The sequence below is a fragment of the Ischnura elegans genome, chromosome 13, assembly GCF_921293095.1.
Source record: "Ischnura elegans chromosome 13, ioIscEleg1.1, whole genome shotgun sequence".
NCBI lineage: Eukaryota > Metazoa > Arthropoda > Insecta > Odonata > Coenagrionidae > Ischnura > Ischnura elegans.
In genome coordinates this window covers 15,867,988-15,940,076 of record NC_060258.1, presented here as the reverse complement: position 1 = coordinate 15,940,076, position 72,089 = coordinate 15,867,988, and the positions used below count along the sequence as shown (strand labels likewise).

The 72,089-nt window shown below is 38.9% G+C and overlaps 1 protein-coding gene across 2 annotated transcripts; it reads left to right on the top strand.

Annotated features, from left to right (window-relative positions):
* The first annotated feature begins 13,959 nt into the window (after positions 1 to 13,959).
* LOC124170449 (oocyte zinc finger protein XlCOF6-like) lies at positions 13,960 to 59,490 on the top strand. 2 transcript variants are annotated; one of them, XM_046549177.1, is made up of 10 exons: positions 13,960 to 14,224; positions 14,479 to 14,656; positions 31,454 to 31,591; positions 36,580 to 36,666; positions 38,427 to 38,570; positions 43,562 to 43,658; positions 45,227 to 45,448; positions 49,102 to 49,414; positions 53,481 to 53,817; positions 58,727 to 59,490. In XM_046549177.1, the coding sequence occupies exons 2-10, from the start codon at positions 14,522 to 14,524 to the stop codon at positions 59,438 to 59,440; spliced, it is 2,187 nt and encodes a 728-aa protein (XP_046405133.1). In that variant the 5' UTR covers positions 13,960 to 14,224; positions 14,479 to 14,521; the 3' UTR covers positions 59,441 to 59,490. The 2 variants fall into 2 exon arrangements, with proteins under 2 accessions (XP_046405133.1, XP_046405134.1); XM_046549178.1 differs by lacking the exon at positions 36,580 to 36,666.
* Positions 59,491 to 72,089: the final 12,599 nt, after the last annotated feature.

The window sequence follows — 72,089 nt, the reverse complement described above, 5'->3', positions numbered from 1 at the left end:
ATATACTCGGGTACTTTCGATGAAACTTCCTGAGTCATTGCAGTTTTGGCATAGTACCTCCAGACGATCCCATGCACCCCCTCACACCATCACGTGAACAACCCCATGTTTCACTGTTGCTTTCAAGGTCTTGGGGGTCGAGCTCAGTATTGTTCGGACGCCACACCATTTGATGACCATCGGATCGGAATATGTTGTACTTGCTCTCGTCAGTGAAAATCTCGCTATCCCACTACTCTAAAGGCTCAGAATGATGTTCCCAAGCGGAATCTGCCTGCTCAGGGGCGGTCTGGCTGGTCGGCGATCGCCCCGAGCTCAGGGGGCCCCCAAGAGTCCTCTGGAATTGTCGATAATAATTCACTACATAGTGCATAATCCTCACAACGCTATGAGGGAGTTGTGTAGAGAACTGTCATCCAGAGGACTGAGGGGGCGCCGAGCTTCTGGGGCCCCCACAGCGCTCGCGTATATCATGAAGCAGCCGGCATGCGCTGGAGCGCTGATCGCGACACTTGTCTTTTTCCTGTCCCACGCATACGACGACGAGTTCTTGTGAATCTCCCTCGTGAGATGAGATCACGGTGGCAACCGCAAGTGCGATCGTGCATATATGTATCAGTATATTTTGGTGACTACTGCGGACCACGTGACACTCCATTATTTCCCCTCGACCGCTCTTCCTTAAGTCTCCAGTTCCGCAGCGAAAACCGATTTCCCCGCAGGTGTTTCTGGGTTGTCGATACCCCAATTAATTCATCAAGAAAAAAATATCAGATTCGATGTCTGAGTATACTTACAATCTCATGTGTCTGATTTTCCAATTAAGCGTTGACATAAGTGCCAAAGTAGTTCTCCCAGGACTGGAAGTAGGGAAGGAAGCGTTATTGGAGGGGAAAGTTGCGCGCGCACAGCACAAATATTCTTTCTTTTTTCCTCGCAAAGATCGCGAAATCCAAAGTAGTTCACATTGGATGTTGGTTGGATAAATGAGAGGATTTTATGCTCTTTGAAGTGTTAATATGAAACGCGTTAACGAAAGCGGTGCGCAGAAAAGAAACGAGAAGAAGAAAAAACTCTTTTATGTTAAAACTTTGCGTGCCATGGACGTAATATTACGTCTTTCCATTTCATTGACTTTGTATGCGTGAAGCCGTAATATTTCGCCCGTGGTACTTTTCCAGTGTACTGCTTAGGGGTTCAGTTTTTCCAAACATCAACTGCTCGATGGAAATAGAGTCCTTTTAATGTCTCGAGGATGGAAAGTTCTCTGTAGCTACCGGCATCCTCATCTTAGGCCACTTAGTGTGAAAATTCTTTGGGCCGTTTGTTGAGGGTGCATTGACCCTTTTTGTCATCCAAGATTTATAATGCTTTGCTTGGAACAATGCTTTTTTATGATTTCCATGCGTTAAATAGTTCAAATTGAGCGTATTAAAAAAATTATTATGCATGTTATGGCGGTACATCGTATGTTGCAACTTTTTCAATTTTAAAAAACTATGGGTTTACATTGTTAAATTTGTATTTAAAAATTAGCAATAAAGGTTATTCAACTCATTCATAAAGAAGAGCAAAGTCCATTTTTAGTGAAATGCACATCGATGTAAATATATTTTTGATGTTAATGTTTTTGAAAAATGCACGAATACAGTCCAAATGGCTGGATTTTTCAGTAGGGCTTTAAATTTAGCAGCCGGCACTCAAAGTGTTAATATTACATCTAAAAAATTTAGTGCTTGGCTGAACAAGAAGCAGTGGCGGATACATATGGGGGTGCGTGCGCCCCTCCTCGCGGGGCCACCTGCATTGCCTAACATTGCTCAACCACAATTGTTACTTCTTTAGATCATAAGATAGCATTATCTTGTATACGCGTAAAATAAGCTTAAATGAAACTTTCTCAAACTTTGCTTGCCACTTATTTTTCATTCCGATAAAAGTAAAGGTAGCTCAAGAAATATTTTACGCCCCCCCCCCCCCCCCCCCCCCGCCTTGAGTTATTTTTTGTGCCCGCTTACTGACAAGAAGTGGTTCCTGTATCGATTTACTACAGAACGAGAGTTAGATACGGATTAAGGTACGTTGGAATATTAGTATTTTCATTTTAATAGTTTAAACAATACCGTCTTGTGACGCGCTTCGAGCCAACTTTCTGTGCGGTTCTTTCTTCTCTCCATAATTTCGTTTATTATTTAGTTAGTTCTGTACATATATTTTAATTTTTTGTGCGTTTAGTTTTTTTTCAATATATTCCGCCACGCAAGGGCGTACCCAGGATCGAAACTAGAACGGGGGTAAGCCACGGTCGTTCAAGTTGTTACAGAGAAATACTTAGGGAACCAAAATTTAAAGAATATTATAAAAGCGCCTTATTAGTTTATAAAAAAATTATTTGCTCGAAAATAAAATATTTTAATTTCAATTACATGTTTTACACTAAAATCACTATTCTTTTATTTAAAGAAAATTTGTTCAAAACTTTCGTTTTGTACTGAATTTAATTCTGTACCCTTCTGCCCCCCGCTGAGCACGCCCGTGCCGCCAAACTCAAACAAAGAAAAGAAACGTTTTTCTATTGCAAAACCTGCCGTGATACGCCTGAGGTGGATCTAAGTTTGGACCAAACGGGGTAACCGGGGGTCTGGAGATTTCCCCCTGCCGAAGGGAGATTCGGCGATAAAAGATATTTGTGATTTTCAAGACTCAAAAACGGCGGTTTTTGCTCATTCTTTGACAAAGAAATACACTACTGTGCACAATGCACATGTAGTAGGCCGTTTAGTTGGTAAAAATTTTACGGAGGTCACCTACATCTACATACTAACCCGAAAACTGCCTCAATAGGCGCGTGGCGGGGGATGTCAGGACACCCGCCGTATTCATATATAAAGGAAATGTTGTAACGAAATTACGTCTCGCATTTATTAAAGTCCTTTGTCGTGCGGGGGAGATAACGAATTCCTGCGCCTATCCGTTCGCCTAAATATCTCTCCTATTTTATCGTTTTTGTCGTACCTGGAAATTTATTGGGTTTCTAGTATGATCTATCTCCGTGCCGTAATGCCCACTCGTAATGCGCAATGGCTATGAAGAAGTGCTGTTAATGAGAAGGGCTGTTCAATCGTCATTCTCATGCTCAATTTGATTGTATTGGCATTGCGTTGCAAATGCCTAGTACGTCTTCCTTTATTAAGAATAAGGTTTTAAGATTTTTCAATTATGGCACATATGATATCGATATCCTAGACCTAAGTTTATTAATTGGTGTGAGAAAGGTGTCAATGAGCTAAAGTTACCATTTAGATGTAAACATTGCCTTTTCACTTCATATATGCCTTTTAGTTATGCTAGTTGTTTTTATTAAAGGCTATTACATTTTTATTACGCATTAATTTCTTTACTCGATTGCTTCCAGTAGATAGGGAAAATTACTTAACAACTTTTTTAAAAGGACTCGTGACTAACAATTTTGCTAATCTCGTTCGAATTTTTCGGGAACACGAAGAGGTCCGTAATGAAATTCTTAAGTGTAATGACCAAAGGCAATTTTGGTCTTTTGGAAGGCATTGTCCGAATATTTATGTGTCTGGCATTTCCTTCGTACCTACACTGCCCATAAGTATGAATGAAAGGATATTTGTGGCTACCTCATTCCATTCAAATTGGTCCAAGTGGTTCGTTGGTTCAATGGCCTAGCAGGGTCGTATATAATATAAGTATTACCTCTGTATTCCCAAGATCGTTGAGGAACTCTTTGCCCCTATCTAGAATCTGAAACAGTATTTTTATCGTTGTAAACGACCCTCTATTTCATAGAAATCATGGTGAAAAATAATGAAAAACTCGTTCAATACTGCGGAAAGATTAATTAACATTCATGAATCGAACTAACGGAATATCAGTGCATTTCATTGAGGAGGTTGGTGGTGTGAAAGACGTCATATTATTCGAAGTCATAATTCTAAGTGTCAGTTGTGGCAAAAAAAAAACATTTTTATGAATCACAATATCACCTACCATAACGACAATTACCACTCCATCCTCATCGAAGAGTAATTCATTGTGCTTGTCGACATTGGCATAGCTGTCATTTTAACAACACTACATGGATCCACTCACGATACTGTTTCATTCACGAGAAAAGAATATATACCTACGGTACGATTTTAAAAATTGCTATTGGATTGGCATCAGTCCTCCGTGGGAGTTATAGTAAATGTATAGTCGACGACGCGAACAAATCGTTTTAGAAAATTGTTTATTGATAGGTTACTATGCTAAAACTAAGGTATTTTTCACTTGAATAAGCACTTTTGCTACGTTTAACGAGAAACTTCCATTTCATTTGACCATATATTATAAGTTCGCTTTTGTTTACTATTTAAACACTTGAAAAAAATTATTATTAGTAATATTTCACCCAGTAAGATGTATTTCAAACATCAGATGTTTTATTTCCGAAGAAGTAACGTCAAAATGAAATACCTTCCAATTTTCTATCATGGCCATTTGTTTTCCGCCGGTTTTCGTCTGCTATTACCCATGATTCCTGAAGTTGCACCTTTTCCTCCACCTCCGAAGCTGGTGCAGATAAAAGTTGCACCTTTTGAACCTGCAACCGTTACGCGAACAGCGTTCGTCACTTGCAACTTCCGCGACGCGAACGCAAAAGTGGCAGATAGGCGCAGGAAAGTGCGGAAGTGGCAGCGACGCGAACAGAGCTATAATTTTTTGTGGGTTTAAAGAAAATTTGTTGAATAATTTCGTTTGAATGAAATACTGATTTGGCTTAGAGACTTTTGCGATTTTTGCCTCCCCCCTGCCCCTCGCTGGGTACGCCCATGACATGTATATTATCTCACCATAACGAAAAGAACTTTCCCTTTCGTGACTCCTCAACTCATAACTCTCATGACAAGATGCTGGGAGAAGCAAAGAACAACTATCTGAGACTTCCCCTCTAGTTGAACACGTCATGGTCTATAGCATTTCGCTAGAGCAACTAGAGGAAGTCGGACGCTGTTGAGTCTCAGTATTCGCCTCTCCTCTTTGATCGTCTGTTCCCGGGTCCCATTAGACTCTGATGTCTGAGAGTAACTTCCAAGGTTAGCTCCCCCTTCCGCTGTTGCACGCAGGTTGGGGACTGGAGGTGAGGTCGAAGGGGATGGAGATAAGATAAGTTGCCTCGTCTTGCCAGAGTGCGACGGAGGGTGCCTTCACAGCTATGCGTTGCGTCGACGCCAAGAGACCTCCCGCCCCACCATCAAATTTTGCCCTTCACAGCTCTCTGTGTTGCGAAGACAAATGAAAGGCAAAAAGCGTCGGATGCTAAAGATCGGCCTGGAAGCATACAATCTTATGATCTCGAGTCAAACGCACAATAAATATGTTGTTTTGTGCACTTTTACGCAATTTAAAATCTTAAAATATTCTTGTTAACTAAAAATAGCATTCGAAGTTAATGTGGCGACCATAAAGTTGATGACCACGTACGTAGCGATGGCCCTTGCCAATGCATTATGACCTTTAAATTGTGTTTCCTTACTCGGAATATACGAAAAATAACAAATGACATTCACAGGCAGTAGCGGATGCAGAAAACACTCGAGGAGGGCGCGCAAAAGAAACATTAATTACCTTTACTTTTATCCTGATAAAAAATAGTACCCATCTAATACTAGTAAAAATAGTAATAAAAGTCACACGCAGAGTTTAAGAAATTTTTAATTAAATTTATTACACGCACATGCAAGACAATGCCATCTTATGATATAAAAAAGTTATAATTGTGGTTCTTCTATGTTTATTAGCAATTAGAAATTTGCGGAATTTCAGGATAATTGGTTCCAAAATGGTGATTTTTACGGCTTTCTGAGGGATATTTTTTTTATTAATCCAAACACTATTTTATTGGTAATATCAATCCAATTGAATAAAATGGATTCAACTTAATAATTTCTCTGAGGTCTGTGGGGGGGGAGGGTTTAATCCCCCAAACCTCCCCCCCCCCCCACCACTTGCTGCGCTACTGAATTGCAGAGTCATAGAGGGGTTAGGGAGGCAGCAGGAGAGAGAGAGAGAAGAGATAACGGTAATGCGAACTATGCCGATGTTTTCCGAACACCTCCGATCGTCACCTCGGCAGTGCTCTTGCAAGACGAGGCAATTCGTATCCTTCCCCACCTCCCCCAACGAAGCCCATCCCATAGACCGCCCTTCGAGACGACCCCAACCAGCGTGCAAGTACAATTATTGATACAAGTGATAGAAGTCCTAAATATGTACCCATAATTTTTAAATTTACAATTAGAAATACCTCCGACGTCTTTTAAACTTTCCCTAATTAAAGAAAATTCACATAAATGTAATAATTAGAAATTAATTCAATTACAAAACACTGAATGGTGCACATCAGACGAAAATGCAAAAGGTAAACATATGACTTACAGCTTTGCGGCCAATTTATAAATTAAGGCCCATTCTGACAGTCTATATATTATGGGAAATCCTAACATAGTTCATAACATTAACTGTGCCAAACGCACAATTCCAAGTTAGCCTGCTAAGTCAACCCTAAAAGATTTACACATACTGTAGTTGGTCACTTTGCTATGAATAGATTTAATTTGATGAGCACAATACACATTGTCGAATTTTATGAGGGTTGTTATTGCTATCGAAATGACAGAGAGGAAGTGAATTTCACCTACGTATAATTTATTTTGCTAGATTATGAGCCGCCTTACGATGAGAATAAGGTAAGGTTAAGGTAGACCGCCCTTCGAGACGACCCCAACCAGCGTGCGTCTGTGGAAGTAGGGAGGTGCTCTCACAAGTACCAGAGTCGAATGTATCCAGGCATGGACGCTCGAAAGAGCGAAGCGAATACTTCGACTCAACTGCGTCCGACTTCCTTAACACTTTGCGTGCCATGGACGTAATATTACATCCTGCTAATCCTTCTGAGGATTGCCATGGACGTAATATTACGTCTTTCCATTTAATTGGCTTTGTATGCGTGAAGCCGTAATATTTCGCCCGTGATACTTTTCCAGTTTACTGCTTAGGGGTTCTGTTTTTTTTCAAAAATGAACTGCTCGATGGAAAAAGAGTTAACTTTATGTATTGAGGACGAAAAGTCCTCTGCAGCTACCGGCATTCTCATCTTGGGCCACTTTGTGTGAAAATTCTTTGGGCCGTTCGTTGAGGGTGCATTGACCCTTTTTGTCATCCAGGATTTATAATGCTTTGCTTGGAACAATGCTTTTTTATTTTTTCCATGCTTTAAATAGTTCAAATTGAGCGTATTAAAAAATTGTTATGCATGATATGGCGGTACATCATATGTTGCAATTTTTTTTATTTTTCAAAAACAGTATGTTTTCATTGTTGAATTACGTATTTAAAAATTAGCAATAAAGGTTATTCAACTCATTCATAAAGAAGAGCAAAGTTCATTTTTATTGAAATGCACATCGATATACATATATTTTTGATGCTAATGTTTTAAAAAAATGTACGAATTTTGCAAAAAAAGCTGGATTTGTCAGTAGGACTTTAAAATTAGCAGCCGGAACTCGAAGTGTTAGGCTGCTCTGAATGAATACATGGATGATCATGTCGTATTACACATCTACATCTACATAATACCCTGCGAGCCACCTCTAGGGTGTTTGGCAGGGGGTGACCAATCACCAACATGCAGCATGCAAGGGGACCGCCACATGCACACCACACGGTCATAGAAATATTACTCACACTAGAAAAATATACATGCTTATCCACACAAAAATTGCTAATGGTTAGTAATTCTTAGATCAAATACATGCAAGGTTAGAACTACGAAAAAACATGCGATGAGTGATCCTGGCGAGCGTTGCCATTAATCCTTTCAATTGAGACAACCTTGCTATCCTTAATAGTACGAGGGAAGAATGACATTTTAAATCTCTCTGTTTTGCAGTCTATTTATTTTATTTCCTTCTCATGATCGCGTCTACTATAGTACGATGGTAAACGAAGGATATGATTCACGTCGTCTGAGAAAATATCTTCTTCGAATTTCCTAAGTAAGTTAAGCCTATACTTCGATCTACGCTCCTGTAAAGATTCCCATCCTAACTCGTGTAACATACTTGAAACGCTGCACTTTTTGTCGTAACAACTCATCACAAATCTGGCCGCCCTGCGCTGTACCACGACCACCGAGAGACCGGAGGTGTCTCTCGGTGGTCGTGGCTGTACTCGATTGATTTCACCTGTTAGTCCTTCCTCGTAAGGGTCCCACACGCTAGCAGCATATTCCAAGTGAGGCCTCACCAGAGTCAGGTAGCTTATTTCTTTCACCTTTTTTGGGAATTTACCGAGAATTCTTTTTACAAATCCAAGTTTATGGTTAGCTTTCCCGCATACTTCACGTATGTGCTTACCCCACGAAAGATCCCGGGTAATGGTGAGCCCCAAGTATTTAACGAATTCGGTATTTGGTAGTGGAATCCCGTTAGCGGTGTAGCTCCTTCTTGAAGATATATCCTTTTCCCAAAAATTCATCACCATACTCTTTTCAAGATTTAATTCTAACTCCCAAGTACTGCACCAGTCATTTACGGCAACGAGGTCCTTTTGTAATGCTAATCTACATCTACATAATACCCTGCGAGCCACCTCTAGGGTGTTTGGCAGGATGATCAATCACCAGCATGCATTTGGACTCCCACATGCACACCACACCGTCCAAAAAACGTCCCGTATAATAACAAACTATACTACTATATGCTGTTAGAAATAATAATTGAATTAAGAAACATGCATTAAGTTTTACATAGGTTAGTAGGCTACACTACAAGTCATGCAATCTATTTACGAGTTCTATTGCTGCCGTTATAATCTCTTATTGATCGTGGAAAAAATGACATTACTATCTAATCATTCTACCAATTTATCATTTCATCATATTTACCATTTCTATCTAATCTGAGGCTAATCTATCGCTAAGGTCGTAAACTTCAATGTATACAACTACAACATCTTTTACACTAGACGGAAACTCCCAGACACTAGTTCTTTGCTTCTCCCAAGTTCGTGTCACGAGAGGTATGTGTGAGAGGGCTCAAGTAAATGCGAAAGGTAAGGTTATTTTCGGCGCGCTGAGCTCGGGTACTTGTGCATGCAGCTTGATTAGGGTCTCTCGCTCGGACCCGTGTTAGTAATCATAAGCAAAGAGATTGGAAAGATGATATCGGGAAAGATATGTGAAGGCGAAGGAAGACCTCTCTTCATTCAGACATTCAGTGTCGTAGCCAGGAATTTCGTTCACGGGTGGGGGGGAGGGCGTCCAAAACCAAATTTCTTATACTTTTCCGAGGGAGGACCCCCGAATCAGTAGCTTAGCCAACGGGGGGGGGTTCAGGGTTACAACCCCCCCCCCCCCAGAACCGCTAAAAGAGGCGCCAAAAACGAGTAAGATGGCCTTAATTAATAAAAAAAATACTTTATTTTAACAAATACTCGTGAAAAATTACTGTTTTTGAGACCTAAAAATCACGTTGTCAGCATCAAAAATCCCCGGACCCCTCCATTGTCATGGGGTGTTTTCCACACACCCCGGAAAGGCCCCGTAATCTTCCAGAAACCCCCCCACCCCCCTCCAAGGCCGGATCCAGAAACTCTCTGGGGGGGACAAGGACCTGGCAGGCAAAGGGTATTCTTATACTTGAGATTAAAAACAGCATACGACAATTACTTTACGAGATATTCTTTCTATCAATATGGACGTTGTTAACGTGAAATTGAATGATTAAGGCTCCGTAATGTGCATGACAAAACGAATGCCATGACAACCGTATTAAAAATCTTGACCATTTTTAAGCGTCTGGGGGGGGGGGGGGGGGTTGTGCCGCCGTGCCGCCGGACGCCCCCTAAATCCGCCTCTGCCCCCTCCCCCTTCCATTTCAAAATTCCGTCTTCGCTTTAGACCATTTAAGTAAGTAGACCTGCCGTTCGGGCAGAACGCTGTGGCCAACATCGTACGGCGGGGAAGTGAGTGGGATGAGGGATCGTGACGTCACGGTAGGGACAGCAGACGATATTCCTTATGCGCGCTTGAGATATTTTAACGCTCATCCGCTGCAAAGTCGCTGAAAAGTGACGATATTGGGCACGCAAAATGATGATACACTTAATAAATATATTTTTACGATGAACTAAGGCATTTTATAGCCTTGACTGTGCGCAAAAAGCTAAATAAATCAAGATAAAGCGAGAAGCGATCGTATTAAATAAATTGATTAAGAATGTCATATGTAAACATGGGCGTACCCAGCGAAGGGCAGGAGGAGCAGTTGTCCCCCTAGAAGCAAAAATCGCAAAAGTCTTTAAGCAAAATCAGTACTGAATTGAAACGAAAGTATTCAACAAATTTTCTTCAAACCAACGAAAAATGATATGTATTAGTCTTAGTTTAGTAACTGAAATAAAACTATTTTTTCAATGAAATAATCTCATAAACTAATAAAGCGCTGGTATAATGTTCTTATAATGTTGGTTTCATTCATCTTTTCCATGCTAAAATGTCACAACTTGGCTTGCCCCCCCCCTCCTAGATCATGGCTTCCCCCCCTAGACCATGGCTTTCCTCCCCCTAGACCATGGCTTCACCCCCTCTTGGTAAAAAGAAGGGGTTCTGGCAAGTATCACGTATTTTTTTCCGCAAAAACCAGTATATTGCGATCTCGGTAATCTTCAATAAAAATAATTAAACAAATCGTTTTATTTATAAACCCAACACAATGAAGTCTAGATTAACGTATTTACACTGAAAATACGCATTTTTTAAAATCCTATGTGAGATTAGAAAGAAGGCGTGGAGCAAAATCCCACGATATGTCACAAAGGATGAAGGGAGGGGTCCATAAAAAGGCAAAATTATTTTAGAAATGTTACTTATTATTAGTAGATTAACCTAACCGTGACATTCCTAGAAAATGAATATTAAGACTGTCCCAGTGGTCGTGTGTCATTTTTAACCCGTAATTTTAGTAACTTTGCATCGAGCAATATTCATGAAAATTGGCACACTTATGGGGAAAGTTTTGTTGAGTTTAAGCAAAATTTTACAATTTTGACCTTTTGACCTCACAATGTGGGTCCAAACTAAAAATTTTAATTTGCCTTATGGGGTTTCAATGTTAAAAAAATCGAGATTGAAAAATATCTGAATTTCATTGACCAAAATGTCAATTCTTGGGTTTTCGGACACAAGAAACCCGAAAAAAAGACTTTCATTTACGAAAATTCAACCGTTGACCCAGTAAGGTCACCGTCAAGGTCATAAGGGTGGCAAAAAGAATAGCATACCAACAAAGGTATCGATCCATGGATTTTATAGGGCACCCAAGTCATTGGTATTGTCCAAATACCCGTATTATTCACTAATTGACCTCCAAGGTTAATATGGAGGTCAAAGGCCATAGAGGTAAACGTCCGGCCATCGTGACACCCAGGTTTCGAACCATATGTTTTGAAGGGTGCCAAAGTCGATTTTCAGTTAATAGGTCCGTATTGTTGATTTTTTTACCACCGAGGTCTCAATGGGGGTCAAAGGCCATAGAGTTAAATGTCTGGCCATCATGACAATCAACGTGTCAAACCATAGGTTTTGAAGGGTCCCAAAGTCGGTTACGCAGTTCCTTCATCCGTACAACAATTTATTTTGACCTCCGAAAGTCATAATGGGGGTAAAAGGTCATAGAGATTTTAATCGACCGCTTTGACTTTCTGACCGCTTTTGATGCAGATATTTTAAACTTCATTCGCTTCTCCGATTACCAAAATTTTATCACCCTCAATAATTTCAATAGCATTTTAAAAAAAGGTGATTGATTGTTTTTAAACTCTAGCTTAATTTGAGGATTCTTTTTCAAAACTCTCTTCTACAATTCTAGGACATTAAGCCTGATATAGAAAGTAGGAATTCATGGTGTGATATAATTTAAAAATTCTATCTACAGCTGACGAAAGAGGTAACTAGCGCGTTTTACAGTAACCAAGTATTTTCTTATACATGCGACTTCCGCAGTTTCACAAAATTCTTTCAGCATTTGAAGACGCACAGTGTAATGTAGAAATAGATATATGTTTTAATGACAATATTTTCCACATCTACGGGCAACAAAACAGCAGCTGTTTGAACGGCGTTATGTATCATGTGCGCTGCAAAACCGATTTGATAATTTGTGATATACAGGCCTTAGATCTGAAGGAATGACTATGAAAAATGGCATGGAAAGACATCCTTCTGCTGATGCTAGTTTCTTTTCTTCGTTTTTATCATGAATTTCTGTATTTTGGAGGAAGATGCAGAAGTATTTAAATATCTTTTATGCTCCTGCGTCTCCAAGTGCTTCGAAATATCATTCCTTCTGCCGTGAAAAATAGAAAATTACCCGTTACATTTCACACATTAGACAAAGTAATCGCTCCTGGATTTTTTTAATAAATGAGATTCACTTCTTAGATGATCTTTGAATTTGCATCCTCTTTTGTTACGCATTATGACAAAAATAAAAAAAAATTAAATCATGTCATAAATAGTTTTAAAAAATTTCATTGAAAACTCGGTAAGTGCATACGTACAAAATTACAAGAATATATTTATTAAGTTATTCAATGAATTAAATATAATTGATTGTTTTAAAGCAAATTTATCTTTAAAATTATTTTAATCCAATCCTCTCTTTCTTTCTAATTATACATATGTTAATAGGTATTATTTATTCCCAGAATTTTCCGTAGCGTACGTAAATCTTAGGTGACACTTGCAAAGCCGGCGCTAGACCTTTTCCCACCATCGCAAAATATAAATAACACGAGAGCTGTGTGCTAAGTAAAAAATTATGCATTTATGAAATAACTAAATTACTTACCTAAATAATATGAATTCTGATTTGTTGACATCCCTTTTTAGTAGCGCTAGCGCGCAGTTCAATTTGCATCGCATAATTGACCGTTTAAAAATTACTATATGCAAAGGCGTTGCCGCATTACTTCGTGGACGACCGGCAAATTCTTTACACCATGACCCTTTTCCTCTCTAAAATTCCCCCCGTTTACAACTTTTGTGCAAGATTTCATGTTTTTATAACGATGCTCCGAATGATGCTAGATCGCTAACGAGATAAGAAAAAAATCTGCGGAAGTTTACAAAGGGCTTTGTCTTCATTTTACTGCCACAATATGTTTTCATCGCTGCCAATGCCAAAAAAGGCCACTGTTCATTAATTGTAAGTTCACCAATCCAACCATGGCTGAGAGAATACTTCTCGTACATAACGCAATAAATATTAGTACTTTTAATTGAAAAATCGCGAAGAAAATGGTCAGAATACCGCAGTGATACAGTGTATCCCCATTCGTAGCCATGCGCTACGACGATGAGCGTCCCAACCGTGACGTCACGCCGCTTAAAAAGTGGGCGGGGAAGGAAGGGAGCGGAGGGGAGATGTTGGCCACACGGCGAGACATGGGGTAGGGGTGGGGAATGGCGGGTCTAGTTCTTATATGGTCTAATTCACGATAAACACGTTTGACAATAATAATAATACTGATTTGAAATAAAAGCTACATAGTAAAGAATTAGGAATTAGCGAATTAATATTTCTTTTGGAAGTCTGTATAGCTTTTGAAGCGTTTAAATTGTACAGGGTAATCCCATAGTATCTTTGTAAGCGGGTTACGTACGTGAAAGGGAGTCCTGACGTCTCACAGGTTGTGACTTAATGAACTCGTGTATTTTGGGTATTTTATGAGCGCGTCTCATTTCTGCAATGGGAAAGAGTTTGCGTTGGTTTTGAAGCAACACGCAGATTTATATACTCCCGGGCACGGGTCATTGTATGCAGCGCTAACTTCCGGACTGCACGATATCACGATATGCACAAAAACATGACAAACGTTAAGTCAGCGTAAAGTCGGTGGAGGTTTAAAAATAATATTTCGCATGTGTTGCTGGTTGTTGCAAGCATTTAACGTTGTTCTCGAATCAGTGGAAGCTCAATCACCACCAATATATAATATTTAAGCGAATATATGTCGTGTTCGCAACCATGATAGTTGTTAGATGTTATTATTTTGCCATATAATTCGCTCACACATGGATCTGCCTGGCAACCTGTTGATGTACAGTTCACCCTGAATAAAACTCGAGAACGGAAAGCTGGCAGCCACGGTGAGTATAATGAACATTATGGTGATATAATATTTTCTTCGACTGTTGACTGGATTATTCTAAAAATTGTTCTTGTCTTGAGGAGAATAGTAACATTTCATGACCCAATTCATTTCGGTGTACGCAATTGTCCAGTTGACAGCTCTACCAAGACATTGGCTTCGTATCTTTTTTAGCCGTTGTATAAATGTACATTTTGTTTCACTCGCGTCCGTAATGAGTTGCTGATATTTTTTCCGTTTTTTTTTATTTAGCCGTGTCGAGCAAACCGGAATTACCCCCGAAGATCGCAGCAAGATGCTTAAAGATGATCTGGCTCGTCTCTGCAGACTATGCCTCAATCCAGGCGATTGGACCATCGACGTATTCAATCCTCGAGGAACTAATGGATTTCTCGTTTGGAGTATCATGGGTGAACTCGTCGAAATTCAGGTAAGAAGTGCGCCATTGAATATGAAAGCATACCTGTAACTCTAATTTGTGAGGTGTGGATGTTCTAGTATTTGAACTGGTCGGTTTTCTTAAATGTGGGGAAGTACCTAGGGTAATGTAAAATGTGAGGAAAGTGCTATGGAAGTGTAGTAAAACAGGCGAAGAAAGCATCGCGAAAGCTTGGATGAGGATGGATTCTCGATGTGCTTACCTAGGCAACGGTGTGGCAACTGCAAACACATTACGATGACATGTCGCTGTTTACAATAGTTTGTAAGGTATTTTACTCACTCAACACCAGGGGCGCAGCTAGGAATTAAGGCTACAGGGGAGTTTTAAAGTGCAACTACCCACATAGCAGAGGTATCCCTGGTGAAAATGAACTGTTCGCTTAACTGTTCATAAGCTGTGCACGTACTGTGCAAACGGTTTACAAATTTCCTGGGCCGTTCATGAAGTGTTTGGGAACTGTTCACACAGCTCCAATGTAGTACTCGCGAACGGCCTATGAACGGAACGCCTTGTGGACGGTTTCTGCACGGTTGGTCATGAACGCTTCCTGAACAGATCATTAAATTCAGCACACCACCTCCACATTTAGTAAATGTAATATTTTATTCATGCCATCCATTATTCACTATTTTAAGTAAATGATGATCATTAAAATATCATCGTGAATTAAGGAATTTTGTTAATTATTTTCAAAGCAAAATTTGGATCAGATATTCTCTTACAATTTGAAAAATTTCCTGGGCCGTTCATGAAGTGTTTGGGAACTGTTTACACAGCTCAAATATAGTAACTACCCACGAACGGCCTATGAACGGAACGCCTTGTGCACGGTTGGCCATGAATGCTTCCTGGACCAGTGGCACAGCTAGGGGGGGGGTTTTGGGGGATAAAATCCCCTCAAGAGCTCAGAGAAATTTATAAGTTAAATCCATTTTACTTAATTGGATTGATATTACTAGCAGAATAGTGTAAGGATTAATAAAAATATCACTAAGAAAGCCGTAAAATTCACCATTTGGGACCATTTATCTTACAATTCTGCGATTTATTACTCTCACACCTACCGCTTATCCTGGTGGGTATTCCATACCCCCACACACCCCGGTATTAGTTGCCCCCCAGCCTTAATTCCTAGCTGTGCCCCTGTCCTGGACAGATCATTAAATTCAGCACACCACCTCCACATTTACTAAATGTAATATTTTATTCATGCCATCCATTATTCACTATTTTAAGTAAATGATGATCATTAAATTATCATCGTGAATTAAGGAAAACAACCATCATTTTGCTAATAAATTTCTAAGCAAAATTTGGATCAGATATTCTCTTACAATTTACTACAGATGATTATGCAAATAAAACATCTCAATAATTGTAAAGTCAATTTATTTTCACAAAATATATGACAATTTATTAGTCAAGTTGTTTTCAGTTGACATGCCTTAGGCTAAAACATTTATTTCACAGATACATCCTCCGAGTTTAACATCCTCAGACAGTGTCCCCTTTAGGGAACATGAAACTGTAATTTTTACTGCAAACAAAGTAAGAATTTCTAGCTTAATATGAGCATTTTCTGTTTGTGCACACCATTTAGGTAACTTTTTGAGTTCCAACATGCATTGTAAACCATGTTTGGGTAATAATTCACATCATTTTACATTATTTTAACCTGCACCTGACCTAATTACCAATCCTTAAAAAAGTACACCTTGACATGCTGTTTGACATTCAAAGCAGACATTTCAATCACCATAACATCCAAACGGCATTTTACATATAAATTCATTTTCATTAACTTTCATATACATGCATTGGCACTTAATATCTTTAGGCACAATTACTTGTAATCTTCCATACCCAACTATTCTTTTAACATGCATTATCTCTATATGCTCAGCTCTCAATAAAGGTGCAGTGTCAATAATTACCTCTCTAACAAATACAACTACCCTTTCACCACTTTCATCTTCTGAAGAAATAGTTTTCAGAATGTTAAGATATTTTGATTGGGCATAAAGATGAAAGAATCATTTGTTTTTAAACCTTTGGCATACTCAGCAGTGGAGAATCTAATCCCATTGTAAATGAATTTATGATAGATCTTACAATTTTGTAAATAGAGGCTATTACTTGCAAGGCACTCTAGATCTTCTGTTGATAATGCATGAGGGGTACCTCTGCCAACAAGTACAGTTTCACCTACATTGATGAGAAACTTAAGTCTTTTATCAATCATTTCCTCAGAAAATTCTAACACACTTTCTGATGGCGAATATTTTTCACAGAGTTTTGGGAAGGCGTTAAAGGTAATAAATTTTCTTACTATCTCACAGGCAACTTGGTTAGGGCTACATTGCAATTGAAGCAGAAACCTATTTTGACCCTCAAATGGGAAGGTATTGACTGTCCACAATGGACCCCAATTTAAAACTCCTTTAGCAAGGTGTGTTAATAGATGTGTATTGTATACCATTTGTTCTTTCCCAAAAAACTCTTGAAATAAAAAAATATATTTCATGATGAGGTCATTAGCTATGACAACATCCTCTGGTCTGACAGACTTTTGAAGTAATAAATACAGGGCTGTTGAGAGCATTCCTAAATGAGCTATGTATTTATTCTTGAGAACTCCATCAAGACAAACTATACAATAAAAAACTATGAACGATCTCCACTCTGAAGCCTTCCATAGGGACATATCCTTCAGACCTCTGGGGGTTCTTGTGATAGAATGGGGAGGATGAATAGACTGCAGGCAGTTGTCAATGACAGCGATTTTGTCTTCCCCACCAATATAATATTTCCTTCCAACCGATGAAACCAGTAGATCTACATGCTTCCTCACAACACCCAAGAGCACTGAATGAATATAGTCAGGTGGGAAACTTACGCAAAGATCTATATGCTTCAGCAGCATCAAAGGTGTTGGGTCACAAACCTTTTCCTGTAATTTTTTTCATTCCTCTTGCCAAATGCAACAACCATACCCTGCACTATGTCTTCATGGGTTCTGTCAGGATACCTTGTTGATGACAAGGGGTACCTCATTCCCTTCCTCGTGAATTCTCCCTTGTGGTAGCATAGTGTACATCCATAATAGCCATTGAACTGAGACATGTTCAGGATCCTTGACCGGGCAACTGAATCAACGCTCACACATAAGGGTATCACTTTACTATTGACTGCCTCACCTTTCAGTGTCCAGTTGACACCTTCGGTAGCTAGAACATTAGCTTCCTCTACAAATGGCTTCAAAAATATGGACATATTAGGGTCCTTGTTCCCAACCCAAATACCAGCCAGGAGCATATGTTTAGATCGCTCCTTCGGTGGAAGCTCATTTATTTGGACATAAATTGGCCAAATGCTCTCTTTGAAGATTTCCCCATTGGAATGCCATCGGTGTTGAAAGTGTAAGAGAAGTTGTGAGGAAAGGATAGAATCTCACCAGGAGCACTGTACTTTCTGTATCCTGCACCATCATAAATATCTTCTAGAGCATTGTCACTCTCCTTCTGTCTTTCAAATCTATAATTTAGCATCCTAATAAATTTATCATTTGTTAACTGATCTTCCAACTGAGTCTTTAGGCCAACGGACAAAAAATATGATGGTGTCTTTGAGGTATTAATGACTTTCCCACAAATGCAATTAATGTTTCTCTCTGCTGTTTTACTGCTCTTTTTACCCAAATAAGCCTCACATGAAGGAAAGTAAAAATGAAAATAAGTTTCCACTTTCCCCATTTCAAAATATTTCAATAAAAAATACTTGGTAGCAGGAACCAATGGCTTCCCAAAAAGGACATTTACCATTTTTTAAATGTCCACTAGAGCTACCCAAGTTAAATTATGCCTTAAACCTAACGCGAGGCACATCAACAGGGCATCTCCTGATGTTGAAGAGGTGCATTCACACAAGACAGTGTCAAATATCGATGATCTATTACTGTCACTTTCCACCTCGGGTTGGACTTGACATTGGCTGGGGGTGGAGTTAATAGTGTCAAATTGAGAAGGTGAATGTTCCTCGACTAAGCAGAACTCATCGCTTGATAAATTTTCATAGCCGTCATTTAAACCGGAATAGTCAACATCCGACTGCGTCGATGTTGAGGCCTCCTATTGAGAAATTCAATATAACACATGTTAGGGCATTATGTAACACTTCGAGGACGGGTGTTCCGCACTACCTAGTATGCCGGAGCGTGACAAAATCCCCAAAATCCCCGGGCCTTGTGTTGTAATCAATAGCATGCGAGGCCGTGACAATAATTGCACAAATGCGATACGAAAAAATACATTAAAAGATCAGTCTCACCATGGAATATCTTGATCAATTATATTGATAGCTCATATCATTATTGCAGGCAATACCTTGACCCAAAGACCGGTAAACTCTTTGCCCTAAATCCATCCTCAGGGCAGTATGAGGAGTGTGAGATGAGAGATTTGTAATGCCGTGTATAAAAATGTGTGCCATGTATAAATATGTCTAAAATAAATATTTATTCATTAGAAACAGTTGTTTGGAAAACTTGTGTAGTTATTTTCATGAATTCCTCCCTTAACTTGTAAAAGTATACTGAGTATTAGAAATTTGAGATGCATTTTAAGGTAATACATTTAAAATAAGTGCATATATGTTTGGAAATTTCTGGAATTCAAAAGTTTTCATTCCCTTTTTATGACTGTTCGTGATGATTACCTTGTGAATTTTGCATAAATTGCAAAAAAAAATGTAATCAGGGTAATATACTCACTGACTTTTTTATATTAAAGCTTGAGAATGCTTTCCCAATTCTATGAGGGTGCTTTCTGAGCAGTGCTATTTGATTGGCATGAAACGCTTCAGTTGACACAAACTACATTTTGTTAACAGACCATAAACAGCTTCCTGAAAAGTTATAACTGTAGATTACCTAAGCAGCTAAATTTAAACGGTTTGCAACACTTCATTTGGGCCAAAATACAATCCGTGCACGGTTCCTTAGTAGTTCACAAATACTTCAACAACAGATTCTGAACACCTTATTAAACTTTACCTTAACATGTACAAAATGCTCCATGAACAGCTGGGAAACACCTGCTGAACAGCGTATTGGAACGGTTCATCACGGCTCAATGGGCCAAAATACAGTCCGTGAACGGTACAATAATAGTTCATGAACACTTCGGGAACAGGTTCTAAACACTTCGTGCAACGCTTCCTGCACGGTTACAGAACGCTCCATGAACAGCTTAACACCTCATGAACAGCTGGGAAACGCCTGCTGAACAGCTTATTGGAACGGTTCGTCACGGTTCAATGGGCCAAAATACAGTCCGTGAACGGTTCCGGAACAGTTCATGAACACTTAGTGAACAGGTTCTGAACGCTTCGTTTAATGCTTTTTGAACGGTTCGTGAACAGTTCATTTTCACCAGGGATGTCTCGGATATGTGTATGAGGTGTCTCGAATATCACATGTTATGTCTCAGAGACATTCTTGAGAGCTACAGAGACGTATCTGAGACTTCTCTGAGATGTCACTATGTGCAAAAAAAAAATGGTCTATGTGACATCTCATGAGAAATCTCAGATAAGTCTCTGAGATGTATCATGAGATATTCGAGATGTAGCCGTGACATCTCAGATAAGCCTCTGAGGCATGTCATGAGACTTCCATTTCTCCTTCCATCGTTTCAATGGACAACTTGCTCGGGAAAAAACCAAATATTATATGTCATGAGACGTTCGAAATGTAGCCGAGACATCTTAGGATTTTCTGAAAGGTCTTATTCATGTCCTGATTTAATTAATTTTGCCTTTCAAAATTGTATATTAAAACATTAGAATATGTTTTACAAGATATATGGAAAGTATATTGCAGAGCTTCTGGCATTGCGCCTTATATTTTAATTGGATCATGATGACTAGTTGTCCAAAAGAATGCTGCCAAAATCAAAATAATTAGATGAAAAGTCAAATGCTAACGTTTTCAATTAGCCTTTACCTGCATGGGCGTGCTTAGCTTAAGAATTTTTCTATGAGAAAATTTCTTATCAGAAATTGGGCATTTTTCTTATAAGAAAACTTCTTGTAAGAAAATTTCTTATAGCTATCAATTACAAAATGTTATTACATAATAAGAAATTTTCTGATGGAAATATTCATTATAAATATCATATCATCATACTTAAAACACATGCGCAAACAATTCTATAAAAAGCTACATAAGATTTACATCCCTATACTGATAGTACAAAATTAGCATTATACCTAATTCAATCCAAATGTATATACGCCTCTATCTGGTATACAGCAATCCTAATGATTTCCCATGAACCAAATGTAGATGTCTATGATTAGTGCAAATCAAGCAAGGACATTCAAGCCCTGTAAAGTTCACCTGACTGGCCTGACGAGGCGAGATACCATAGAGGTCCTTCAGGGCATGGGTTCTGTATAGGGTTAACGTCCTCACATGCTAAAAGAAACTAAATCAATGAAACCAAGGATAGCCTAGAATGATGGACTGATAATAGAATATGACTTTGGCAATCACTACGCAATGAAAGATACAGGAATTCCAACATGGAATGTGATTTAACCTGGAAAATTGAATAAGCGAATGAAATAAAATTCAAGTTTGACTGGGGATTGGTACTTCAAGAAATAATATGGGAAGGAAAAATAAAAATTGATACATGAAATGCATATGAGCAATGTTTATTTAAGATGCCAGAAAGAATGAGACCTCTACATGCAGATTTGGATAGATAATGAAAGAAATAACTAGTAAACTGGAATTTGATGCCATTTGGAGAAAAGGATATGCAGAATATGGTAAAATTTTACAAGAGGTAGGTACAATCCAGATTTTGCCATCAAACCTTCACTTTCCTATTGTATTGTTGCCTCCTGATTAACGTGGTGACATTCATTCCTGGTGCAAATTAGGTAATACTTTTCGAGATATTTTAACTTTTATGAATAGCGTTTTTAGGGTTCTGCGCATAAGCGGCCATATTGGATTTGCGGTAAATGAGTTTCACGGCACGTTTGGAATTGTAAACAAAAAAAAATATCCCTCGAGCTGGTCCAATACATAACAAAGTGGGAGGTAGAAGTGGGTAAATCACTTTCCGGGCACATGTACGGGCTGGTCAACTAGAAAAAAATATCCCTCAAGCTGTACTTTTCTCGATCATTTTTAGCGACAAATTTTGTGATGGATCACCTTTTGAAAATAAGAAATCCGTATTAAATGTCGTGATTATAATAATCAAAACCGCAGATTTGCACCGAAAAATATATATGGAAGGCATTGATGGCGTTTACATATGTTTTTTTTTTATTCCTGAGCGTCTCACGATTACATCTCCGAGACATCTGTGAGACATACGTGATATTCGAGACCATAGTGAGGCGTCTCTGAGAGGTTCATTGCTATGTGGGCAAAGCAGCTTACAATAGGGTGGTTTCCTATTATTTTTTTATTGCCTAAATCGAAAGATTATTACTCCTGGAATATGTATTTCACGCTTTTAGATTTTTAAATGACGATATCTATTTTTTGCGACTAAATGAAAAGTGAAAATTTTCAAGCGCGCGAAAATGCGACACGTAAGTATGAATGTCGGGAAATCTCTCCATGCGACGTATTTCTGGTCCCCGATGCTGCACTGTGAGGTGACATTGAGGCGAGGCTTAGCGCTGATACGACTCAGGCTGCTAGCGGGTAGCTGAGTGCCCTGCTGGCTGGTAGCCCTTGGCTTAAATAAGGATTATTCATACCTTATCAAACGAAGAAAACTTTCAGACCTTAGCCAGTTTTAATAAGTGATTATTAAGACATGTTTCCCTGAGCTCTGCGCCACATGCATGCATTGGTAACCTCAGACGATGTGTAACTCCTATCTTCTCCTATAGAAACTAGGCCCCTGTGACGTCACGTGGAGGGGCATCGCATGGGCACCAATCTGTCCCTTTTCAAATGAGGATAAAATTCGACCCTTGCCATTCGTCTAAACTGGTATTTCTAAAATCAAATAGTTTTGTATATTATGAAAACACTAATGGTGGGTAACGGATCGCAATCAATGCCTTTCGTTTTCTTTGATGAAGGAAACTACCCTATTTCCTTTAGATTTCTCAAAGGAGTCTGCAACATTATCAATGAATTTTGATTCAGTGTCTTGCAATATAGGCCTTGAAGAATTTTTCCTGCAAGTTTTTGCCAATGTATTTAAACGTCATATCAGGACTATGAATGAATGATATTTACATGAATGAGTACATAATCCAGATAGCACAAAGTAAGAGAGTTAACCGCTTCTTATGGTTTTCTTACGGAAAAAATTGATAAGCAGCTTATCGTAAGCTAAGGGGCTTACATATGGCAGTGGTTAAATTTTATGGAAGAATAGGTAAGGAATGCTGTCAAATATCCTCAGGCAACGTGAGTCGCTTATGTTGGAGTGCCAAAGGTGGCTGAATAGCGTTCTACACATGCTACCCGGCTCATCACGACATGAATTTAAAGGCTAATGGTGAAATTAAGCGATACTTTATAAGGGCTTAACAACTGACAACAGATTTTCCCATAAATAGAAAAAAAATAATAGCTGCAAGGGACTGGCTAGTGAAGATATAAAGCATAATACAAGTACTTAATCCTTGCGGCGGAAAGATAAAAAAAAGAAACATTATGGAGAATCGAACGTACAACCTTTGTACAATGAAAGAGCTGGTGTAGTTACCAGTTTAAAAGCCAATTATGTAGAAAACCTTGTTTGGCATGTGCATGAAAAAGTGAAATTATTCAAGGTCAACACAATTTAACATCTATGAATTTTAATTTATGGCTTGATAACCCGATGACTAAAATATGTATAATTGAGATTCCTTCGGGCATTTTTATATTATTCTACGTCATTATTCTTGTGAAATTATGTGTTTTTCTTACGACCGTCGTTTTGCCATCAGTTCATAAATGTGAATGATTTTCAAATTATGGCAGTATGATGTTATTTCTACTCATATTATAGAAGTGCCAAGAATGGAAAAGTTATTCTTATACATAAATCCCTTAACTAATGCTCTAAATCAATGGAATAGAAACAGCATCTACGGAAGTACTGAAAGTTTGGCATCCATTTTGTCATTACTCTGAATGTTTGTCGGCCTGGCCGTGAGAAACCCATAACAAGCTTACCTTCTTGATAAGTGCCTTCTGTGTTTCTTCCTTTCACCTAATCTCAATGTTGAATAATGTGCCTGCTGGGAACTGTAATACGTAAAAGGTTATGGCAATATTTGTTACCTTAGTAAAAAAATAATGGTAAATAAATTATAAAAAGCAGAGATTAGAATTTTTACATAACTTTCATTCCATTGAATTGGATTTGTTTATTGATGGTAACTAAGCTGAGACAGTTCATAGTTACCTATCAATTTTGATTTCACCGGACATATACAAAAAGATTCTCCGCTCTTAAAGACATATGCTAGACATCTAGAATATTTTTATAACATATATAACACTGAAGGCATTTTCTAGACTTCTAGTTGATGTTTAAAATATCCAAGACATTGAAGGTATTTTGTAGATACAGTAAAACCTCTTTACATCGTAATGGAGGGGACCAAAATTTGGGCAATTTGATGTATGGAGGTTCACTATTGAGAGGTTTCAGTGATAGGCACCATTTTTTCATATCCATCAGAAATGAAAGGTACAACTGTCTTTTAAACCATTATATTTATGTGTTTAAACAAACATGAATGCATTAGTGAATATGTATTTATCATCTAATGATTACAGAAAGCGGATGCTATCACGTGATTTTTACCATGATTCGAGAGAAAACAATGTGATCTCTCTAAATTCAACAGTCACTTAAAATGATTAGGATAGTTGGATACCTTTTTTCTTATTTACTGTTAGGTATGCTCTCATTTGGAACAAAATGGCCACAACTAATGATTAACATGAAATTTACAGCATATTTAGAGGTGTATAAAAAAAAATAAGGGTGAAAAATTTATTGCTGAAAATGTCACTCCATGTACGTAATCGCAGCTGCATTAATGGTCTCTAGTTGGCTAGGTAATTAGGCTATCTTGGGGGTGTCTCCTAGGTATGATAAGTGGAGGTTTTACGAGATATAGAGGTTCACTACAAAGCAGTTTTACTGTATCTAGAAGATATTTTGTACTATTTGGGGTGGTATACCCACCAGATAAGCGGGAGATGTGGGTGCCCTCCCCCAGAAATTTTTAATGATAAATGGTTCAAAATGGTGAGTTTTATGGCTTTCTGAGGGATATTTTATTAATCCTTACACTTTTCTACAAGTACATTGATCAGATGAAGTGAAGTGGTTTAAGCTTGAAAGTTTCTATGACCTTCGTGGGGAGGGGGGGGTTAATCCCCCAAACCCCCCCCCCCCCTCGCTGCACCACTGCTCAACAGTATAGATGAGACACAATCTCTTAAGAAGGTATAAAAAGGAATGAAAATCAAGCTGCAGTTCGCTTAAATATTACAACAATTCCAAAAATTCAATATATCAACAATTTTCCCCTAGATTTAATGAGAGAGTTCTTGAAAACAATCAATGTTTCAATACTGTTAATTAGTGCACATTTTTGTGTGCATGGAATGTGGACCTTTTGATATAAGGACTTAGTTTCTTGGTTCCATGTTATAAATGTCCCTATTTCTCCTGATTCTGTAAGAGTGAAAAGTGCCGTTCCGTGCAAAGTAACCTTCACATTTTTTTTCATAGGCAATGCAGTCAAATATGTGTACACAGTACAGTTTACATTTATGAACTCCTGAATCCAGTGGCCTACAATGGGTATGATATTTTGTGTTACATTTTGTTCGTAATACCTTTTTTTCAAATTATAAATACACTACACTCGCGATTATCCGAGTGGGCTGAAGATGAGGAGAGACGGCACAAATAATCAGAAAATACTGATAAACCAAAATTTCACTTAAATGTCTTGCAATGCTCATTATTTACATAAAACAAACAATATACTATAATTTATGCCGTTATTATTCTGATATTTTTAGGGTGCTTCCCGGACTCATTGAGAGCTTTCTTCTCCAGTCTGTGATTTTTTTAGAAGAGCGCTGTCTCGCACTGAGACGCTTGGAAAACAGGAACACGGTGCTCCCGTCAATGTGGCTAGTGCGCGATCACTTCCGTTTTACAAAGGGGACTCTAACGGAAGTAATAAGCCCGGTTTATCCTTGCATTAATGCAGTAATTTTTTTTCCTTATACTCCTTTAATATGCTGTAATTTTCATTGGTTGTGGTCGTTTTGTTCCATATGGTAGCATACCCAACAGTAAATAAGAAAAAAGATATTCAACAACGGTCCAAATCATTTTATGTGACAGTTGAATTAAGAGAGATCACATCGTTTTATCTTGAATCATGGTAAAAATAATGCGATAGCGTTCGCTTCCTGTTATTATTAAATAGTAAATATATGTTCACTGATGTATGCATGTTTATTTAAACACATAAAAATAATGGTTTAAAAGGCAGTAGTGCCTTTCATTTCCAAATGATATGAAAAAATGGTGCCTATCACTGAAACCTATCTATAGCGAACCTCCATGCATCAAATTGCCCAAATTTTGGTCAAAGATTTATTACGGAGAACGCAGCTCCGGCCTGCATTCGAAAGGCTTTTTCTCAGAAACGGTAAATCTTAGAGAAAAAAGTGAAATTACAATTTTGTAGATAATTTTCTGGTCTACAATTTTGGTCTGAGCTATTTTTATCATAAAACTAACCGTTTGGCCAAAAATGCAAAAAAACCCATTAAGTGACCTTTGACCTTGATTGAAATTTTTTGCACACACGGGATCGATGGGGACTTTTCAGGATTTCATAAGAGTGGTATCTTTAAGGTTCATGCAAATTTTCAGCTGGTTGGCAATTTATGCAAGGGTCAATGTCTATTTTGACCGGGCTATGAGGGCAGTAGGCATCTTGGATTGCTAAGGGGCTTAACTCCACCAGACCATCCCTCGTTCAAAGGGGTGCCTCCTACACAGGGGGTCTCTTCTGCACTTTAAGTGGCTGCCAGCTTAAATCATGAAATCCCATAGCCCAAGGGTTAATAAGGATGTTCTTCCCTGGATAAAAACAACGTACATAAATCTTCAGTAAAAGAGTCCACTGTACGGAATAGGGTGGTTTCCTATTATATTTTTACTGCCTATATCGAAAAATTATTACTCCTGGAGTGTGTATTTCACGCTTTTGGATTTTCAAATGACGATATCTATTTTTCGCGATTAAATGAAAAGTGAAAATTTTCAAGCGCGCAAAAACGCGATGGCTAAGTATGAATGCTGGGAAAAGTCCGTGTGAGGTCGTTCTGGTTCCCGCTGCCGCAAGTGAGGTGACCTTGGGGCAAGGCTTTGAGCGCTGATATGACGCAGGATGCTAGCAGGTAGCAGAGTACCCTGCTAGCAGATAGTGCTTGGCTTAAATAAGGATTATTAATACATTATCAAACGGAAGAAACTTTCCGACCATGGGCAGTTTTAATGGGTGATTATTGAGAGATGTTTCCCTGAGATCTGTGCCTCATGCATGCATTGGTAATCTCAGTCGATGTCAAACTTCCATCCACTCGTATAGAAACTAGGTCCCTGTGACGTCACGTGGAGTGGCATCGCATGGGCGCCAATCTGGCCTTTTTCAAATGAGGTTAAAATTGACCATTCCATTGACCATAGACCAATTGACCATTGGTCTAAACTGGGATTTCTAAAACCAAATAATTTGTGTATTATGAATACATTAATGGTGGGTAAGGAATCGCATGCAAGTGCCTTTCGTTTTCTTTGGTGAAGGAAACTACCCTATGTATAGGATTCTTGAGCATATACAGCAAAACCTCTTTGTATCGTAATGGAGGGGACCAAAATTTGGGCAATTTGATGTATGGAGGTTCACTACAGAGAGGTTTCATGGTGTGATGGGCACCATTTTTTCATATCCTTCGGAAATGAAATGCACTATTGTCTTTTAAACCATTATATTTTTGCGTTACAAAAAAATTCATGCATGCATTAGAGAACATATATTTATTACTGTATATGTCTGAATATAGTCCCCCCTTTTTTTCCAAAAATTCCCGTGATAAAAGTTAAGGGCCTATATTCAAAGCCTTTTTTTTTTTATTTTTCCTGAAACTCAAGCCTCAAAATTATGGGGGTGGGGGGACTATATTCGGAGGGGGACTACATTCGGAGGAATACGGTATTTAATGATAACACAGAGGGAGCACTATGGCGTGATTTTTTTTTTTTTTTTTTATTTATTTAGTCCAAAAACAGCACGAGGCCAATTACAGAGGACTACAATAACAGGAGAAATAATTAAATAACATTAAGCAACGTAACCAACAAAAACAAAAAAATTCAACAGTAATTACAAATAATAACAAAGAATAGTCATCAGGTGGGGCGAGGAATAGGGGGAAAATTACGATAGTGATTTTACCATGATTTGAGAGAAAACGATTGTATTGTTCGGCTGTTTAACCCTTTCGAGACGGCGGAGTTTTCGTCTTAGCATGACTGCTTTACTGAGCCCCAAGAGACTCTTCTTTCTCGTGGTATAGAGCATTTTTGGCGGACATTCGTTGAGAAGGTTCTCGCTGAACCTTTTTCGACCCCTCCACGCAGGGACTTCGCATTATCTCAGACTCCGAGAGTAGTTGTGCTACCTCCTTTCCGGGTTTATGGCCATACCTGCAGCATTGGTTCGCCGTCAACTTATGTATTGCTTATATGTATTTAGCAAATGGATAATTGTTGCTTGCACGTAAATTACAGACTTTGTATTGAATTTTTCATTTTTATCTGAGCATTGTCAAGTTTTAAACAAATTTCTAAGCTCATTATTAACGCATTTAACTCAGCAACAATTCCCATGTTGATGTTTATACATAACTTGAGATATAAGTTAATATTTGTCGTAGAATTTTGTTTAAAAATTGTAAACGCTGCTCAAAAAACAAATAATTCAATTCTTAGTGTATATTTCTTGAGAAATGAACTAATATTTATTTCGAAAATTGTCTGTATAAACAATTGAATGACCGCTACTGCTGAGAGTACTGCTGAGAGGGGTTATAAAAGACGAATGGTCCGGGTACCTGCTCCCGGATTCCGAGGGTTAATCCTAAACCCCGAAGCGTTGGGTCCCGAGACAAAGACGTCGTAAACCCACGACCGTCCTAAAAGGGGGGTAGCTAGAAAACGTATATATATGGCTTTCGATCTCCTGGCTGGGAAAATCTCACACGTATATATACGGCCGTCGTCTCCCGGGTCAGGAAACGTCCATACGTATATGTACGTGTGTAGTAGGGAAAAGGTTAATACAGTGTACGGTTGGGCTCATTGTTGTTGCTTCATCCATTTAGTCACACACATAATGGAAGGGAAGCGTCACCATAGTTCGCACACCTTTATAGCCAATCGAGAGGCCTTTTCATGGACCGTAGGCTCCTTTCCTGCGTTCTCGGATCTAAAAATATTTCATCACTTCTCTAAAAGTTGGTAACATCAATTTGTTTAACTCCAACGAGGCGCCTAATAAGGGACAAGTCGTCTCACTACGCTTCCTTTATCACCTTCTACCATCTTCTGATTTATACAGTAGATTCCGATTAATGGGTCCACCGGTTACTTGGGGCAGCCACTTAATTGGGGCAGATCTTGAAGAACAGAACCCAATAGAGGAATATCCCAGAGTATTCTCCGCTTAATTGGGACAGAATGCCGCTTTATTGGGCCATGAGTCGGCGACGTAGACTCTATACTCGTGACGAAATTAAAAGTTTTTGTTTTCAGAATACTATTTTTTATATTTTCCTCCTTTGATTTACTCTTATTTTTCACAAATGTTCCTATTATTACTCTATTTTGAAAGTTCTTATTGTTGCATTATCCGCAAGAGGATTAGACTTTTCTTTAATAGGACTTAGTGAAAGACATTCATTCAGCGTCGCCCGAGGCTGTGAAAAATATTTTTAACTAAATTCTTATAATTCTTAAAAATGACAATAAATTAACTAAACTCGCTGATTTATTAATCAAATTAATAGATTAATAAACTTATGTTGCATTATAAACATTCTTTAGTCTTCTTTCTATCATTTCAACGTTTGTTTATGCCCATATACAAGAGAGTTCGCCTAATCGGGGCAGCCGCTTAATTGGAGCAAAGTGCACAAGTCCCAATACAGTGAGTCCTCGTTCTACGTCACCCTGTTTAACGTCATTTCGCGATAACTTCACAAAAATTTTGAGACCGTCATTCGTTTATCGCACCTTCGCCTCGCGATTACGTCAAGGCTTTTAAATTTCGCGCGAGAAAAAAAAGTGAAGCGGCGGGCGTTGCAGGTTATTCGTTTTTTCGGCGGTAATACAGTCATTCTAAACGAAGTGTAAAACGGTGTGTTTATTGTTAATTGTGATTACGGTTTTAGCAAATTTTCTGCAAAATGAATTCTTAGGTAGGTGCGCAAGGTTTTACTTGACATAATGGTTTTCAGGAACCTAAAAAGTGATTTCAAGGAATTTTTCCCAGTAGAACTCGGAGTTTTTGTTGCCACTTTTTTCGCCGTGTTCTCAATAATTTTGGTTCCTGTAAGGGCCCCCGCGCACTGGCAACTTTTACAAAGCAACTATTTAGTTGCTTAGAGGAAGTCCCATGAAACACACGGCAGAATTGAGGCAACTAAAAAGTCGCCTGTGCGCGGGGCCACAGTCAATTCCGTGTGTTTCATTTGAACATCCACAGCAACTAAATAGTTGCTTTGTAAAAGTTGCCAGTGTGCGGGGGCCTTAACTGCGACGATGTTTCAGCGATGATGATGTCCAGGCGACGCTCGCCCGGGCGACCACCGTAGCTAAGCCGAAAAGCAAATGCGGGAAGATACAAAAAATGGAGAAGGATTTACGTCAGTGCTGCTATTGTCGTCGATGAAGACAGGAACTCGTATTTATGCCATAGCTTAGCATTCCCATCGTAAAAAATGCCCCAGATATGATACGCTAAAATTTTTTTGCGTAGGAATTGTGAGGTTTAGGAGCCGATATTCACTTTTTACATAGTTTCTTATGGGACATTATGTTTCGATTAACGTCATTTCGTTTATCGTCACATTTTTCAGGAACGGTAAGTGACGTTAAACGAGGACTCACTGTATGTCCCAATAAACCGGAATCTACTGTATTATCAAAGATGAACGCCCTCCTAGCAGCATGCTCGGGATGAATTTTGCTGCATTCGAGGCGTGGGAAGGGGAGAAGCGAGTGGGGAGGGGAAGGGATCAGCCTGCGACTCTTGTATCTGCGACGCTGCGTGGGCATTGGAATATTTTCTTCGCGGACATGGACTCTAATTTGGTATTTTGTGGCTAATCGGTGGCAGAGACGTCAAAATGCACGAAATATTTTTACTGGAAGGGCAGTAACTTGGCAAAATCTATAGGAAATGACCATAAAATACTATATTTTTCGAATTTTGACCCTCCCCCCCTAAATTGCATTTGAGCTAGGGTCGGGGATTCACCCAGAGGTCTCAAATTTTTAAGGCCTTATTTTTGATCGGTCCCACAACTTTTTTTCATTGGGCCAGATGGATTTGAAAAAAAATGGATTTTTTCCGATCCGCCCTAGTATACAGTATGATACAGTGTACGGTTGGGCTTATTGTTGTTTTTTTCAATTGCCTTTTCAGTGCAGTCCCCACGACGGATTACCCTCTCGGATATGTGGAGCGTGCATGGAGAAACTGGCCGACTTCAAGACATTCAAGAAAACGTGCATCATCTCACGCATCAAGCTGCTGCAGTTGCAGATGAACGTTGGGCTGATTGTGAGTGCATGTCACACACAATCACACAAACAACACTTACTCCCTGGGTTATACTCCGGGAGAATATGCTTAAAACTGAGCGATGGAACTGCGATGGAACGCTTATCCCGTCCAGGTGGCAGTTCCATCGCTCAGTTTTGAGCATATTCTCCCGGAGTATAACCCACGGAGTAAGTGTTGTTTGTGTGGTTGTGTGTGTGTGTGTTTCTTAACTTGAGCAACCTTAGCAAGGCCCCCCAAAACCCTCGCGAAGGTTCCTTCGTAGTTAAGCGAGTGATTGGTTTCGACGTGAGCAGCCTTAGCAAGGTCCCACAAAACCCTCGCGAAGGTTTCTACACTGTTGATCATGTGTTAGTGAAGGGTCTCCGGTTGAGAGGCTGGGGTTGGTCACTGCTGCGAATTTTCCCGTTCCAGCATACCACACAGTGTTTTGTTTATACCTGTGACGAGGTCCCTTGTTACGGCCATTGGAGTGTTTCTTTCCTCAGTTGACCTTGAGGCCGTAGAGCTCAACTTTTTATCTACCCGTCGAGACTTCGTCCGGATTTGACGTCCTCCACTGTATTATTACCAGTGGCAGCTGGTGGTTATAATTAGAGCGCGGAAAAAAGTCTCCAAATTTTCAAAAAAAGTCGCCTAAAAAGTCATCAATATTTTTGAAAAAGTCTCTTTAAAAGTCTGAGTTATTTCCATGAGAAAGTGGCTGAATTTGACTGAATTGATGGAGAAAAGAGGGTCGAGATGCGGATTCGTGGGTATACGAGTTATTTTATGGACTTTTAAGACAGTAGATCACCATAATTTACAAAATATTTTTTAAATTCTGAATAACACTTTCTTTGATGATCAGCAATAGGGAGGTTTCCTATTATTTTTTTATTGCCTAAATCGAAAGATTATTACTCCTGGAGTACGAATTTCACGCTTTTAGATTTTTTAATGACGATATCTATTTTTCGCGATTGAATGAAAAGTGAAAAATTTCAAGTGCACGAAAACGCGACACTTAAGTAGGAATGATGGGAAAAAGTCTGTGCGACGCATTTCTGGTTCCCCCTCCCGCCTTGTAAGGTGACCTTGATGGAGGCTCTGAGCGCTGATAGGACGCAGGATGCTAGCGGGTAGCTGAGTACCTTGCTGGCTGGTAGCGCTTGGCTTAAAAAAGGTTTATTAATACCTTATCGAAGAAAACTTTCCGACCTTAGCCAGTTTTAATAAGTGATTATTAAGACATGTTTCCCTGAGCTCTGCGCCACATGCATGCATTGGTAACCTCAGACGATGTATAACTCCTATCCTCTCGTATAGAAACTAGGTCCCTGTGACGTCGCGTGGAGTGGAATCGCATGGGTGCCAATCTGGCCTTTTTCAAATGAGGATAAAATTTGACCATTGCCATTCGCCTAAACTGGTATTTCAAAAACCAAATAATTTGTGTATTATGAATACACTAATGGCGGGTAACGAATCGCAATCAATGCCTTTCGTTTTCTTTGATGAAGGAAACTACCCTACTTGCCATAAACACTTGCGGCTTGTTCACCCTTTACACATTCAAGTTTCTTCATGGTGAAACAAAACACAGTACTATTCCACAAACTTTTAATTTTAGCTGTCAACTGGTTTTGACGTTTACACCGTCATTATCAAGACTGACTGAGCTCAGTCAGTCTTGAAAATGACGGTGACTCAAAGTGAATGAAAATACGTTTTTTTTCCTTTATTTTATATCATGCAATTAATAAATAAAATCTGTCGTCCATAACCTGTAATTTGACTTTAATTTCCCTATTTCAAAATAAAGATAGATATTGATCAGCTAAAAAAATTACAGGGGTGTAATGACGGTGTAAACGTCGAAACTAGTTGACAGCTAAAATTAAAAGTTTGTGGAATAGTACTGTGTTTTGTTTCACCATGAATACTTCATCGTTCCACCAAGTGACGCCCAAATCAGTTGGTTTTATTCAAGTTTCTTGTTCACATCCATTATTGTCGACACCAAATCACTGAGGCTCAGGATGGAAGATTCAAGATATTCGATTTTTTGCAAAGATTTTTACAGCATTTACTACGTAAAAGTATTTAGAAACTCATACCTTTTCGTAGAGTCTTGGCAAGTAAGTTTTTCTGAAGAGAACTCTCAGATGGAACTGTCCTTCGATTTTTCCATAAACGCTGTGAATAGAGGGTGTTTTGATTTGTGAGTAGCAATGTTCAATGCCACAAATAGGATTCCCTACCTTTTTTCCGAATTGTTTTTTCCGGTGACCTTTTTCCCGAATTTTTTTTCCGAATCCATTTCTCCCGAATAACCTTTTTCCCGAAAGCTTCTTTCTCGAAACCCCTTTCTCCAAAACATTTTTTACCGAACACCTTATTTCCCGATCGTATAAAAAACAAGCTATTTATCGTAAAATTCAACAAGTGGGACTCCAAGTCCCTTACAATGACCCAACAGATAGAACCCTCAAAACGACAGTTCATATGTTGGCAGCTTTAACGTTTGTTCCAGTTGAAGACGTTGAAATGTTGGCAGCTTTAACATTTGTTCCAGTTAAAGACGTTGAAACAACTTTCAAGCTACAAAAGCAGGTTATGCAACAACAAATAATGCATCTGAAGGTTGGAATAACCGCTTTAGGTTACCAGTCGGGAAAAACCAACCGGAAGTCTAAAAAGAAATGGTACGACATGTACGAGAGGCTGAAATCGGTTGTAGAAGAATATGAAGATTACAAGAACGATAGGAATTTTCTTGAATTTCTTAGAGCTATCACGCACAATATAATTTTCTAAAAAAATGATGTATCTTGTGTATGAATATATTTGGTTATGAAAAATATGAACTCATTTTTATACAATCCGGAAATAAGGTGTTCGGTAAAAAATGTTTCGGAGAGAAGGGTTTCGGGAAAAAAGCTTTCGGGAAAGAGGACGCGTTACGATTCGGGAAAAAATTCTTTCGGGAAATAGGTCGTCGGAATAAACGATTTGGGAAAACGGTTGGGTACCCACAAATAGCTCGCACAAGTCCAAAGCATACTCATCGCCGGTGGCTGCAAACGATAGTTGGCTCTGTCGTAAACTCTGCAAGATCAATGTCTCCTTTAATTTCACTTGAGATAGATGCGATGAGCTGTAAATGTGCTGTTTCACATGTGACTTTTTGTCCGATGATATCTTGAAAAATAGTGAGAAAGATAAATTATTATGAGAATTACTTTTAAAGTTAATTATTCAGCATAGCTCAAAATAAGGTCTTTGTATTTTTATAAAGAATTATAATTAAAAACACTCACTATGTACAGTAAAAGATTTATCTAACAATTTTGACTTATTCGGGAATGCTAAAAAATTCTTAAGATAATAATTATAATTATTGAAGTCATCAGATTCAAAAGTTGTATTGATACTCACGGTTTTTTCACAAGCATTGCAGTAAATACTGGTGCTCAGTACTCGCATAGTGAAGCATATGTAGTCAGCTTGGCTTCTGAAGACGCCTGTCCTTTCACCTTGTACATTTTCTTGGGCTGGGCTGCACAAACGAGCGGAAGATGGTCTTGCGACGCTTGGGGACCTCAGCGAATGACTGAAACTTTACGCGAATTACTCGAATACGAGTCTTGAGAAGTCTAAGAAACAGTAAACTATGCAATAAAAATGACTTTGCAATGTTTTACGAATTTTTGTTTTATTGCGGTCTCCCAGACCGCACGTCACTGGTAGTGTATCAAATATTTCACATCAATGGTTAAGGGCTAAATGTTCCGTTGAGCCGACGCTTAATAGGAATAAAACGTGTTTAACCCTTTTGCCGCTAACGATGAAAATATTCGGCAGGACGTTCTTTACCCGGGAGACTAAAGCCGAATACAGCACACTCCCGAATATCCGGCTGCGCTTTATCCGTGTTGCAGTGTATCCGTGCATTTATTTCACTCTCGCTTAATATTTTCCACAATCTCTATCACCATCATCATCACTGGTCAACAATCCTAGGATTGGTTTGACGCAGCTCTCCACTCTATTCTCCTATCAGCTAATCTTTTCACACCTACGTATTTCTTCTCTTTCACATCCTTCTTTACTTGTTCCGTATATTTTGCTCGAGGTCTTCCTTTTCCGTCCTTGCCTTCCACTTGTCCCTCGACGATTGTCTTCATCAGGCCATAATGTCTCAAGATGTGGCCTATAACGTTGTTCCGTCTTCTCGTTAAGGTTTTCATGAGGCTTCTCTTCTCTCCCACTCTTCTTAGGACTTCCTCGTTACTAATCTCTATAAAAAAAATAAAACAAGACACAAAATCATTGGCATTACTTCATTGATACTAGGGTACACCAGGCTTTTTATTTCTGTTAGAATCCCTTTCGTAAAACGGAAGCGATTGCACCCTAGCTGCATTCACGGGAGCACTGTGTTCCTGTTTTCCAAGCCTCAGTGCATGACCGCACTCCGTGATCACGGATACACGTCCCGCAGCAGTTGCAACCCGGGCAAATTGTGTGAGATGCAACTACATGGCGTGGTGCCTGACAGTGTAGTTTCCGACCTCGAGCAGTTGTTTTTAAGCATTCGTGCTGACTACTTTTCTATATCCGTGATCACGCAGCCACGGTTGCGTGGTTTTCGAAACCAGGCCTTACTTGGAGCATTAATAACACGAGTAAAACCGTGTAATCGCCGCCAAAAAGTTCGCGAACTGGCGAAGAAAGCTCTCATTGAGTCTGGGAATCAATCTATAATAACAGAATAACTGCGTAAATAATATAATATTTTTTCTTTAACATAAATTATGACCATTACAAGACATGTAAGTGTATGTTTGGGTTATCCGTGTTTTCCAAATATTCGTGCCATTTCTCCTCATCACTAGCCCACTAGGATAATCGGGTGTGTACTGTACTTTAGTTATAGGGAATCATTTTTATAAGCTTTCAAGGTATGTAGTATGTATATTATTATTATTTGTGCATACTTTCAGATCAAGGAACCAATTGATGATGATGTGATGCTGTTTGATGAAGACGAGACTGATGGGCGGAAATTGAGTGAAAGCGTTCCGAGTGAGGTGAGTGGTGCTTTTTGTTGCGTTCATCCCTATTCATCGGGAAATAGATTCACTTAGGGTGTCCGGCAACTGGGAAATCGGGAATTGTGGATGAATTTTTCATCCCTGCGGTATGCGGCATGAGTTATCCTATTTACCCATAGAAGCCACACGCCTCTTTCCTGGAAATGCCAGTGAGAAAAATGCAGCTCACACAAATCCTACAAATTTTAATGTGATCCTCGTTCTATTTTCCCTCAAATTCTTATCGTTTATTTCTCCTGAGTTTAGCGTTGGAACCAGGAAACCTTCAGAGGTATTAAATTTCTAACATTACCCTTAGTGAAAAAACTGTTTAAAAAAAACTGTTGAAATTTTCAACAGTTATTTGGGACCACTGTTGAATCCAGCAGTAACTGTTGAAACTGAACAGTAACTGTTGAAACTCAACAGTAACCATAGAAAATCCAACAGTGACTAATGAAACCCAACAGTGACTGCTGAAGTCTAACAGTAATTGTTGAAATCCAACAAAAAACTGTGGAAAATCCAACACTTACTGTTAAAATCCAACAGTAACTTTAGAAAATCCAACAGTAACTGTAGAAAATCCAACAGTAACAGTGGAAAATCCAACAGTAACTCTAAAAATCCAACAGTAACTCTAAAAATCCAACAGTAACTGTTAAAATCCAAAAGTAACTCTAATAATCCAACAGTAACTGTTAAAATTCAACAGTAACTGTAGAAAATCCAACAGTAACTGTTAAAATCCAACAGTAACAGTTAAAATCCAACGGTAACTGTTAAAATCCAACAGTAACAGTGGAAAATACAACAGTAATTGTAGAAAATCCAACAGTAACTGTTAAAATCGAACAGCAACTGTAGAAAATCCAACAGTAACAGTTAAAATCCAACAGTAACTGTAGAAAATCCAACAGTAAATGTTAAAATCCAACGGTAACTGTTGAAATGCAACGGTAACTGTTAAAATCCAACAGTAATTGTTAAAATCCAACCGTTTTTTTGCTAAGGGGCAAAGCAGTTTCTTGGTTTGCAATGAATGAATTTAAATTTTAAATATGCTGTGTGCTAACTAACCTATTTCTTGTGCTTGTAAATGAATTTAAATATAACATTATTGAAAAGCATTGAAGTAAATATGGGTATTTTAAAATTCTTGTTCATTGCAGTAATATTGTAAGATGTATATACAGTTTTTTGTGTTAACAAACCTATATATTGTCCTTGTAGATTCATAAATATGAATATTTTAAAAAAGTATTGAAGTAAATATGGGTGTTTCAAAATTCTTAAACGCATGATACTTAAAGTAAATACATAATATTTGTATACAATATGCGTTAACTAACCAATCCATTGTCGTGGTAAATACATAAGTATAATATTATTTTTTAAATATTGAAGTAATTTTCGATGTTTTAATATTCTTATTCATTGCAGTAAACACACAATATTCATAGACAATATGTGTTACCTAACAAATCCCTTGTCCTGGTAAATACATGAGTAAAATATCATTTTAAAATTTTGAAGTAACATTTGGGTGTTTTAAAATTTTTTATCTAATGCCATAATCACGCAAGATTAACCTGGAATTTTGTGAAATTTCCCACGAAAATGCGGAATCATGTGTGGAATTATCTGCTTTGTTTGGTTGCACACCTGAATTGGTCTGTGTGCTTGATAGCTTGCATTGCAGTAAACTCAATTATTTTAGCTCCCCGCTAATGTGCGATGGATGGAATCTTTTTCAGTTTTGTGTGAAGACAGAGAAGGGTGACGTGGGATTGTTGCCTAATGCAGCAGACGTGGGGATCAAAGTGGAGGAACCGTCGTCTGGAGAAGAATCCACGCCTGACGATTTGGAATGCAGCGAGGCTGTGGAGAGTGAACCAGAGGTAAATGTGTATCAGGGCAAGGGATGAGTCGATTCCGCTTTTTTTCGATTCCGATTCCAAGTCCAATTCCTTCAAATCAATTCCCGATACTCGATTCAGATTCCATCGATTCTTATTCCTTCTAACAGGTGGGATATTGATTTATCTGAGGCATTGCCGTCATTAAAATTTAAGAATAGGGTAGTTTCCTTCATCAAAGGAAACAAAAGGCATTGATTGCGATTCGTTACCCACCATTAGTGCATTCATAACATACAAATTATTTCGTTTGACAAATCCGGTATAGACGAATGGCAATGGTCCATTTTTATCCTCATTTGAAAAGGGCCAGATTGGCGCCCATACGATGCCACTCCACGTGACGTCACAGGGACCTAGTTTCTATACGAGAAGATAGGAGTTATACATCGTCTGAGGTTACCAATGCATGCATGAGGCACAGAGCTCAGGGAAACATGTCTTAATAATCACCTATTAAAACTGGCTAAGGTCGGAAAGTTTTCCTCGTTTGATAAGGTATTAATAATCCTTATTTAAGCCAAGCGCTACCAGCCAACAGGGTACTCAGTTACCCGCTAGCAGCCTGCATCGTATCAGCGCTTCACCTCGCTTCAAGGTCACCTCGCAGGGCGGCAGCGGGAGCCAGACGGAGCGATTTCCCATCATTCCTACTTATGCGTCGCGTTTTCGTGCGCTTGAAAATGTTCACTTTTCATTTAATCGCGAAAAATAGATATAGTCTTTTAAAAATCTAAAAGCGTGAAATACGTACTCCAGGAGTAATAATCTTTCGATTAAGGCAATAAAAAAATAATAGGAAACCACCCTATTGTGTAGCCAAGTAAGCCGTGAGCCATTCTGGATTTCTGGTTTTCTGGGTTTCAGGATTCCAGATTTGAGGTCCTCAAGTGTACATGAGTAGCATTCTTAGCCCTAACTCCTGATGGGCTTTCCGATGCACACTTTCCGCAGCTGAGGCATGGAAAGCAGTGACATGCACTCACAATCAGCCCAACGTTCATCTGCAACTGCAGCAGCTTGATGCGTGAGATGATGCACGTTTTCTTGAACGTCTTGAAGTCGGCCAGTTTCTCCATGCACACTCCACATATCCGAGAGGGTAATCCGTCGTGGGGACTGCACTGAAAAGGCAATTGAAAAAAACAACAATAAGCCCAACTGTACACTGTATTATACTGTATACTAGGGCGGATCGGAAAAAATCCATTTTTTTTTCAAATCAATTTTTTTTCAAATCCATCTAGCCCAGTGAAAAAAAGTTGTGGGACCGATCAAAAATAAGGCCTGAAAAATTTGAGACCCCTAGGTGAACCCCTGACCCTCGCTCAAATGCGATTTAGGGGGGGGGAGGGTCTTAATTCGAAAAATATAGTATATTATGGTAATTTCCTATAGATTTTGCCGAGTTACTGCCCTTAGTTTGCCCTATTCGTGTTAATTGCGGCCTTACATACCAGAGCAGCCAGGCAGGTGCACGGTGGCGGCCGAACGCAACTTGTCAAGTCTGCCTGGATGCCGTGGCAGCTTATGCCAAGCAAGTTTCAACCTTCTCAAGGGTTGCGTTGATGAAACTGGGCTATACAAATGCGAATGTGTCTAAATTTTTATTATTGACGCAGACGCTTGTTAGTCTATGAAAAAAGTTACATTAAAAAAACTGCTCTCTGCACGTAGTTATAAGAAACTTTTTTTTCACCGGAAAACTCGCTCTCTGCACATTTTTATTATCATCAGACTTCAAATATCATTCGAAAATGAAAAATATAAATTTCGATCTATTATACTTTAAAATAGGTGATCCAGATGAAAAGGGTAGTTTCCTTCATTAAAAGAAAACGAAAGGCATTGATTGCGATTCGTTACCCACCATTAGTGCATTCATAGTACACAAATTATTTGGTTTTTGAAATACCGGTTTAGACGAATGGCATGGGTCAAATTTTATCCTCATTTGAAAAAGGCCAAATTGGCGCCCATGCGATTCCACTCCGCATGACGTCACAGGGACCTAGTTTCTACACGAGAGGATAGGAGTTATGCATCGTCTGAGGTTACCAATGCATGCATGAGGCGCAGTGCTCAGGGAAACATGTCTTAATAATCACTTATTAAAACTGGCTAAGGTCGGAAAGTTTTCCTCGTTTGATAAGGTATTAATAATCCTTATTTAAGCCAAGCGCTACCAGCCAGCAGGGTACTCAGCAACCCGCTAGCAGCCTGCGTCGTATCAACGCTAATCTTCTTGTATAGAAACTAGGACCCTATGACGTCACGTGGAGTGGCATCGCATGGGCGCCAATCTGGCCCTTTTCAAATGAGGATAAAATTTGTCCATTGCCATTCGTCTAAACCGGTATTTCTAAAACGAAATAACTTGTATGCTATGAATACACTAATGGTGGGTAACGAATCGCAATCAATGCCTTTCGTTTACTTTGAGGAAGGAAACCTACCCTTTTGTATTTTGTAATTTTTGAGTAGTGCGAAGTGAATGTAGATGTATAGGAGTGTGTTTTTTTTTTTTTAAGAAGTGATTCGAAAATTCAGACACGTCTCAACTTCTGGGGCAACCTGGTCCCTCTAATTTTCCCACTCACTACACACCCTTTAGCCGGCCCGGAATTTTGCGAACAATATGCGACATCAGGAGAGATAGCACTTTCATTGCTGCATTTGCATTTACAGCATCTGTCACGTTTGTTAAAATTTTGGTAAACGTGTGCAGCCAGTGGTTGTTTAAGTGATCAATATTTCTGCCAAAAATGGCTTAATCGACACCCCATGAATTTGACGACATTTAGACTGTGAAAACCTGGAAAAAAACGTGAATCTTATGATTTAGATACAGTGGGAAGCCTGCTTCACTTTTATACAATCAACCCTCGCTAAGTGCAAGGGTCTAGTTCCTAGGGGTTTTTGCACTAATTAATTTTCACTATTTGAGACCATTTTATCGTTGGGAAGATGTGTTCCCGGTAGCATAGGTGTTAGGTATCGAATTTACAATAAACCTTAGACATTCCTGTTGTTAGCCTTAGAAAACCTTATTTATATAAACATTTATAGTTTAAAATATCTCTAAAGATAGTAGGCATGCATTTAAAGATGTTTTTTCCCGTTAAAAACAGTCAAGTTCTCTGAAATGATGTAGATGATGGCATAGCACCAGTTTTCCATTCTGGTTGCGTAATGTGACCTAACTATGAAACTAAAAAAAGACGTCCAATAATTTAGGGTGCATTGTTAGGGCAACGGTTCAAGGTAAACAAGCAATCGGTGCTGTCTGCCATGTCGTGTCGGTACATTAATTATCACTGCAAATACTCTCATGTCAAGTCAAAAGTAGACTCATCTTGTCATGAAACTATGTTTTCTATGCATAGCAAGGTTTTCGGGTTGACCTCCGCGTCGATTCATCTTCAAGACGACACTTTCGCCGGCTTTGCAGCTGGCGTCTTCAGGTACAAAGTAATTGATGCAGGTTTTTGCCCGTCTTATATAGACCTGGGTTTGGGCTAGGAGCGTTCTGATTGGTCCGTTTGGGTAAGTATCTCTTCCAAGTGTTTGAGAGCGAGTAGCTGTCCTCCCTTTTGAAAGTGGGAAGGACCAACACAGAATGTGGACTTTGAAAGTGCAAAAATTATCGACAGTGAAAAGCATTACTTTCCCGGACTCATAAGAGAAGATATCGAAATAGCGATAACATCCACTGTCGTCATGAAGATGAAACGATGCGGAGGTTAACCCGAAAACCTTGCTACGCATGCTGCACCACCCCGGGAAAGTCTACATCAACATATGTTTTTTATGGTTGTATGTAAACGATATTGGTTTCTCAAAAGCGTACCAAGTGCAAAAGGTGATAAATATTAATGTATATATCCACAGAAACAAGGTGATGTATACCAATATATTTAACTTATTATACTTTAGCCAATTTTATTATTTATTTCACTGGATGGGTATAATGTGGTAGTACCTTTCAATAGGGTGGTTTCCTATTATTTTTTTATTGCCTAAAACGAAAGATTATTACTCCTGGAGTACGTATTTCGCGCTTTTAGATTTTTAAATGACGATATCTATTTTTCGCGATTAAATGAAAAGTGAAAATTTTCAAGCGCGCAAAAACGCGACGCGTAAGTAGGAAAGTCCGTGCGACGCATTTCTGGTTCCCCCTCTCTCCTTGTGAAGTGACCTTGATCGAGGCTCTGAGCGCTGATAGGACGCAGGATGCTGGCGGATAGCTGAGTACCTTGCTGAATGGTAGCGCTTGGCTTAAAAAAGGTTTATTAATACCTTATCAAACGAAGAAAACTTTCCGACCTTAGCCAGTTTAATTAAGTGATTATTAAGACATGTTTCCCTGAGCTCTGTGCCTCATGCATGCATTGGTAACCTCAGACGATGTATAACTCCTATCCTCTCGTGTAGAAACTAGGTCCCTGTGACGTCACGCGGAGTGGAATCGCATGGGCGCCAATCTGGCCTTTTTCAAATGAGGATAAAATTTGACCCTTGCCATTCGTCTAAACCGGTATTTCTAAAACCAAATAATTTGTGTATTATGAATACACTAATGGTGGGTAACGAATCGCAATCAATGCCTATCGTTTTCTTTGATGAAGGAAACTACCCTATTGTGTAACTGTACAATTTAATATGGTTCGTGTGATCTCGTCTCCCGTAATATCCATTGTAACGTGAATTCTTAAATCGAAGTGATCTGCAGACGAACTTTGGCCGGCATGTTTTTGTAGGGTGTAGGGCTGGTTCGGGTACCCTACATCAAGTAGGGCCTGTTTAGTTCCAAAAACAGCCTTGAGCAGTAGGGCTTGATGTGACTTATGTAGGACGAGATCGGTTTATGTAAGGGGCTGATGACGTATCCAGGGTTGGTTCGCCCTACAGGGTCGACCAAGAATACGGGCCTAAAGGTTCTTTCTCTTAGTTGTTTGTTTTGTTTTCAGTCAGCGGATGAAAGTTCTTCGCAACGGGATGCCTCCGATGAAGAGACTCAGCCCGCAGACTCAACTGGAGGGGAAAACAGTGTCGCTTCAGCCACCGGTGTGTACAACCAAAGAATGATGGTCTCTGAACTCAGAACCCTGGAATGTCACTAATGAACTCCTTTTTTTATTTGGGTATAGTGAAATGTCTTTATAACGAACTCCAGTATAACGAAGTATTCAGTATAATGAGGCATTCATTATATCGAAATTATTTTCCGTCCCGTATAACGAAATTTCCCATATAACGTATTTCATGGTTTCCACTCAACCGTAAATGAGCCGTGAAAGAATTTCAATGAATGATGGCAGTGGACTCATGAACTGCGTAGTATAGTAAGTAGTGTCCGATGAATAGATGCACTATTGAATATTATTGAATAGCTAAATATTTCTTTTCTTTTACGTATCATTTATAATAACCTGTCCTAAATAACTCATGCGGGGCCATCCCTTGCCCTTCTAAGATTGTTTTAATCAGGCCATCGTGCCTCAAAATGCCGCCAACTAAGGTCTTCAGCTCAAGGTTTTTAGGAGGCTTCTCTCTTCTCCCAGTCTTCTTAGCACTTTCTCGTTACCTACACTGTCAATCCATTTTATCTTCATCATTCTTCGGTAGCACCGCATTTCAAATGCTTCCACTCTGGACTTCTCTGCTGTTGTCAACGTCCAAGCCTCACTTTCACGGAGAAACATGCTCCATATGTCAGTGGTGCAGCAAGGGGGTATTTTGGGGGATAAAACCTCCCCTCCCCCCCAGAGCTCAGAGAAATTTTAAAGTTGAATCCATTTTACTCAATTGGATTGATATTACTGATTGAATAGTGTAAGGATTAATAAAATATCCCTCAGAAAGCCGAAAAACTCACCATGTTTTGAACCGTTTATCTTTAAATTTCCTCAATTCATTAATCTCGCACCTACTGCTTATCCTGGTGGGTATTTCATACCCCCACACATCACGGTATTAGTTGCACCTTAACCACCTCCCCCCCCAGCCTTAATTCCTAGCTGCGCCCCTGCCATATGTAGCATCTGATGAATTGTTTCCTTACTTCTATGCTTGTATTCCAAGCTGTAAGTATGAATAAATTTTTGTTGTACTTAATTATGAAATTGTTGTTATTTTTCAAGTGCCCCACTTTCCCTCCCTTTATATCTATTTTGCCTTCATTCTTCATTATCACCATATTCCGGTTGCTTCCACTCTTGACTTCTCTGCTGCTGTCAACATCCACCCAAGCGTATATGCATATTAACCTGTCCGCATTTTATTTTTCATTGGTATTTATAATAATAATAATAAATTCGTTTATTTTGTGGGCCTTGTGGCACATGAGAAAATTATTGTACAACTTTTACAAGTTCAGCATGACATTAGATTCATGAAAGAAAAGAAAAAATGAAAAGAAATACAAAAGAGTCACTCGTTGCAGACCGCCGTTAACATACAGACAATTCGCAACTATGTTTATGTACAAATGGTGAAAGTCACAAAGTGTTTTTCAATGCTGAAATAGGTTGTAATTCTAAGTTGGTCGAGTAAATGCGACAGGGTGAAACACTTGTGATTGAGTGTGTGAATGAAATTGTTGAGCGCTATGTCCGTTTTCTTTTCGTTTGCAGACGCTTACGCGGCCACTCCCTCTCCCAGCATAGCGTTGCGATCTCATTCTAAAGGCGATGCGGGTGCAGGCGGCAAAGCAGTGCTGCCATCTAAGGAAGAGGCGCAGCGTGGAGCGAAGAGGAAACGCGAGAAGTCTCCGTTGGGAGGGGAGGGGAGGATTGATGAGGGGGCTGGTGGGAGAAAAACTGGAGTGGCGAGGCCTTCCAACCAGAAATCAAAAGGTATCTTTGAGTCTACTGCACTCTGAACTCAGAACGCTGGAATGTCACTCATGAACTCCTTTTTTTTTTTTTTTTTTTTGGGTAGAGTGAAATGTCTTTATAACGAATGCCAGTATAACGAAATATTCGGAATAATGAAGTATTCATTATAACAAAATTATAGCTGCCCTTGCGCTGCAATGACGAGTATATCTTGTCATGAACTTCTGATGCCAAATCACACAATGACGAGTTTAGGTCGTCATCAGACTTAAGAAATTTAGGACTATTAAGGGCAACAAATAGATGCATGGATAATATAGATATATTATCTAAAGATGGGGATACGCGGCACAAATAATTTGAAAACATTGATAACCCAATCTTTCACTCAAATGTCTTGTAATATTCTTAATTTATGTAAAACAAACAATATATTATTATTTATGCACTTATTCTGTTATTTTAGAGTGCTTCCCAGACTCAATGAGAGCTTTATTAGCCAGTAAGGGATCTTTTTAGCGGCGATAACATGGTTTTACTCATATTATTAATACTCCATGTAAGGCCTGGTTTCAAAAAAACCACACGTATGTATCTAACTTTTGAGTCTACTGCACTCTGAACGCTGGAATGTCACTTATGAACTCCTTTTTGTTTTTGGGTACAGTGAAACGTCTTTGTGTGGTCCCAGCACCATCCCAACAAAATACTGTTGAATTTAATGCCTCTTATATAAAATCAACTTTTTGAATACTGTGCCAATTGCAGGGAATCTTAAGGAACGCTTGAAACAACAACTGCACACGTCAGATTTTACACCACAAACTGAACTGCACTTAATGCACTGATGCCACCGCATGGAGGCGCCACAAACACCGCTTACAGATACATCCACAAGGGGGCAGCACACATAGATACAAAAGTAGCAGCCAAATACAAAAAATACATATTGAATCTTGTACAATCTTAACAAATACAGTAACACCTCCACTTATCATACCGAGGAGATACCTCCGAGACGGCCTAACTACCTCCACAAATCATGCCAAGACAACAAATTAATGCAGCCGTGATTACGTGCATGGAATGATATTTTCAGCAATAAATGTTTCACTCTTTTTTTCTTATTGTAGACCTTTATTATGCTGTAATTTTAAGGTTAATCATTAGTTTGGCCATTTTGTTCAATATGAGAGCATACCTAACAGTAAATAAGAAAAAAACATATCCAACTGTCCAAATCATTTTAATTGACTGTTGAATTGAGAGAGATCACATGGTTTTCTCTCGAATCATGGTTAAAATCATGCGATAGCGCTCGCTTTCTTTAATTATTCAAATATATATTTGTATGTATATGTTCACCGATGCATGCATGTGTGTTTAATCACATAAATATAATGGTTTAAAAGACAGGAGTGCCTTTCATATATTCACATTCAAAGGATATGAAAAAATGGTGCCTATCACTAAAACCTCTCTATAGTGAACCTCCATACATCAAATTGCCCAAATTATGGTCCCTTCCATTACGATGTAAAGAGGTTTTACTGTACAGATAAAACTACAGTAAACTCTGGATTATCCGGGCTAATGATGGGAGAGGACGCACGGATAATCGGAAAATCACGGATAAGCCAAACTTTCACTTAAATGTCTTGCAGTGTTCATAATTTACCTAAAACAAACAATATGTTATTATCATCATCATCATTAGTCAACAATCCTAAGATTGGTTTGACGCAGCTCTCCATTTCTCTCTCCTATCCACTAATCTCTTCATAGCTACATACAGTGAGTCCTCGTTCTACGTCACCCCGTTTAACGTCATTTCGCGATAACGTCACGAAAATTTTGAGACCGTCATTCGTTTATCGCACCTTCGCTTCGCGATAACGTCAAGTATTTTAAATTTCGCACGAAAAAAAAGGCGAAGCGGCGGGCGTTGCAGGTTGTTCGTTTTGTGTGTGGTAATACAGTCAGTCTAAATAAAGTGTAAAACGGTGTGCTTATTCTTAATTGCAATTACGGTTTTAGCAAAAATTTCTGCAGAATAAATTCTTAGGTAGGTACGCAAGGTTTTACTTGACATAATGGTTTTCAGGAACCTAAAAAGTGATTTCAAGGAATTTTTCCGAGTAGAACTCTGAGTTTTTGTCGCCACTTTTTTCGCCGAGCTCAAAATAATTTTGGTTCCTGTAACTGTGACGATGTTTCAGCGATGATGATGCCCAGGCGACGCTCGCCCGGGCGACCACCATAGCGAAGCCGAAAAGCAAATGCGGGAAGATACAAAAATGGAGAAAGATTTACGTCACCACTGCAATTGCCATCGATGAAGACAGGAACTCATATTTATGCAATAGTTCGGCATTCCCACCGTAAAAAAGTGCCCCAGATATGACACGATAATATTTTTTTCGCCTAGGAATTGTGAGGTCTAGGAGCTGATATTCACTTTTTACATTGTTTCTTATGGGATATTATGCTTCGATTAACGTCATTTCGCTTATCGTCACATTTTTCAGGAATGGTAAGTGACAAATAGACGAGGACTCACTGTATGTATAAAATTTTATTCTAGGTATTTGAAAATGGTGTAATAGCTGAAACCGGTACTAAAATGGAATCTCTGTGAATTTTGTGGAAGTAACAAAGTGTTTTTCATTATTAATATGGAGCCCTTCTGCCACGTAAAAGCTTCTAGTTTCAATTCAACTTACTTTTCAATACGCCCTTGTACATTCATGCTCTCGGTGAATTTTTAAGAATTCCGTGGATATGGAGTCAAAGACTTGATTCAAATCCCTCAAAGATTTGATTTTGGATTGTATTCGTGAAAATTGCAGATTCAACGCATCCCTAATTACCCTTAACGAAAAAACTGTTTAAAAACTGTTGAAAATTTCAACAGTTAAGTGGGACCGCAGTTGAATCCATCAGTAACTGTAGAAAATCCAAAAGTGACTGATGAAACCCAGCAGTAACTACTGAAGTCCAACAGAATTTGTTGAAATCCAACAGGAACTGTTGAAAATCCAACACTAACTGGAGAAAATCCAACAGTAACTGGAGAAAATCCAACAGTAACTGTAGAAAATCCAACATTAACTGTTAAAATTCAACAGAAACTGTTAATATCCAACAGTAATTGTTAAAATCCAACGGTAACTGTTAAAATCTAACAGTAACTATTGAAATCCAACAGTAACTATTAAAATTCAACAGTAACTGTAGGAAGTCCCAAGGCAATTGTTAAAATCCAACAGTAACTGTTAAAATCCAACTGGAACTGTTGAAAATCCAACAGTTACTTTTAAAATCCAACAGTAACTGTTAAAATCTAACAGTAACTATTAAAATCCAACAGTAACTATTAAAATTCAACAGTAACTGTAGAAAGTCCTATGGCAATTGTTAAAATCCAACAGTAACTGTTAAAATCCAACAGTAACTGTTAAAATCCAACAGTAATTGTTAAAATTCATCAGTAATTGTTAAAATTCAACAGTAACTGTAGACAATCCAACAGTAATTGTTAAAATCCAACAGTAACTGTTAAAATCCAACAGTAACTATTAAAATTCAGCAGTAACTGTAGAAAGTCCTATGGCAACTGTTAAAATCCAACAGTTTTTTTGTTACTAACAAATGACAATCTATTCATTCAGCAGGTGGCCCAGGAGGTGTTGGCAGCTTCCCTTGCGCAGATTGTGACTGCGTGTTCTCTAGCCGCAAGGATTTGACCAAGCACGTATACAAGACGCACCTGAGGTTCATTTGCGATCACTGCAAGAGGGTCTTCAAGCAGAAAGCTAACCTCAAATCGCACATCATGCGGTTACACCTCAACCTGCGCAACTTTGCGTGCTCCGAGTGTGGACGCAAGTTCAGCACGGCATGCGAGGTGAGGCTCCACGCGAAGCATGTGCATGCAAAAGGCACAAAGGAGAGTCCCTTCGAATGTGAAGAGTGCGGAAAACGGTAAGAGGTCTCTCCAAGTCACTTTCCTTTCTTTTTATTTATTTATTAAGATTAGAACCACGGACGGGACTTTTTTTGTCCCATCGCCCTTTGCAAATGTTTCCCATTCATGCACTACAGGTTTAATCCATTTGAAAGTAACTGGATTTTACTCTTTTTTTATGCTCTTTCGAACTGTATCGAAAATATTGTGTGATGTTCGGTTTGCGAGAAAAACGACGATTTACCTTGAACCGCAGGATGGGACTTTTTTGTTCCATGTGGGGAAAACATACAATTTCAGTTTTTTTTCTACACTTATTTTGTATTTAGCGTAATTACAGTTTATTACGAAGTGGATCGATGCACAGATATCGTTATTCTGCCAGTTAGAAGCGCAGAAGGGAATAATCTGTGCACTGCGCCGGCCGCCTACTCACGCAGTGCCGGCCGCATCACCTCTGCCCGGTACGTCTGCAGGTCTGAGATTGCAACAAACACATCAAAATAAGTTTACTGTATTCCTAGTTATACTTAATAAAACGTTTTAAACATTACCTAAACACGTGTTTTGTTCACACAAACCACAAAAAAACCGTCAATTATACTTAAACATGACAGGATCAACGTATTTTGTCAATGGGACAAAAACGTCCCATGCCACAGTTTTGGTGGGCTTGGAAAGTTCGGCGGTTCTAGTGTTAAAGTTTATTACAAGCAGATTTTTATATTCTAAAGTTGGAATTCTCTTTAAAAAATTAGTTTAATGTAGTCTGCTTTCTATTACTTGTTCCGAGATCCGAGTATTTTTGCCTCAAGCATCGCGTAGAGATATCCAAAGCATCGTCACCCGCCGTCAGTTCAGAAAAAGGGTATGACAGACATTGTGTAAGACATTCGTGAAGACGTTGTGAGTCGAAGACGTTCTCGAGGTGAACAGATGCGATCATCCATGCACTCCAAAGGGGATCCCATTCAGGTGCCTTATTCTCAACGACGATTAACACTTCCTGATAACATCCTCCGCCACCTACATGGATTAAATGCATAATAATAATAATAATAATATATTTATTTGCCCAGCGATTGAGTTACAAGGTTTGTACACAATATAAGGCACGTCAAGAATAATAATAGTAGAAACTATTTACAAAGCAGACAGCATTCCAACACCAAAACAATAATTAACATTAAATCAAAGTAAACATTACAAGGGATCAGCAAAAAACTCATTGACATTGTAATACAGCTTATTAAGCAGAAGATCTTTCACTTGTCTTTTAAAAGATTTGTCATTCAGCGATTTAAAAGATAATGGTAGATGATTGTGGAGAAGAATTCCCATCCTTCTCAATCCATGTAAACATTTTGTGGTCGGGGCATAATCTACATGCAAGTCATTATGGCTTCTTGTGAAATGTTGGTGAGGGTCTCGATTTTTAGAAAAAGATGACAGGTTTCTATGGATGTAGATAACAGCAGATAGAATATAGATACAAGGAATAGGGAGAATATTTAGTTTTCTAAAAATAGGTCGGCATGGGGCATTGTAGGGCTCTTTAGCCATTAGACGAACAGCTCTTTTTTGTATTTTAAAAATATTTGTTGCATGATGGGAAGTGCCCCAGAAAAGGATACTGAATAGTACATTGGAATAGAATTCCCCATAGTACAAGCATATGTGCAAGTCCTACCTAAGTTCTCTAATGTAATTGTTTATTTATAATACAGTAGATTCCGGTTAATTGGGACATGTTGGAACTTGTGCACTTTGCCCCAACTAAGCGGCTGCCCCAATTAGGCGAACTCTCTTGGCATAAAAAACTTTGTAATGGTAGAAAGAAGACTAAAGAATATTTACAATGCAACACCAGTTTATTGAAATATTAATTTGATTAATAAATCAGTGAGTTTAGTTAATTTATTATCATTTTTAAGAGATATAACAATTTAGTTTAAAATATTTTTCACAGCCTCCGGCGACGCTGAATGAATGTCTTTTTTTGTCGAATGTCGAAGTAAAATGTGTTAAACCATCTACAGTCAAACCTTGATAATTCATAGTTCAAGGGACCGTCACTTTTTTCTTGCTCTTAGAGGTATCTCACTTACAAAGGTTCCAGAATGACCTCTCTAACATTAGGGTGGTTTCCTATTATTTTTTTATTGCCTAAATACAAAGATTATTACTCCTGGAGTACGTATTTCACACTTTCAGATTTTCAAATGACCATATCTGTTTTTCGCGATTGAATGAAAAGTGAAAATTTTCAAGCGCGCAAAAACGCAACGGGTAAGCGTGAATGCCGGCAAATCTCCATGTGACGTCGTTCTGGTTCCCGCTGCTGCAAGTTAGGTGACCTTGGGGCGAGGCAATGAGCGCTGATACTTTCTTTATATGAAATTTAAGAATTTTATCCTTATCACAGAGGTCACAAATATTACATCCGAAGTTATTATCGATCCAGGCGTGCATTCGATACACAGCCCTTTTTCTGACTTATTTATTTAGTTACGAGAATATAAATTTTAATAATTTGGTAAGAAAGAAAAGCTCAATGCACACATGTAAATAATTTTGGAGGGTAACGATTCCTAATGAAAATACATATATCGATATGAATTTATATTGATAGGACTCATTTTCTCCTTTGCTATTGACCATGACTAACTGCTCACATCAAATATGTTATCCATCGGAACCAAACTGAGAATTTATAAGACCATAACAAGACCTATCCTTATTTATGGAGCAGAATCATGGGTTATCGAGAAAAGAACGGAAAAGAAGTTAATAGGGCAGTTTCCTTCATCAAAGAAAAGGAAAGGCATTGATTGCGATTCGTTACCCACCATTAGTGCATTCATAATGTACAAATTATTTGGTTTTAGAAATCCCAGTTTAGACGAATGTTAAATGGTCAATTTTAACCTCATTAGAAAAAGGCCAGATTGGCACCCATGCAATGCCACTCCACGTGACGTCACAGGGACCTAGTTTCTACACGAGTAGATAGCAGTTTTACATCGTCTGAGATTACCAATGCATGCATGAGTTGTTTTAATGTGAATAGGCCTAGTTGTAGCTGATTAAATCGAGTTAGTTAGTGTTTTAGTGTTAGTGATTGTTTTCTGTATTAGTGGTCTCTAGTTTGACTGAAAAACTCATGAAAATACACAAAATATTCAAAAATGTCAACCCCCCGGTGGAGTGTGCCTCTCCCAGCGTTTGACTCAAGAGCCGCCACTGTGGATACCTGTGAGGTCTGCATCGTCCCAATACAAGACACAATTCTGCACTGCAAACCAACGAACCTCCACAACGAAACTGTCATCATGGATAATGATGACTCGATCAGTCGGTAGGGTAGTTTCCTTCATCAAAAGAAAACGAAAGGCATTGATTGCGATTCCCTACCCACGATTAGTGTATTCATATAATACAAATTATTTGGTTTCACAAATCCCAGTTTAGACGAATGTTAACGTTGAATTTTAACCTCATTTTAAAAAGGCCAGATTGGCGCCCATGCGATGCCACTCCACGTGACGTCACAAGGACCTAGATTCCATACGAGTAGATGGGAGTTTTACATCGTCTGAGATTACTAATTCATGCATGAGGCACAGAGCTCAGGGAAACATCTCTTAATAATCACCCATTAAAACTGCCTATGGTTGGAAAGTTTTCTTCGTTTGATAAGGTATTAATAATCCTTATTTAATTCAAGCGCTACCAGATAGCAGTGTACTCTGCTACCTGCTAGCAGCCTTCGTCGTATCGATGCTCATAGCCTCGCACCAAGGTGGCCTCACATGGCAGCAGCCTGAATATGAATGATTTCACACGGTCTTTTCCCAGCATTCATACTTAGCCTTTGCGTTTTCGTGCGCTTGAAAATTTTCACTTTTCATTTAATCGCGAAAAATAGATATCATCATTTAAAAATCTAATATCATGAAATGAGTACTGTAGGAGTAATAATCTTTCGATCTAGGCAATAAAAAATACATTATAGGAAACCACTCTATTGTAAATCTCATTTACCAATGCCCTATCTCATTTGATGATTCATTTGCTTCAAAGGTTTACCCGCAAGCGTACGATGCGGCTGCACGTTGATGCTGTCCACAAGGGATTGAAGCCCTTTGCGTGCACCCGTTGTCCGGCGCGGTTCTCGCAGAAGGACAACTTGCGCGCCCACGTGCTGTCCGTTCACTCGGAGGAGAGGAGTTTCAGCTGCGATGTTTGCGCGCAGAAGTTCAAGCGGGCGGACCACCTCAAGTGTCACCGCGCAACGCACGAAGACCTGCGCGACTTCAAGTGCGCAGACTGCGGGAAGGAGTACAACACGATGAATGCCTTGCGTATCCACATGAAGCTACACAGTGGAGTCACGTACAAGTGTCCCCATTGCCCAAAGGTAAGCGCAATGCTTGTTCATTAACCCTAATACGAACGAAAGGAGTCACACATTTTATTTTATTAGTTGACAACTATTCAGTTTTGATTAGTGATAGTTCAAACTATTTGCTAAATTATTAATTCATTCAGTACGTATTTGCCTCTGGCTACTCTGTTTTGTTGTAAGATTAGCAAAGTTGTCCGTGTTTATTAATTACTATTTGTGCTTCTATTAATAAATCTGGCGGCGCTGGGATTCAAATGTGCTTATTTCTGCTTATTGTGAGTAATACGATATCGTATTATTCCTGGAGTACGTATTCGAGATGATCATGTATTACTAAGGTACTATTTGACACATCACCAGCCCACATAGCACAAAATATCTTCTGGATAACTGGAAAATATCTTCAATGTCTTGGATATCTTAACCCTAATGCGGGCAAGGTGAGTCTCTTGGACTCATCGCATCATCTTTTTGAGAATTTTATCATGTTATTGAAATGTCAGCATATTGTAAATTTTTTACTTCTTCTAATTGTATATTTCCTATAAATTAGAGTAATTCAAACTTGAATGAAATAAAATAACTACGTTTTATTCCACACTTTACTTCACTCGATAAGTAAGTAAGTTTCACTCGATAGCCAACGGAGTTCTTGTTTTTTAAACTTTTATTTGCATTTTCTGCATATTTTCGAAAGAAATTAGATGATTTGAGGAGTTTTATTAACATATTATTAAAATTAAGTCAATTGAAATGAATTCTGAGAAAAAAAAGGTTTTAGTAAGTATATTCCGCTCTTTTGGAACGTAACCTCTAATTAATATGGAAGTCATTGGTTCGACTTTCGTACATTCGACTTTCGTACAAGTTTTTGGGAACGCATTGTGTACGAAACTCGGGGACCGCCTGTACTCTAACGAGGTTGGTAGTAGCGTTTATTGAAGTCCTTTATGGTTCGGGGGAAAAACAAATTCCCATATCTATCCGTTGGGCAAAACATCTCTCTTAATTTATCGCTTCTATCGGATCTGGAAATGTAGTGTGGCTCTAATATTATGTTCTCTGTGTCGCTCTTAAAGATATCCATTCTCAATTGTTCAAGCAATCTAAGCCTAGCGCGCAGCCTCCGAGTCTCCAACGGCTCCCAGCCTAATTCGCTTAACATCTGAATAACACTGTCTGTACGCCCGTAGCAGTTTTTGACGAAATGCGCAGCCTTCCTTTGTATTATATTCAGTTCGTGGATTAAGTCTTTCTGCACCGGATCCCATAAGCTCACTGCATATTCAAGGTGCGGTCAGACGAGAGCAAAATAGCACCTTTCTTTCACTTTCTCATCCGAAAATCTTCCCACAATACGCTTGACGAATCCTAATTTCTTCAGGGCTGTGCCGCAAATATTCTTTATGTGTTCCCCACGTGAGGTTCGAGGTTATTGTAACTCCCAGGTATTTCACTTTGTCTGTTGTCTTTATGTTAATACCATCCACTGCATAAACATGGTTAGAGTTGGACGAATTCCGCAAGAAACATACTGCCATGCATTTTCTCAGATGAAGTTCGAGTCCTGTACGGTCCCGTTGGATTTACATGTAAATTTATAGGCAAACCTCTCTGTGGTGAACCTCTATATCTCGTAAAATCCTCCACTTATCAAACCAAGGAGACACCCCCGAGACACGTTAACTACCTCCGCAAATCGTACCGAGACAACTAGAGACCATTAATGCAGCTTTGATAACGTGCTTGGAATGACATTTTCAGCAATAAATGTTTCACCCTTATTTTTCTTATACACCTTAAAATATGCTATAATTTTCACGTTAATCATTAGTTGTGGCCATTTTGTTCAATATGAGAGCATACCTAAGAGTGAATAAGAAAAAACGTATCCAACTGTCCTAATCATTTTAAGTTACTGTTGAATTGAGAGAGATCACATCCTTTTCACTCGAATCATGGTTAAAATCATGCGATAGCGTTCGCTTTCTGTAATTATTCAATAATATATATGTATATGTTCACTGATGCATGCATGTCTGTTTAAACTCATAAATACAGTACATTCCGTTTAATTGGGACATATCAGGATTTGTGCACTTTGCCCGAATTAAGCGGCTGCCCCAATTAGGCGAACTATCCTGTATATGGCCGTAAAAAAACGTTGAAATGATAGTAAGAAGACTAAAGAATGTTTATAATGCAACATAAGTTTATTAAACTGTTAATTTGATTAATAAATCAGCGAGTTTAGCTAATTTATTGTCATTTTTAAGAATTACAACAATTTCGTTAAAAATATTTTTCACATCCTCGGGCGACGCTGAATTAATGTCTTTTTCTAAGTCGTATTAGAGAAAAGTCTAGAAAACTAGAAAAGTCCTATCCTCTTGTGCATAGTATAAAAATAACAGCTTTCAAAATAGGGCAACAGTAGGAACATTTGTGAAAAATAAGGGTAAATCAAAGGAGGAAAATATTTAAAAAAATTGTATTCTGAGGATATTCCTCTATTGGATTCTGTCCTTCAAGATCTGCCCCAATTAAGCAGCTGCCCCAAGTAACCGGTGGACCCATTGAACGGAATCTACTGTATAATGGTTTGAAAGACATTAGTGCTTTTCATATGTGAAGGATATGATAAAATGGTGCCCATCACTAAAACCTCTCTATAGAGAACCTCCATTCGTCAAATTGCCCAAATTTTGGTCCCCTCCATTGCGATGTAAAGAGGTTTTATTGTATACTTTTTTATACCTCCTCAAAAAATGCCAATCGAGGCATTGGGAAGGCCAAAATAAAGCACAGGTTATCTGACGTGTGTGTGAAAACCGCCATTTAAGGAGGAATCTGTGCTTCGAAACACTGCTTTCATTAGTTAGATAAACTCGACAAAAACAAGTTTTAATGGCTAAATTTGTCATTCACAAAAATTAAAAGTAATGTTAAATCAATCAAAATAGCTGTACAATGCATGAAATTTACTAAAAATGGAATAATCCTGTGATGTGAAGAATGGCTGTTGTATTGACTCTTGGGTATCTGAAGAATTTAATTACTTTCTCTGGAATTTTAGTTTTAAGGTTTTCGCAGCGATTAGATGCACTATTATAATTCATTTTCGGGTGTACGTCTGCGTGCTTAATATTTAACTCAACGTTTCGTTCCACTTACTGGGAACGTCGTCAGGAGAATGAAAATATAAACATCTATCGTACCGTTGGAAAAACTGGTCCATTGTTGTCAGGGTATTTAAAAAAGTAAATAAAAATAAAATAAAAGCCAACTTCTTTAAAACATCTACTATAAAAAGGAAGATGAAAAGTGGAATATTGTTATTAAATTTTCGAAATGTATCTCTTCCACACATGGCTTAAATTATATCCATCATCCCTGTTAAATTCATAGGTCGTTTAGAAATTTCTATCGCCTCTCTAATAAGCCGTGGATAATATGCAGATTTTCTTGCAATGGATTTGGCCTCATCCAGGAGGATCTTGTGTCCTGGCCCCGACATAAAATGATCGGCGACAGCTGAAGTTTCCCATTGCCTTGCCTTCAGCGCCCTTTCATGCTCTTTCAGCCTTGTCACTATCTTCCGTATGGTCTGTCCGATGTAACTAGACCCACATGAACACGGAATCTCATATATGCCTTCCATTTGTAATGGGGGAATAGCATCAATGACGGATGGAAGTAGGTCTATGATCTTCCTCAACGTGCCAAACCTGGTTTCAACGTTGGCTTTTCCAAGGATGCGAGCAATCCGGTCCGTCGTTCCTGATTACTTTTTTAAATACCCTGACAACAATGGACCAGTTTTTCCAACGGTACGATAGATATTTATATTTTCACTCTCCTGACGACGTTCCCAGTAAGTGGAACGAAACGTTGAGTTAAATATTAAGCACGCAGACGTACACCCGAAAATGAATTATAATAGTGCATCTAATCGCTGCGAAAACCTTAAAACTAAAATTTGGAACCTCTACGGGGAGGATTTCTGTATCTAGAAATGTTTTTTTTTTTCTTTCCTTTCGTCATTAGAAGCGACTTCGTAATAACGAGGCATTCGTAATGACTTAATATTAACGAGAGTCTACTGTACAGCTTTAGTATGTTTTCAGGTCCCAGGGTTTTTCTGCACTGAAGTTTCGAAGGCTAAGTCTGCCATCGTATTCAGGGTGAATGGATTAGCCAAAATGTGTCCTTCTTATATACCTTTGCATTGGGTTCAGGTGGGCTCTGATTGGTCGACGGTCGGGCCAATGCGTGTCCTCTCCCCCTTCAGTTTATTTTCAGGGCTGTTTTCCACGCATTGCTCAGATGGAAGCCGGCGTCTCTGTTCATTTTTCTCTTCTCAAGTCTGATTTCCACTGCCTCCTTTACGACACGGTCCCAGTAATTGTTGGCATGGCATATTATTTCTGTATCTTGAAATTTTTTTTCTTTCCTTTCGTCATTAGAAGCGACTTCGTAATAACGAGGAATTCGTAATAACGTTGTCAGTATTAACGAGAGTCTACCGTTCAGCTTTAGTATGCAGCACTACGTAACAGTCTCACCATTTTGGTGTCGCCCCAATTTACGGAGTGTCGTGTAATCAAGTATTCTTGTGGATTTTTATTCTACAGGAGTTTCTGCTGGAGAGGCTGAGGAACCGTCACGTGATGATTGCCCTATTTCTCTACCAAGTGATCAATTCCGATTTGTATTGTTCCAATCACCGTCATAAGTAGCCACTTCGAAATAACGAGAACCTCGTAATAACGAGGAATTCGTAATAACGTTGTTAGTATTAACGCGAGTGTACTTTACAGCTGTAGTATGCAGCTCTGCGTAACAGTCTCACCATTTTGGTAACGTTCCAATTTACTGAATATAGTGTAATCAAGTATTCTTGTGGATTTTCATTCGACAGGAGTTCACGCTGGAGACGCTGAGGGACAGTCACGTTCTGATCCACACGGGGGAGAGGGCGTTCCAGTGTGCCTCTTGTCCCAAGGCGTTCAAGACGAAGAGTGACCTCCGACTCCACACCCGATCCCACACCGGAGTCAAACCACACGAATGCCGTGTGTGCGGTAAGCACTTCTCGGTCTCGTCCAACCTGATCCATCACATGAGGGCGGTCCACGCCAGAGAACGGCCCTTCAGCTGCGACACGTGCGCAAAGACCTTCACGACCAAGGGCTCCCTCCAAAAGCACATGGAAACGCACTCGAGCGGCAAGGGGTTTTCGTGCGCTCAGTGCGACAAGCGGTACAAGACGAAGGCGTGCCTCACGAACCACGTGCGCAACGACCACAGATCCGGGGCGGAGGAGAGACCGTTCAAGTGCGGCCTGTGCCCAAAGGCGTTTCGCCTGAATGCGATCCTGAAGGCGCACGAGATAACGCACACGGATCTGAAGCCTTTTAAGTGTGAGGTGTGCGGGAAGGCCTTCAACAAAGCAAGCAATCTAAGCACTCACCGCAAGCTGCACTCGGGCAATCGCGAGACGTTCAGCTGCAAGCAGTGCAACTTGAAGACGGTGAACAAGTATTACTACCTGGACCACATGAAGAAGAAGCACGGGGGAGGGGGTGGGGGAGTTGGGGACCGATCATCTGGCACTTCAGACGACAGCGAATAGTACGCAGACTGTCAGAGTTCTTCTTTTTAATTTTAATAATGAATCGCTTTCACCAAGTTGGGCCTTAAACAATAAATTTAGTAAATTCGTTATTTTGACCTTCAGAGGTCAAGAAATCAACAATGCGGTTCCATTAACTGACACGGTTACGGTTTTTGGACATGAGGAAACCGGAAATAACACTTTTATTCACGAAAATTAAGACCATTGACTCAGTAAGGTCACAGTCAATAAGAATAGGAAATAGGTTACCAACAAAGGTGTCGATCCATGGGATTTAAAGGTTGCCCAAGTTGTTTTGCACCTCATTTATCAGTATTGTTGATTTTTTGACCTTTTTTGAATATTAATGTGAAAGCACAAGGTTCTTCTATTTAATTTTTAACACTTTCGAGACGGCAGAGTTTTCGTCTTAGCATGACTGCTGTACTGAGCCCCAAGAGACTCTTCTTTCTCGTGGTACGGAGCATTTTTGGAGGGCATTCGTTAAGAAGGGTCTCGCTGAACCTTTTACGACCCCTCCACACAGGGACTCCGCATTATCTCGGACTTCGAGAGTAGTTGTACTCCCTCCTTACCGAGTTTACGACCATACCTGCTGCATTGGTTCGCTGTCAACTTATGCATTGCTTATGTGTATTTAGCACATGGATAATTGTTGCTTGCACGTAAATTGCAGACTTTGAAATGAATTCCTCTTTTTTACTAAGCATTATCAAATTTTAAACAAAGTTCTAAGGCCAATATTAACGCATTTAATGCAGCAACAATTTCCATGTTGATTTTTATACATAACTCCAGATATAAGTTAATACTTATCGTAGAATTTTGTTTAAAAATTGTAAAAGCTGCTCAAAAGACAAATAATTCAATTCTTAGTTTATTTTTTATGAGAAATGAACAAATATTTATTCCGAAAACTGACTGGATACACCATTGTATGACCGCTGTCCCGTACCGCTGAGAGGAGTTATAAAAGACGAAGGGTCCGGATACCTGCTCCCGGATTCCGAGGGTAAATCCTAAACCCCGCAGGGTTGGATCCCGAGACAAAGACGACGTAAACCCGTGACCGTCCTAAAAGGGGGAGAGCTAGAAAACGTACTTATACGGCTTTCGTTCTCATGGCCAGGAAAATCTCACACATATATATACGGCCGTCGTCTCCCAGATCAGGAAACGTCCACATGTATATATACATTTATAGTAGGGAAAAGGTTACGAATTTACTAAAATTAGTGGTCAAAAATGACCTAAAAATATCTTGGGCAACCTTTAAATCCCATGGATCGACACCTTTGTTGGTAACCCATTTCCTATTCTTATTGACTGTGACCTTACTGAGTCAATGGTCTTAATTTTCGTAAATAAAAGTGTTATTTCCGGTTTCCTCAGGTCCAAAAACCGTAACCATGTCAATTAATGGATTTGTATTGTTGATTTTTTGACCTCCGATGGTCAAAATAACAAATTTACTAAATTGATTGAGGCATAACTTGGTGAAAGCGATTCATTATTAAAATTAACACATTCCGTGCTGACCGTTTGTTGAAGAAAATTATGGCTGAATTTTAGGCAAAAATTTATATTTTTTTATTATTATTTTAACGACGTGATCTTATGATTTGTGATGCCTGGTACATTTTTTCACCCTTTTTTTTTAAAAAATAATCCTTCATTTGTTAAAAATTTGAAATTAAAATTTTTAAGTATCCTGTAAAACTTGTGATATCTTCCCGCAACACACCTACATGTTTCCCATATTTCTTTGCTCTTTGTCAGTACTGTAGCGAAAACCCGTTCAGACTTTATCACTTTATGGAAAAAACTAATGGAAATAGTAATGTTAACGTTATTTTTTTAATCTGGAAATGATACATTTAAATACGATTTTAATTGTTTTATTGCTTCAAAGAAAATATTGTGGGTATTACCAATATTTCCAGCAAAAGTGTTGCTCCCTATGATGGAAAAATTATACTGAACGATATGATATCCTCTTTTAAATATATATATCCTCTATAAATTTTGCGTCGGCACTTGTGCAAGCTGATAGTCAGGGTGGGTGCGTGTTGCGTGGCGTCTAGGGAGGGGAAGTCATAGAATGAATACCAGGGTGAATGAAAATCAATCTAGGTCACCACCTGAAACAATGGGCAATCATGTTCCTGAAGCCAAATAGAGATTATAAGTATTTATTTTGAATGAAAGTGGCCTAACTTTACGATACCAAAGCAGAATTATAAAATTGAAATGTGCCTATGGTTTTTTCCTTTAGGAGTTGATGCTTGACTTAACTGACCAAAGAAATACTAATAGTTTATTTAATTATTTATATAAATACTGATAGCAGCATACTGGCTTTGTGAGTGGTGCGTTAAAGCCATTTTATGAAAATATGGACCATGAATTAACGAGCGTGAAATTCCAGTTCCCATAATAGGCAATTGGATTTATTGAAAAAATATTGTTGAACCTGGCTGAGTTAATTTGAAAAGTAGCGTGGGGTTTGGTAGTTTTTTAATTACTGTATTTCTCCGAATAAAGTCCCCCTCTGAATTTAGTCCCCCCCCCCCCCCCCTAATTTTGAAACTTCACTTTCGGGAAAAGTTAAAAAGATGCCTTTGAATATAGTCCCCCCCTTTACTTTTACCAAAGGCATTTTTGAAAAAAAGGGGGGGACTATATTCAGACATAAACGGTGATTGGAAAGTTGGCGTGAAAGGTTTTGAATGCACGTGGTCACCACGACCCTGTTTATTTCATGTGCTTTTTTCTTTGATTTTGTAACTAAAGACTGTAATTCAAAGAAGCTGAAATGCAACTGTTCACAGATATTTTTCCTTTAAATGAACACTATCCTCTTCTTCGATATTCTAATTATTTCAATCTCAAAGTGACTGCCCTACCAACTATAACAATGGGTGTTGGAGACCACCCCTAATTTTTCTTACCATTGTCATAGAACTGCGGTTGGCTCACAGGTGACTATTATGTACCTAGTGTTAAAATCAGAAAAAAGAAAGCTTCGAACGTAGACTTTCGCAGTAAAATTCATAGATGTCACCTGAGTATTGCTGCTGTTTATTGCGCTTTGTCACGAGCAAAGCTCGCATGTTTTTTTTTAGTTTATTTTTAAATTATTAGGTGTAAAAATAAAGTCGTTCTTATACTGGAGAGAGTAGTGTTACAACCCAAGGAATTTTTTTCCAAAGGGTATAATATATTTGTTTTTTTTTTTGAGCTTTATTTAAAACGTATTTAATTTGAATGGGATATGAATGATTACAGAGGAAGTCTTTGGTTATCAAAATGAAAACCATTTTGTGAAGCCCATTTTTCACAGGGGCACGTACTTGCACAATCTGACGTACGTACGAAGGCACCGTCAAAATTGCGTTGTGAAAAAGCGGTGAATTGCTAGAACACATGCGAGAATGCGTGGATGCGAGATGGAAAAATAGCCCCTGTTCTAATTTCGTTCATGCATTTGCACAGTTGCACGCCATTTTAGAAATTAATGCAGTTCTAACCTGCGGGATTCCGTGCCCCCGTGTAAAACGGCCTTTGAAAGGACCTTGTAGATTTATTCCACGCTACATAATCTTTAAAATTGGTAACGTATGTTGTCTCTTAAGTTATTTCACGGATTACTTTATAGCTTAACATCTTCTTCCCAGCATGTAATAGTCCATTGTATCTGTACACTTATCGCACTCAAAATTCTTTTTTGTTGTTCAATACATTTCGATTAAACAGAGATTGGCTGCTCTAGAGCATGTATGCCTCCGTCATGTAACTATCCCTCAAATCTCTCAAATTTAAAAAAATGTGTGCAATCTGCAGATATGAGAACCAAGTTTTAAAAAAAATCACGCTAGATGTCAGACCCATGCAGAGCATAGGCAAGAAAGAATTGCGTTTCTAGACGCTTTGCCCAGTGAAGGAAAAATCTTTTTCTATAGTGCGTCTTCAGACGTGCTCCCCGTTTCACGAACGTCCTCGGTGCAGGTCTAGAGATGCGCTCCCCAGTAAAGGGGTTAAGTTATTTCACAGATTACTTAATAGAATTAAATGTTCCTCCCAGCATGTAATAGTCCGTTCATTTCACTCACATTCAATCTGAAATTGTATCTCTACTCTAATCGCACTCATTATTCTTTTATTGTTCAGTATACAGTAAACTCTCGATTATATGAAGTCAGTGGGACCGGAAACTGGAACTTCGTAAAATCGAGTTTCGTAATTTCAAAATATTTCGTAAAATCGAAACTTCGTATAATCGAATAGCGCCATGTATTTTCCATAGGCTTTTCGCAATATCACTTCGTATAATCGAAAACTTCGTAAAATCCTGCTTCGTATAATCAAGAGTTTACTGTATTTCGATTAAACAGAGCTTGACTGCTCTAGAGCATGTATGGCTCCATCATGTAACTATCCCTCCAACCTCTTAAACTTACAAATGTGTGTAAGTCAATGAAGCCAAGTGTTTTATGGACTTCTAATGGGCAGACAGTGCTTAATATCGAAGTAAAATTTTAAGGTATCCCAAATTTCTGAAGTGCTGTTTATTCGGTTTCCAGGGTAACACTGTCTTTAGCGAGAATTCTGTGCTGCTAGTCAAATGAAAGAGTGATAATGGATTTCAAAAGCCATTCATTGCCTTGTGAGAAATCAATGTATATTTTTTCATCTCTTTGTCAAATGTGTGGTGTGTGTGTTTTTTACAGTCCTGCGTGTGGAAAATTATATTGTGAAGTTGGTGATTGCTAAATAAACAAGTATTTCGAATGTGTACGTATAGGAATCATTTTTTCTGTTACCTACCCGAAATCCTTTCACATATTATGTACTTACATTGTGTATCATTTGTTTTTAATATGCTGTAGAAAATGATTTATTTTTCATTGCACAGCTGAAATTAATAGCATTTAATGTGTTATTGCTTCTTGGTAGCACAGGTTTTTTTAATAGGAAGGAAGTCTATCCTCTACCTAATTCATCTTTCAAACAGCTCTTCCAACTATGGAATTCTAACCCAGAAAATCAGCGTGTGCCTGTCTAGCCTAATACAGTGTCTCCCATTTATCTTGACCACCCGAAATAACTTTTTGTCCAGATGCAAATTCAAAAATGTTGTCGAGCAAATGTTCATTAGCCGTCAGGGGGACATTAATCAGCATGATTGCCTTCCTTGTAGCTTTGTTATTTACAAAGATATGAACAGCGGTATGTCTTTTTTAAATGGCACCCTATACTTTTTATTCGGCAATCCATTTCTTCTCCTAAAGACTAATTCAAAAATATTCTTCATCCCTACATGTGCCTTCTCGATCGCTAAAGGCCCTTCTGAGGGCCGAAGGTATCTCCCCCTTGTTGTAGCCATGCATTCAGGCGGAAAGTCCATCCCAAAGAAGATCGGTTTTGTCCACTCTATTCCACCGACCCGCTCAGCGGAGGATATTCCAGGAATATCCCATTTTGATCCCCATGTATTCCTATTTCGTCCCAGGGATATTGCGAACCAGGGGGATAACCCCCTCCCACCCCAGAGCTAAGAGAAATTTTTAAGTTAAATCTATTTTACTCAATTGGATTTATATCGCTTATAAAATAGTGTGAGGATTAACAAAATATCCCTCAGAAGGCCGTAAAACTCAACATTTTGAACCATTTATCTTAATTTTTTTCTGGCGGAGGGCCCCCGCAACTCCGGATTACCCTGGCGGATATGCTACACCCCATGGCACCCCAGTATTAGGTTTGCCTGAAACCCTCCCCTAGCCTTAATTCCTCGCTGCGCCCCTGTTGCCAACCATTATGGGATATTCGCGGAATATTTTTTGACAACGGACTTTTGTGTATGTAATAACTGAGTCACAGGTGTTGCTAAATGATATAACAAAATAATAAGAATAACTACTTTAATCTTTCGAGACGGCGGAGTTTTCGTCTTAGCATGACTGCTGTACGAACTGAGACCCAAGAGACCCTCTTTCTAGTGGTACGGAGCAGGGACGCAGCTAGGAATTAAGGCTGGTTGGGGGGGTATAGGTGTAACTACAGTAGATTCCGTTTAATGGGTCCACCGGTTACTTGGGGCAGCCGCTTAATTGGGGCAGATCTTGAAGAACAGAACCCAACAGAGGAATATCCCAGAGTATTCTCCGCTTAATTGGGACAGCATGCCACTTTATTGGGCCATGAGTCGGCGACATAGACTCTATACTCGCGACGAAATTAAACTTTTTTGTTTTCAGAATACAATTATTTTTTTTATTTTCCTCCTTTGATTTACTCTTATTTTTCACAAATGTTCCTATTCTTGCCCTATTTTGAAAGCTCTTGTTGTTATACTAACCGCAACAGGATAGGACTTTTCTTTAATAGGACTTAGTAAAAGACATTCATTCAGCGTCGCCCGAGGCAGTGAAAAGTATTTTTAACTAAATTGTTATAATTATTAAAAAGGACAATAAATCAACTAAACTCGCTAATTTATTAATCAAATTAATAGATCACTAAACTTATTTTTCATTATAAACATTCTTTCGTCTTCTTTCCATCATTTCAACGTTTGTTTATGCCCATATACAGGATATTGCACAAGTCCCGATATGTCCCAATTAACCGGAATCTATTGTAATGCCGGGGTGTGTGGGGGTATGGAATACCCACCAGGATAAGCGGTAGGTGCGAGATTAATATACATTGCGGAATTTTAAGATAAACGAGCGTGCTGCGCCCGCTCCCAGCGGGCTTCCCCCGCTCTTTTCAATGCAGGTCCACAGAGGGATAGGCGCGTTTTCAATTTTAAAATGCAAAAATAAAAAGGCAGGGTCTTATGAACAAATTTAATCGGAATGTTCACGTACAAATTGAGGTCAGATGACCTCTTTATAAACAACATTGGAAGTAATTACACTATCCTCTGTTAAACGCACATGATGACTCATACTTACGTATCAACAGGAGACTTGAATGTGGAATCAGCCGCATTTTGATGAAAGTTATTTAAAGAATGCGATATATTGTTGCAAATGAACAAATGTATCAGTTTGTGCGCCGTTAACGCCAGGAATATTTACAGTTTTTTGTTTCTTTTTTTAATTATTTAAAAAACAATTTTAGGAAACAATAGCAATACATAGGAAGTAAGATATGCTGTCGCATGTTCTCTGATAAATTCTGTGCATTTTGCTACCTCATTTGTAGAGTTTGGTTGCGTATAAGTTGAGAAAAAGGTATCTATACAGTAGAAATAATATAGAAGACGGTTCAAAATGGTGAGTTTTACAAATTTCCGAGGGATATTTTCGAACTCGAGCGATCGGGCCGTATCTGGCTCTGATAATCTAGCACAGGAGATTATTTAAAAAGACTTTCCGCCGAAATCAAATCGGGAAAGTATTGCAAAAAGGCCAAGGGAAGTCAACGCTGAAGCCATTTGCTGAGTTTTCTGTCTGTCTCTCCGCAGTGCACGCCTGGCGGGAGATTCAATCGATGCAGTGTACTTATAACCCCTTCCAGTTCGATGATTAATTTTCCGAATATCGTGCTCCTAATCCGTATTTATTTTCTGTGGTTCTCTTTCGAATGGTAGGTATTGGAATGATATTTTGTAATTTGTTATCAACGTAGAACCGTGAAATAAAATGCTATCATTAATCATGGAGAAAACAGCTATCGCTACTCGAATGAAATCATTTAAATCCAATCCAATGCATAATTTTTCATGAAATACTAATTATTCATGCATACTATGTACGTTTTAAAATTTTTTAGCTTTCAAAATAATTATATTGTTCCTCTAAATAGTACTAAAATTATGAAAATTCGATGACAAGCTAGACTCTTCCTTATGCCTCGTTCACATTACGATCGTCCGAGCCGTCGTCGGAACTATCGTGCATTCACACAACGATGGTTAAAACCTGTGCTGCCCTCAAGTGGTGACATCTAAAGTGAACGGGAAATTGAATATTAGCAAAGCTGTTGAGGTATGCATGGACAAGATATTACTGTGTTTAACGTGTATTTACCGAATAATTTTTCTTCCGCTCATATTCTTCCTTCCAAGGACAAATCCATGAAATGTCCATGAAAAAAATAGAGCTTCACGAGCTTTTCGTCTTTCTCTTGTCGCTTCCGTTTCCGGTCTCCCAGCCCCTAACCATCGTAAAGTGGCAACGTTCGGAACTACGTCAACTATAGTCAGAACTTGCATTCACACGGCTAGTTCGGTCAACTATCGTTAGGACGACGGCTCGGACGATCGTAATGTGAATGAGGCATTACAGCGCTATGGGTTAATTAGATTGTTATAGTAACCTTAAACAAACAACTTACGGTCGGAAACGACTTGAGCGTGTGGTGAGGAAGACGTGCAGTTGTCCTACCTGCGCAGTACCCGCCTGTCGCTTGTATTCTGTTTTTGCTGAGCTTTTTTATCGGAGGTTGAAAAAAAAAAGAAACGGCGCTCGCATTCTGATCTAACCGTTCCTTTGCTGCGATATTTCGAGGAAAGGTACACGTAGAAGGTATTAAGAGAAATATTCGAAGCGTTCACAGAAATTAAAAGAAGTTTTTATATTAGATACGGCCGGGGCCGTCTTAAGGTCATCGTAGGCACTTTCAATGTCGCAGGCCCTCCCCGACTTTAAATTTTTTTACTTTAAATTTTTTTAAGAAAAAAGAAGCACACGATTAAAGATAATCGTGTGCTTCTTTCTTCTTAAAAAAATTTAAAGTAAGTCCCATCTATATACAGCCCTTGTGGTGACTGACTCATGGATACAAATTCCCGACCACTTCTAGAAGTGCTGCAGAGCTGAAATTTGGCAGGCGTGCGGGGATCCCAAAATGATCCGGAGGAAAAATCCGAAAACCGGAAGTTTCCGCCACGTGTCGTCGCTAGGTCGACAAAATGGCCGAAATCGCGCCTTTTCCGGGGACCGTCTCTCGGCTTTTATTTTACTGCGCGTGAACCGTGCGTGCCACACGAGCAGTTAATGCATTTTTTGAAAGCTGATGAACGTCGGCACGTAATTAAGTAAATTTATTAGTTTCCATTTGAGAAAGTTACATCTAAAATGGCGTCCAAAAATTGATTTTTCGAAAAAAATATCAACCTTTCCCCTCCCCTCGACTTAATTTAAGGTGTTGGATAACGAAAATGATTATTATATATGCTCATCACTTCGTTTACGAAATGTAGGTAACAATTTCCTTTCATCGTGCTTGGTTACTCAGAAAAAAATTAAAGTATTCCGAAAATCACCGAAAATTACGATTTCCAAAAGATTAACACAAGGTTTTGTCAATTTTTACTCGACTGATTTCTTTCAAACTTTGTAGTTACATACAACTATGAATTGTCTTTCAGAAAACATAAACATCTAGTAAATGATTTAATGGATTTAAACGCGAAAAAATAAAAATGGCGGGCACTACTCACTTTTTTCGGGGACTGGTTTCCTTTTTTTGGTATTACTCCTGAAATATGGAGTTCATAGGGCACACTACTGTTAGATATGACAGCAAATGAATGTGACCATATGGTATCGTCATATTTAAACCCCCCAAAACCCTCTAAAAATTAAAATTTGCATATAAGTAGCCTTTTCGGGTATTTTTCGTCACGATTCCGCCACTATCCCAAGCCTTGCCACTCATCACTACGGTATTGATGTCGACGACTGATGACCCCTGGTAGGACAAACCTATAAACACCCGGTAAACCCAAATACACCCCCCTATAAATAAAATTTTGCATATTACTCTACTTTTTGGGTACTTTTCGTGAGTATACCACCGCCCCCAACGATTCATCCCCACGGAAATTATTTGAACGGATGGTGACCACCTGGAATACACACATAAACCCCCGGAATCCCCCTGAAATACCCCCCAAATGTCAAATGTGCCATTAAGTCTCCCATTTGGGAACTTATCTCAAACATTACGCCGCACTTCCCGTCCCCTCTGAGCTCTAGATCCGGAATATTTGGTGATGGCGAGCCACCGTAAACCATACGGGAAAAATACCAGAAAACCCCCGATCACCTCCTAGAACATCACCAAAAAAAATCCTCAATCCCAAGGCGGCGAAGCCGCCCCAGAACGAGGAACGGCGAAGCCGTTCCGAGGAGTAACTGGCGTAGGCGAGGAGGAGCTTCAGTAACCCTCGGGCGGCGAAGCCGCCCCGATGTTCAAGCGGCGCAGAAGCTGTGGACTCCCCTCAAACGAAAAACGGTGAAACAGCTCCGAAATGCCTTCGCCCTCTGGGCGGCTATGGCGACCTTAGACGAGGAACGGCGAAGCCGTTCCGAGGAATGAGTGGGGCGCCTCCCTTCCCCTGGCCGGCGAAGCCGGCCCCTAGCTGAGGTGAGATTATTCGAACTTAAAAAGTCTTCGAGCGAACACAAATATAGACGGCGAAGCCGGAACCGGGGTTTTTAAGGGACAATACACGACTATCATCCCTGGCATTACTTTCAATTGAAAAGGATTTGATGAGGGAAATAACATTTGAGTTGCTAAGTGACTTTGCTAAGACAAGGAGCCGTAAAGTTATCATACTGTAATTTACAGATCTACTACAGCACTGCAGCTTGACTTGTTCAGGTGCTCATCTCACACGGTTATATATATGTAGTTACTTTGATACAAACATGATTCAATTTTACTGGCATGCTGAACTTGTTTTCCCTTTACGTGCTGGCTTTCGTAGGCCCTATAGGCTCAGTGCCTACTGTGCCTAATTGATGAAGCGGCCCTGGATACGGTGATACTTCATAGAAGAAAGGAAACAATTCATCAGATGCTACGTATAATGGAGCATGTTTCTCTATGGAAGGGAGGCTTGGACGTTGACAGCATCAGAAAAGTAAAGTTACTATATCGCCCTAATATACGTATATACGAAATACAATTATAATTTTTGGCCAAAATGTTAATATTTTTTACCATACATCATGCCAATCCACCCCTCTACGGTTAACAGTGGTGGCGGAAATAAAAAAAAAACCTTCACAAAACCGTAAATTTTCTCATTTTTTTTTGGAAAGCAAAAATGGTTTAGTCTGATGATATAATTTCTAAAGATTAAGGAACTATGGCTATTTAAATATTGAGTTCATCCATAAAATCACCAGAAGCCATTAAAAAATGAGAAGAAATAATAGAAAAAATTCCAATCGGAATTTACGCAAAAATCGAGTCTTTTACTTTCGCTAGTGAGTCGATAATCTTGTTTTCTATAAATTTTTAAGCATAATTTCTGAAAGAATTAACGTATCTTAAGAATTATGCGTAAAAATATATTGATTTTAATAACTTATTCATATAATAAATAATTAAACATCGAAAGGTTTTCTATTTTTTTACTATCTTTTTCATGAAGTGGAAAAAAAATCTTTATGAGGGCGACGAGACGCGATCGAAAAATACATATATGGCAAGAAAAGTCTGAATCTTTACTGTACGTTTCAGAATAAAAATCTAGCGCGAACTCCTATATTTAATATATATCGTATATATTTTGTGCCTTTTTGTGTGAGTTTTGTGTCCTGTTAAGTTCAAAAGACTGAGTTACGAATCAACATCTTGCGAATCAAAAATGAGTGACGGATTACATAGTATATCTATCGGAGAATAGAATTTGTTATATCGTTGTGATCCAATTCCAATGATCTTCCATTGCGGGTATTGGTCTATTTTTAGTTTGAGTTTATAGTGATCCCAATCCAATGAAGAAGTTTGTTTGTTTGCCAAGAAAGACCTAAATCTTTGCTATATATTTCAGAAGAAAAATCTAGCGCGAACTTGCACCTTTTTCTTTATGGATGGGATATATACCCTAACAACACATGGACATCCGACGGATGTCCGTCGGATATCCAAGGCGGACGTTGCGGATGGGCCACGGATATCCGAAGGAAATCCGGCGATATCCGTCGGACATCCGTCGGATATCCATATGTCCCAAAATCCGATATCCATAGGACGTCCGCTGCCGGATATTAATACAATTTTTTGCATATTGTCGCAAGAATATACACCAAAAAGGATCCTGCACATGATAGACAACCCTATCAAGGTGGAAGGAGTCTTCATGTCCCAAATTCGATATTCTTGCAACAATATGCAAAAAATTGTATTAATAGCCGGCAGCGGACGTCCTATGGATATCGGATTTTGGGACTTATGGATATCCGACGGATGTCCGACGGATATCGCCGGATTTCCTTCGGATATCCGTGGCCCATCCGCATGTCCCAAAATCCGATATCCATAGGACGTCCCCTTCCGGATATTAATACCATTTTTTGCATATTGTTACAAGAATATACACCAAATAGATTCCTTCATTCGAATGATTAATGCTTTAACTAATGACTACTGATTAAATAAAAAGAAACAAAATTGCATTAAAAACTATTTAATCTTTCTTATTTTGTCATTTGTAAGGCCTTTTTACATGATTTGAGTTATTGCATTCAAGCAAATTGACTTTCAAAATTAATGTTACCTCTTAGGAATTGGATCAATTTAAATTTAGTGAATCCAAGAGTTCGAATGGAACAGGTCATACCCTGAAAGTTCAGAAAAATGATTTCCAAGGAAGATCATAACATCTCATGCT

Coding starts and splice junctions, on each gene's coding strand:
- LOC124170449 (XM_046549177.1), top strand. CDS start 14,522: ATGCTTAAAGATGATCTGGCTCGTCTCTGCAGACTATGCCTCAATCCA. Junction 31,592..36,579: donor AGATGAACGTTGGGCTGATT/GTGAGTGCATGT, acceptor GCATACTTTCAG/ATCAAGGAACCAATTGATGA. Junction 43,659..45,226: donor CAGTGTCGCTTCAGCCACCG/GTGTGTACAACC, acceptor TTTCGTTTGCAG/ACGCTTACGCGGCCACTCCC.